Source organism: Oncorhynchus masou, chromosome 13 (genome assembly GCF_036934945.1).
Source record: "Oncorhynchus masou masou isolate Uvic2021 chromosome 13, UVic_Omas_1.1, whole genome shotgun sequence".
Lineage (NCBI taxonomy): Eukaryota > Metazoa > Chordata > Actinopteri > Salmoniformes > Salmonidae > Oncorhynchus > Oncorhynchus masou.
The window spans coordinates 62287364-62359452 of record NC_088224.1 but is presented as its reverse complement, the minus strand read 5'-3'; the positions used below and the strand labels follow the sequence as shown (position 1 = coordinate 62359452).

Sequence of the window (72089 nt, the reverse complement as noted above, 5' to 3'; positions counted from 1 at the left end):
TGTGATTCAGTTAAATTAAATGTGCCAACCATTTGTGTATGAGATTATTCAACATATACCTTCATTTATTTGACTGTTTACAGTTCTCGTTTTGACTTTTCAAATTACAAAAATGTTCACTTTCTCAGTCTTGAACTACTCAGCAGTCTGCCCTCCCCAAAATAAAAAACCCTTGGTATCCAGACTCCATACATCAAGACTAAGTTGTTGCTAGTGACATATGGAATTCACTGACAGGCTCCTTCAAAACACAACATGTGCTGAAACATCACCAAGCATCCTACAGTGTTGGCGTCAGTCAAACGGCAGAGAATCAAGCCATTTGTCTTAGAACATAACATGTAATATCACGTGCATCTGTGAAGCTCCATAGCTTGGTCTAGGAATTTGAGATTGGTTACATTTATCCAGACCCATCCCTCAGTTGTTATTCGAATTCCAGATTGCCACTCAAACAGACAACATAAATGATTCAAATATTCTGGTATGTTTTTAAGTGGCTTTTGATGAAGTCTGTATAGTATGTGGATTTACCCATGCATACTACCAAGGTAAGAAAGCAACTCTGTTATACTTTATTTGTTAAACATGAATTAATTATTAATAGTTTAAGGCTTGTTACATCCATTTTAAATAGCCACTCTAATTTAATAATGACCTTTGGTTGAAACAATGAGACATTATGCCCTTGGGTAACTTTTAGAATGAACAAATAGTCTTATTTGACAGTAAAGTTCATGTCCATGACTAAGTTTAATCTAAAAATAACATGCTATTTTAGACCCTGTCTTCCAACTACTCGTGACCTTGCTCACATGAACAACAAGACGTCAAAATGCCATTGGCCATTTGAACTCTGTCTTGAATTCTGACTCTAGGTTGCTTCTCTCTTTGTGAACAGCTTTGGGGCATAGAAAAGGATACAATATAGGCATGCTTGTCACATTTAGGGGTGAGATAACCTAAAAACAAAAGTTTAAAGTATCTGTGGCCTGGTATTAGCGAGAGCACTGACACACTCACAAATGGAATGCTTGGCACATTTGAGCTGCCTCTTTGACTAATTAAATTAACACCTGATGGCCATGAAAACTCACACATTAAGTTATTTCATGCACATTCACTTTGTGTGACGTTATTTACTCAACTATGTTATTCACAAATGTTTTCATCGCTGCACACATCCACAGATAAGTAAGTTAGAAAATATATTCTCGTATAAGGTTCAATAAGCTGTAGTCTTTTAGTGACTCCACAAGTCACTCTTCGAAAGTAATTGCGTTTAATATCCAAAATCAAGAGCCACAATAACCCAGACTTACAAAAAATTCTCAAACCCAGCATGGCTACATGTCTTTGAATTGAAACATTCTCATTTCTTTGAACTGAAAGAAACACATTCTTCTGAAAACAGATGACCATAAATGTTAAGAATTCATGTCCCAAGTGAATACCCAGACATTTCTTCCCCCCACATTTTTGGAGAGCACTCACGGACCTGAGCACCCTCTTGTTTTGTTCCTGTCAACTGATAAGGATCAGTCAAAAGCAGCGACTAGGCAACCTCTCTCAAACAGAATAGGCTCTATGGAATGAGAGGTCAGCAAGCCACTGCGTGACTTCAAAACAGTGGGAAAATCTGAAAATATCACGTTGGTCCCACTCAACGTGCATGGAGAAGGAATGAAGAACTTGGGGTCTCACAATAACTTCACAAATCACAGCTTATTTGTAAACGTTTCATAAGCACTTCTGCTTCACAAATCACAAATCATCTTCACAAAGTAAAGTCATACTACATAGAAGATGATGCTTCTCAAGGATCTAAATAGCCCCTATAAAAGGTTAAGGAGGGCTTCCCTAAGCCTCAAAAGTTGTAATTTGTGTCAAAAACCATTATCCACAGTAGATAGCTTTACAACAAACAAAACCGCTGACCTAAGTTATCAGGTTATATACAGTACCAGTCATTGGTGATTTAGTACAAAACTTTCATTCTGTTACTCCAACCTTCAACCTCCTGAAGAAATTGGATGACATTCCAGGGTCTGTGAAAACAATTTCAGAGTGTCATGACCCTCAATGACCCCAATGAACATGTGTTTCCACAAGAGAGAGAAAAAGTATCCACATTTATATCATTGGGGTGTGGTATTTCTGGGTCGCTGTTCCAGAAACCCTATCATAAGCATGCAAAAACATCATTAAGTGAAGACATCCATCTTCATCTAAATTATACAGTGTACCACTAGGAGACATTCATTGACCGTCCCTGGAGGTGACCTTGACTTTTCCTTCCGATACTCAAAGTACCATGTGCGACTCCTGAAGGAACATATTTTATGGGTTGTTGACCATTTCCCCAGCCAGCCTCACAGCCTGCCAATGTTCTCACTGTCTCACCTCCATCAGAGCTAAGCACCACACACCCTAGTGCAGTGGCCCAGTAACAATGCAGAGAGAATTCATCTGAATCTCTATAAGCTTAAAGGCTGGAGCTATGGATGCCTGGTTAGGGCAGACATTTCCCCTACAGTGTGTTGTAAATGTCATGGCTACTCACCATTCTAGAGGTTGGACACTTCTGCTGAAAGGGAATGTCTTCAGAGGGGAACTGTGGAGAATTCAGTTAGTAGGATAGATCAGCTGCCTTGCACACACCTGCTTTTTTACTCAGAGATTTCAGAGTATAACCTTGACATGTTACTACTGGACATTTATAAATGTAAATTGAACGTAATTTGCACTCTTGAGTAAATTGTTTTTGACCATCTTCGCACTTGTTGCTGAGGTGACAAAATGGCAGTAAAATATAAATATATTTTTTTAATTTTAATAATAATGAAACCATATTACAGAGTACATGAATTGAACTCGCATGTCTCTCCCTCTTTTCATGTTGAAAAATAAACAGCCACCCGCCAACCTTGCCTGAATCTTTTCAAAATGATCTCAACCTTGTGGCATTTTTGTGGTTATTTTTTTCTAAGTCACGAGAACCAAAACCTCTGTCATTTGATACAATAGCTTGCAGTTGAACAATAGCTTGCAGTTGACTAAGAAGAGCACTGTTGAAGAACTGTTCCAAGAGCAGGTATGCTCTGTTGAGAAAACACCAACTGTACTGTTTGTTGTCATTCCTGCCATTCTAAGAGTGTCCCCAGTTGGCACACACGTCAATTCAATGTGTATTCCACATTGGTTCAATGTCATTTATTTTCAATGACGTGGAAACAACGTTGACACAACCAGTGTGTTTCCACTGCGTCTCCTCAAGGGTCTTGGTGCTCACCCCTTTCAAATGAATCAATCATGTAAAAGTGTCATAAGTAAGGGCATTTTCAGAATGTTAGCTGAAGCTGTTTTCTTTGGAGAGCTGTTGTGGCTGGTGTGATAAATGAAGGTAATGCAGAAGTATATTGTCATGGGGTGACTGACAAATGAGGACATGGTCACTAGCTGTGGGGTAACCCCTCGGTAAGACTAATGAACGTGATGGATGGTAAGACTCTGTGAACGTGATGGATGGAGAGGAACATGTACAACACATCGAGAATAAAAATTACTGCGTGTGAGCATTTGTTTATAGAAACAAGCCGCGGCTGGTAAGCTAATGGGAGGACATGTGAGAAACAACGACAATTACATTTTTTATTAAAAACAAAATTGTTTTTAATGTTTGAAAAATGTTTGAGGAGGACCGTCCCTATTTTTCCCAAGTGGAGCCTTCACTAATTGAAACACATCAAATGTGTGCTTCGTTTCCTATTTAGTTTAGTGAAAAATATGATTAAGAGAAAGTTAAACAAATTAAATCTATCTAAATACGTATATTTCTGCACATGGCAACCACACCTTGTCCACACGTAAAATATTAGCACTGAGGGAGAAGGTGTGGAAGACTAAGGAAACAAGCCTTTCTCTATATATCAACACCCACCATTAAAAAGCCATATCAAATCCAGGAGTACACAGTACATAGCTTCATCATGCAGTCATGCATATCTGAATGGAAATATAACTCAATCTCAAATTGTGCCAGACACAAATTACTCTTAATTATGAGTGCTCTCACTCAAAGAAGCATTGTGATGTCTTTAGAATTAGCCAAGGAAAATTACTCATACATGAAATTATCAAATATACAATACAACGGTGCCAAGCACTCCGCAGTGTTTGCGTCAACAACAGAGACATCAGATCCACTGGAGATGAGGTCCCTGCAGTATTAAGGAATCTGAGTTGAGCTGTGGACTTTGGTGTAAGAGAGACGTGATGTGCTGGTGTAAAGAGTCCCTATGGGGTTCTGCAGCTGTGCAAACCAACCACGCTACCATCTGTCTGACACAGACAATCCCATGATGTCATTGCAAGTGAGGTCACTGCTGTCACTGAGCAGAATGACCGGGAGTTGCGTGCTGTCAATCAGGAGTGGACACAGGTGCGGGGACATGCTCAATGCTCCAGCCCAGCCGCCTCATTGCAGTATTTTTCCCGACCGGCCAAAAGCAACAGCTCACGCCTGGTTGGGTTTTACTCTCCCTCAGACGTCACCCACCCACGATTTCCCACAAAAAAAGACAATGTCCCCTTTCTGTGTCCCAGGTGAAAAAATATCTGCACACAGGATTTAGTGGAAATTTGATTACCCTGAAACAGTGGAGAAAAGAGAGTGTCTCATTAACAGCAAAAATGTAGGGTCATGAGGTCAAAGGCTCTTGTTTGCCCAATCAACACAAACCGACGTCATTATTAACATTCCATTATTTAGCCTCAGATTTTCCCAGTGGAACTTGATGTCAAAAAGACATCAAATTCTGTTTGTAAACATTTCAAGTTATGTTTTGGTTGTTAGGTTGTCAGACCAGATATAAAGACATTTTTCTGGTCGCTAAAAAGACGTTAACACAACTTCCTTTTACAACAAGACCAGGATGTCACAAAGGCTGTCTTAGTGACGTCATTGCAACCAGTTTGGCTGGCTAGGGTTATATTTTCTAATTGTGGAGGGCAATATTCCACAGCAGCTTTGCATTCCAGTATTTATAACATAACCACAGTTGAGTCACCCTCATACAAAATCCGTTGCTTCTCCTACGTAGTGATCACATCTTATGTCATTTCCAATACGTCAAGGGCTAAAGGAGACAATGAGTAATCCTTCCCAGGCATCAGTGACTTAGAACGAAATTGGCAGCTCAAGACCTTAGCACACTTCCCGCTGCATGCTCCCACAGAGTCTGATCAGTCAGGGGAAAGGTGACTAAATACTGAATAATCTCATCCTTCAGATGAAACTGTACATGCATCTGAAGAGCCCAACAGGGACAGACAATATTAACAGTCTAATCAGTGATCTGGTTGGAGGTTGGGTTGGAAGGCAGTCAGCAGAGAATGACCAAACAGGCTGGTGTCAGCATTAAAGGTACAGTGCCTTTGGAAAGTATTCAGATCCCTTGACCTTTTACATGTTTTGTTACGTTACAGCCTTATTATAAAATGTATTAAATAAATAAAAATAATCATTCTACACAATACCCCATAACGACAAAGTGAAAATAGGTTTTTAGAAATTGTTGTAAATTTATAACAAATCGAAAATAAAAATGCCTTATTTACATAAGTATTCAGACCCTTTCCTATGAGACTCGAAATTGAGCTCAGATGCATCCTGTTTCCATTGATCATCCTTGAGATGTTTCTACAACTTGATTGGAGACTACCTGTGTCACGTCCTGACCTTAGTTCCATTTTTATGTCTCTATTTTAGTTTGGTCAGGGCATGAGTTGGGATGGGCATTCTATGTTTTGTTCTGTGTGTTATATTTCTAGGTGTTTGGCTTGGTATGGTTCCCAATCAGAGGCAGCTGCCAATCATTGTCTCTGATTGAGAACCATACTTAGGCAGCCTGTTTTCCCACTATGGGTTGTGGGTAGTTGTTTTCCAATTCAGTGTTTGCACCATACGGGACTGTTTCGGTTTTTATTTATCCTCTTGTTCTTTTGTATTTAGTGTTCAGTTTATTAAAGGAAATATGAACACGTACAACGCTGCACCTTGGTCCTCACCTTCTTCCACCAAAGACAATCGTTACAACCTGTGGTAAATTCAATTGATTGGACTTGATTTGGAAAGGCACACACCTGTTTATATACGGTTCACAATGCATGTCAAAGCAACAACCAAGCCTTTCAGAAGGACAACCATCTCTGCAGCACTCCACCAATCAGGCCTTTATGGTAGAGTGGCCAGACAGAAACCATTCCTAAGTAAAAGGCACATGAAAGCCCACTTGGAGTTTACCAAAAGGAACGACTCTCAGATCATGAGAAACAAGATTCTCCTGTATGATAAAACCAAGATTGAACTCCTTGGCCTAAATGCCAAGTGTCACATCTGGAGGAAACCTGGCACCATCCCTACGGTGAAGCATGGTGGTGGCAGCATCATGCTTTGGGGATGTTTTTCAGCAGCAGGGACTGGGAGACTAGTAGGATCGAGGGAAACATGAACAGAGCAGAGTATTTTATTTATTTTACCTTTATTTTACTAGGCAAGTCAGTTAAGAACAAATTTTTATTTTCAATGACGGCCTAGGAACAGTGGGTTAACTGCCTGTTCAGGGGCAGAATGACAGATTTGTACCTTGTCAGCTCGGGGATTCGAACTTGCAACCTTTAGGCTACCCTGCCGCCAGAGTACCGAGAGATCCATGATTAAAACCTGCTCCAGAGCGCTCAGGACCTCAGACTGGGGTGAAGGTTCACATTCCAACAGGACAAAGACCCTAAACACACAGCCAAGACAATGCATGAGTGGCTTCAGGACAAGTCTCTGAATGTCCTTGAGTTGCCCAGCCAGAGCCCAAACCTGATCGAACAGCTCTGGAGAGACCTGAAAATAGCTGTGCCGTGAAGCTCCCCTTCCAACCTGACAGAGCTTGAGAGGACCTGCAGAGAAGAATGGGAGAAACTCCCCAAATACAGGTGTGCCAAGCTTGTAGCGTCATGCCCAATAAGACTCGAGGCTGTAATCGCTGCCAAAGGTGCTTCAACAAAGTACTGAGTAATGGGTCTGAATACTTATGTAAATGTGATATTTATAAAACCCTGTATTTTCTTTGTCATTATGGGGTATTGTGTGTATAATGATGAGCAAAGAATACCAATTGAATCATTTTTAGAATAAGGTTGTAACATAACAAAATGTATAAAAAGTCATGGGGTCTGAATACTTTCCGCACTGTATATGTTGTGTCAAGATAACATGGAATATTTGCAGTAGTAATCAGGTTATGTCATGTAGCTACATTTGTATGAGCTGGGAGATGACTTACACTTATTCTCCTATATAAGAGTTGATAAGCGGCTATAAAGCCACGTAAAGTACTAATGTAACAGTATTGAACCAGGGACCCCTGCACACATCAACAACAGACTCCCACGAGGCATTGTTACCCATCGCGCCACAAAAGCCATGGCCCTTGCATAGCAAGGGGAACAACTACTTCAAGGTCTCCTAGCGAGTGACTTCACCGATTGAAATGCTATTAGCATGCACCACCGCTAACTAGCTAGCCAGTTACACTAACAAACGTCAAATTCTGGGGATTATATTGATATTAAATACAGTGACAATCTATTGAAACAGAAGATGAATGTTAATCTGCTGAGAGAAATATTACAAGAAACAATCACATAATCCAGTTAAGGGGATGGCGGTATGTCGTCCCATATTAATCTCTCCTTTTGAGCATGAATGACACCGATAATATGTTCATATTCAAGGACTTGTGGCTTTTGTGGCTTGAGAGAAAGAGAGATTATTCTTGGACTACTACTGAACTACAGTATATTAACTAGCACTATTGAAAATCATACAATGAAAATATTTCAATCTCATATGCAGCTTGGGAAACGCACATGCCTAGACTTGTCCACTGTGATATTCCTTCATACATTGAAATGATCCATGCTTCACATGTCCTTTGTGTTTTTCCTCTGGAAAGTACCTCTCTTCTGATTGGAAATCAATATCATAATGACTGACCTTACCTTAAGTCCTTAACCTTTAAGTCCTCTCGGGACACAGACCAAATATACCAGCATTTTCCCACCATGCAGCTGAGGGCCCACAGCAGGTGCAGCTGATTTAAAAAATCCTGCACTCTTAAGGAGTGTTATGAGAGGGAGAAACTCCAGTCTTTTCCCACTGGGAACATTTGCTTTTCGTCCATTTGGCTTGGATCCAGGTGGAATAGAGAGCTCAGCTCAGCTGGGTTAGACCCCATCAGTTAACTAACCTTCTGGCTCAACCAAAGAGGAAACTATACTTTTCATCACAAGCTGAAGAGCTTTCAGTAAAACTGAATAAGACAAGCTTTGCATAAGGACATGTTCATACCATGACACTGACAAGTGTAATGTAAATGATAAAAAATGTTGAGCACACTACATATTTCAATTTAAATAGAGCTATGGAGTGCTATTCTAATGTTAAATTTCATGTCATGTGTCATGTTTCTGTCGTGAGAGAAGCATAACGGTCAGATTGACAAGTTTACAGTATATGGGGAGATGTTGAAAATGAAATAGCATTTTATTATGAAACAAACGTATGCAGAATTGGTTGAATTCTGATGTACTCAACGAATCCTCAATGAAAGAAAGGTATACAGACTTAATATGTTGAGAATGTATCGTAATGTTTTTAAAAATGTATAACTGCCTTAATTATGCTGGACCCCAGGAAGAGTAGCTGCTAATGGGGATCCATAATAAATACAAATACAAATAAATACATGGGCCATAAATGTCTTGGTTAAGAGGGCGGTCTAGGCTGCTTATCTCTGTGGTCTGTTTTTAAAACCCTCTCTGGTTTAAAAGATCTCTCTGGTTTTAAATCCTCTCTAGACCTCTGGAGATGGCAATGGCCACTCAAATAAAATGTTGAAAGATGCCGTAAGAAAAGACTGTCCCAGAACTTGTGTAAGAGAGCATCGCTAACTATTGAAAACAAAAGTTACCTATGGAACCACGGTTATGTGAGCTATATGGATCACTGGAATATATTGGTATCACTCCGTGGCGGAGGGATTCATCCGAGGTGAGGATTTATAGATTTACTCCCGTGTACACCTGTGTCACGGCTGGGGTCCGCCCCTATACAGTATATAGATTCCATGGCCGTGACACACGTTGAGGCGCCTTTAGCACCGTAGAGGATTGGAGTGATCCATATAACTCACATAACCGTAGTTACATATATTACCTTTGTTATGTTTCACTATATTGGATCACTCCCAGGACCGCTGAACCAACTGCAGAGTGAGGTGCCACGTTTACCCGATAGTACCTAGCAAAGGTGCAAGAGGAAGCACAGCTGAACGCAGCACAGATCACAGCGAGGGGCACTTCTCTCAGTAGAGCCCAGGACGCAGACCCACCTCGTGTTGAATGTGCCACCACAGATTCCAGCACTGGCATGCCAGCCAGGCAGTATGCTGTCGTAATCGTGTCCAAGATCCAGTGAGAGTGCCTCTGCTTTGAAAGCCCAGCCCCCAGGACTCTCTCACCATAGCAGACAAAGAGCTGGTCAGGGACAACAGGGACAGGAGAAGGCTGAATCAGGGTTGTCTGGGCCAGTATGGGGCCACCAGAAGCAGAAGATGTTCTGCCATCCTGGTCCTGTTCAGCATAGCCTCGATCAGGGGGGAAGTGGGGAATGCGTAAAGCTCCAGCCCTAGCCAATCGTGAGCCAAAGCTTTCAAGCCCAGAGGCCCTGGTGGCTCTGACATTGAGTACCACAGGGGGCAGTGTGCATTGTCCAGGGAGGCAACAGGTCCACCTGCGCTGTTCCCGAACTTGTCCCACAAGTGCTGGTACACCTGAGGATGTAGGCTCCAGTCCCCAGGTGGCAGGCCCTCCCTCAAGAGCAAATCCGCGACGCTAGACAGCCCTGAGCCCAGAGAAGGAGCTCCCGTGCTATAAGATTGAGGCGGTGGGATCTCAGTTCACCCTGATGGTTGTTGTAAGGCACCACTGTGGTGTTGTCCATTCTCACCAGGACATGTCTTCCTTTCAGATGTGGAAGGACCGCAGGGCCAGCAGTACAGCTCAGAGCTCTAGTGTATTGATGTGCCTGCCGCTCCAAGGGGGTAGCAAACAACCGCTGGCCGAACTGCCCTTAATTACACCCCCACAGCCAATCTGGGAGGCGTCTGTGCTGACCAGCCATGGCGTCACATCCTCAGCATCTCCACACCACCTGAGAGAAGAGCAACAACGCCAGCTAAACAATGCCACCGCTGAAGAAGCCGTTGATGGAGCAGGCCCAGGGGAATCAGCAACGAGGCCGCCGTAAGCAAACCCAACAGGCGATGGCAGGTCAGGGCGGATACTACCCGCCCCTACCAAAAGTGGTTGAGGCAAGATGGATCGCCTGAACCCTTCTGGTGGGAAGGTGTGCTCTCATGAGGACTGAGTCCAGTTCCATGCCAATGAAGGCCACACTCTGGGTGGGCATCAGATGACTCTTCTTGTCATTTACAGTAATGACCTGGGTCCTGGTTGGGGTACAAATCAGCCAATCGTCCAGGTAATTGAGGTTCAACAATCCTCGGGATGAGAGAGGTGCCAGGACAGCATCCATGCACTTTGTGAAAGTGTGGGGTGCCAAGGAGAGGGCGAAGGGAAGAACCATGAATTCATAAGCCATCCCTTTGAAAGTGAATAGGAGGGACTGCCAATGAGCTGGGTGAACAGGAACATGGAAGTGCGCATCCCTCAGGTCCAGCGCCTCAACTCACTGGTCCCAGGATACGGCCTGCAACACGAGACTGGGGGACAGCATGTGGAAACTCAGTACCTTCAAGTACACATTGAGGTTGCGGAGGTCCAGAATCGGTTGAAACCCTCCATCTCTTTTTGGAAGCACAAAATAAGTAGAACCTACCTCGTCGTTCTGATGTCTTGATCCTGCGGATGGCACCCTTGTCCAGGACTGAGGAGATCCTCGGCCGCAGTGTTTTCCTCAGGGGGTCGGCCCCACGTCCTTCAGGGGCCTTCGTATCACCACGGTGGCAGAACCCCTGAAGAAAACACACTGATACAAAGGCCCCTGAAGGACGGGGGCCGGCACCGGAATTAGAATCGGTACCCCTCAAGCATAGTGGACAACACTATGCTCCACACCCTCCTCCCACTTTGCCCTTTGAGACCTGGAGAAGTGCCGAGGCCGGGGAAGGGTGTATCCTCTGGTGCCCCGAGCACCTGGGTCTCCCAGGCAAGTCCCTATGTCAGTGACGGTTGACACCATCACACCTCTCACAAAGGAAGGTCATACGCTCAACCAAGCCAACAAGGCCACAAAGCAGGGGTCCAACGCCCTGGGAGAGCTTATGTTGTGACCCCCTTGGAGGAATAGGAACCCGGTGAGGGATAAATTACCCAGTACCTCTGCAAGAACCAGGGTAGACCTGTGTGGGAAAAACAGCCTGTTGCTTCACTGCATGCTGTGCCCCTCCACGCTGTCATACCTTAGCACAAGGCGATGGGGCAGGAGAAGGACCCCACCGTCGTTCGGGTGCAGGTGTGTGGAATAACTTGCCTCATGAGCTTAGATCAGCTATTGTACCTATCAAAACCCAAAATATAAACTTGTTTAACTCCAATGTTTGTGAACAATGTAAATGTAAACAATGTAGCCTCAAAACATGGTTAACACTATAATTTTGATATATTGGATGGTCAGTCCTTACATCCATAGCTCTGTTAACTCATTTGAGAGCGGTTACATTTCTCCAGTCCCACCGAAACGGGGCAGAGTGACGCTTTATTATTTAAACAATACACTTAGGCTAATATGCAGATGTGGCAGCTGAGTTATAGATTGTAGTTATGGCAATGTTCAACACAGACAAAAAGTCCATTATCGTAATTCCATTTGCCATAAATGGGTCAAATACTATTATACTGTCATATTAATACTCATGCCAATTTGCTCACCTTCAAGGGGAAATCAGTTGAAACAATAACTACCCTATTAAAAACACAGGATAATGAATTTTGATTGGCCAGGCTGACATCAGCCCAGTGCCCAATTCCCTAGCTCCATCTGAAATAATAATACCAATGGGAACGGCTGTCTAAATGCTGAGCTGGCACATGGGCATAGGCACCGCCTGTTGCTGCAGGGTGTTCCAAAACCAATCACTCTCTAATAGAACAGCTGATTCCGAGACCATAGTATAGTTGTAAATGGGTATAGATGTTGTAAGTAGCCTCTTCATTTCCTATTCCATCCACCAATGATAACACAGCAATGTCATCCTGATATAGGAAAAGTCCATGATATGACTTTTGAATCAATATCCTCTGCTTAGATTGGAAAGTGATTGGGAGGAAGCATATGGCAGCTACAGTATGTGATGTTTATGGTGAAGTAGCTTGCGAGAGCCTTGTAGCATTAGGTCAACTGACTTGGTGGAGAAGTTAGAGCATCACCTCATCAGATGGGCAGCCAAATGATCCAGAGCGTCTTGGTCCTGTATAGTCATGATTCAACTGCCAAGGAAAAACACTGCAAATATGGCCTGGAGACACAACAGAGTTACATGTCATGAATATTGGAGTAAATCAGCACACAATGGAGTCCAAATACTTGACAGATGCAAGCAAAAATGCTGGACACATGCTGGAAATACAGGATTCAAGCTTTTTTATTTTTGAAGAGTGTTTATTAGCTCCCCAAGCTAATATCTAGGCCTTTGCTTCGAACCCAAATATTGAATGACTACAAAAAAAGCTTTTGCCATATTTTCTGATGAATATGGCCGATTATTAATGGTTATTTTAAGGTCTTATTCTACGGGACTGACAAGAAAAACAGCATCTGTAACCTTACAAATAACTGTATAACCAGTCTGTTACCCTGTCATTCATCAAGTGTAACAAGAATTGAACTCTTTCTCTAAACTTTTATGTCATTCCCTGCATTACTGACCCCATCATGAACAACAGCAGGATTAGCTGTGTCACTCCCTGATCTGTTTCACCTGTCCTTGTTAATGTCTCCACCCCCCTCCAGGTGTCACCCATCTTCCCTATTACCCTCAGTGTATTTATAGATGTGTTATCTGTTTGTCTGTTGCCAATTCGTCTTGTCTTGCCAAGTCAACCAACGTTTTTCAAAGCTCCTGTTTTTCCTAGTCTCTCTTTTCTAGTCCTCCCGGTTCTGACCTTTGCCTGCCCTGACACTGAGTCCACCTGCCTGACCATTCTGCCTGCCCCTGACCTAAAGTCTGCCTGCCGCCCTGTACCGTTTGGACTCTGACCTGTTATGAACTCTTGCCTGTCCTTGACCTGCCTCTTGCCTGCCCCTCGTTGTTCAATAAATATTAGAGACTCGAACCATCTGCCTCCTGTGTCTGCATCTGGGTCTCACCTTGTGCCGTTATAGTACGAACTGGCCATGACTGACCCAGCAGACTCAGACCAGCTCTGTCACCATTAAAAAACACGAGGAGCTACTTCAGAACCTTATGGAAGGGTTCCAATCTCTGGCAGAATGCCATGACCAGGGGTTCAAGGCATTAATGGAGCAGTTCTGTGAATTGTCTCTCAGGCAGCTTGCCACATCTGATACCTCCCAGTTGCTCAGTAACGGCCCTACCAGTGGTGGGTTTGTTCAGCCTACCCCGGCTCCCCGAGAACCCCGCTTACCTCCTCCAGAGCGATATGCTGAGGATTCTGGAAAATGCCGGGAGTTTCTTTCCCAGTGCTCCCGTATTTTTGTCCCCTACGGATCTGTCGAGGTTAGCGTATCTTATTACGCTAATTCCCGGAAGGGCGCTCTCCTGGGCTACGGCCGTTTGGGAGCAACAATCCGCCGTTTTCTATTATCTGAAAGATTTCATGGTGTAGGTGAGGAAGGTGCTCGGTAGAGATGCGGCCCGAAAACTACTGAAATGACATCAGAACTCCTGTAGTGTGGTAGATTTTCACACATTGGCCACTGAGAGTGTCTGGAATCCGGAAGTCCTGTTCGATACTTTCCTTCACAGACTATTAGAGGAGATAAAAGACAAGCTAGTAGCTCTGGAGTTACCTTTGGACCTCGATTCCCTCATCACCCTTACCATTAGGATTGATGGGTGTCTACGGGAATGCAGGAGTGAGAGGTCTCGGTCGCACTCGTTCATCCGCTGCTGCTTGCTCACCTCCGAAAGAATCCGGAAGTCCCCGAAGGCTGCATTTCTGACAAGATCCGAAGCCACCCAAGTTCGCTCGAGAATCATCGGCGATGGGTGAGTTGGACACACTGGAGCCTATGCAACTGGGCAGAACTAGATTATTGCCTAGGGAACGTTCACGTAGGCTGAGCTCCAACTGGGAATTCTCTAATGACCATTACCTGTGCTCCTTTTTTTGTGATCCTGCTGTGGAGAGACCAGTCTAAGTCTCTGCGGGTGTGCATTGACTCTGGGGCAGATGCGAGTTTTATGGATGCTACCCTTGTATCGGAACTAGGTATCCCCACTCAACTCCTCTCCATTCCTAAGGACGCTAGGGCACTGATCGGTCGCTCCATTGGAAGAGTCACGCACAGTTCCCATTAATCTGAGGTTATTTGGCAATCACAGTGAGTCTACACAGCTTCTCCTCATTGAATCCCCTCCCGTCCCTGTAGTGTTGGGATTTTTTTGGCTCCTAAAACACAATCCCGTTATTGACTGGACCCCGGGTTCAACCCTGGGTTGGAGCCCGTTCTGTCACTCCCACTGCCTTAAAGCAGCACGGCTGCCCCCGAGACATCCTCCTCTGGGTATAAGTAAAGCATCAGATTTCTCTACTGTTCCTGCAGAGTACCATGATCTCCTGGAGGTATTCAATAATGCTCTTGCTACCTCTCTTCCTCCGCATCGTCCCTACGATTGTGCCATTGACCTCCTCCCGGACACCACATCGCCTCGAGGTCGGCTATATTCCCTATCCGGCCAAGGCCATGGAGGAGTACATTGAGGACTTTCTGCATCCCCTGCTGGAGCATGTTTTTCTTTGTGGAAAAGAAGGACAAGGCCCTGTATCCATGCATCGACTACCGGGGCCTCAATGACATCACGATTAAGAATCATTACCCCCTGCCATTCCTCTCCTCTGCTTTCGAACCTCTCCAGGGGGCTACCATCTTTTCTAAGTTGGACCTTCGGAATGCCTACCATCTTGTTCGCATACGCGAGGGGGGCGAGTGGAAGAAGGCTTTCAACACAGCCAGTGGACACTATGAGTATCTGGTCATACCATTTGGGCTCACCAACACTCCCACTGTTTTCCAGGCCCTGGTCAACGATGTACTCCGTGACATGCTGAATCGTTTTGTGTTTGTATACCTCGATGACATCCTTGTCTTCTCCCGGGCTGCCCAAGAACACGTCCTTCAGCGTCTCCTGGAGAACCAGTTGTTTGTGAAGGTGAAGAAGTGTGGGTTTCACCACTCTACTATCTCTTTTCTGGGATACGTCATCACTGAAGGAAATGTCCAGATGGATCTTGAAAATGAGAGTGGCGGTGGATTGGCCCCAACCCACATCCAGAGCGCAAGTGCAACATTTCCTGGGGTTTGCTCATTTCTACCGCCACTTCATCCAGGGCTACAGCACCCAGGCGGCTCCCCTCTCTGCACTCACTTCTGCCAGGGGAACCGTTCACATGGTCCCCAGCTGTTTACAGGGCTTTGTGGATCTGAAGAATTGGTTCATTACTGCCCCAATCCTCGTCCATCCGGACCCGTCCCGTCAGTTTGTGGTTGAGGTCAATGCTTCTGACTTTGGAGTGGGGGCCATCCTGTCCCAGCAATCTCCCCATGACCAAAAGCTCCATTCCTGTGACTTCCTGTCCCATCGTCTCAACTCCTCTGAGAGAAACTACGACGTAGGTATCCGGGAACTTCTGGCGGTCAAGATGGTGCTGGAGGAGTGGAGGCACTGGCTGTAAGGAGCAGAACATACATTTTTGGTTTGGACAGACCATAAGAATTTGGAATAGCTCCACACTGCCAAGCACCTTAACTCTAGGAAGGCCCGTTGGGCTCTGTTATTCACCAGGTTCAACTTCACCATCTCCTACCGCCCAGGGTCTAAGAATGTGAAGCCAGACGCTTTCTCTCGCCTATACATTTCCAATGCTACACCCTCTGACTCTGAGACCATCCTCCCTACCTCATGCCTTGCGGCTTCAGTTGTTTGGGGTGTTGAGACCCTGGTTTGAAAGGCACAATGGTTCCAACCGGACGCTGGAGGAGGCCCGGCTAATCGGATGTTTGTCCCTGATTCGGCCCAGGTCCAGGTCCTGGATTGGGCTCATTCCTCCAGGCTTATATGTCATCCTGGCTCCCGTCGAACCCTGACCTTCCTCCGACAACACCTCTGGTGGCCCATTATGGTTCCTGACGGCTCTGCCTTCGTCACCGCATGCACGGTATGTGCCCAGAATAAAACTCTGCGGCAAGCTCCGTGAGGCATTCTTCAGCCACTGCCCGTTCCTCATTGTCTTTGGTCCCATATATCCCTGGATTTTGTCACTGGGCTTCCTCCGTCTGATGGCAACAGCGTCATCCTGACAGTAGTGGCTCGGGCGGCTCTTCTCAAGACCAACTCCAGGTATTGTCGACAAGTGGACCGCCGCCGGACTCCGGCTCCCCACTATCGTCTTGGGCAGAGGGTATGGCTATCAACACAGGACCTGCTCCTCCAAATGAAGTTCCGCAAACTTTCCCTTCGATTTCATTGGTCCCTTCCCCATCTCTAGAGTCCTTAGTCCCACTGCTGTTCATATATCCTGTTACCCCGTACCCTCCGCATACACCCTTCTTTTCATGTGTCCAGGATTAAGCCCTTGTCTCACAGGCCTTTGTCTTCTGTTTCCAGGCCCTCCCCATGTCATCGATGGCCCTCCCCATGTCATCTGGTGTACATGGTGAAACGCCTCCTGAGTGTTCGACAACGCGGCAGGTGTTTCCAGTACCTGGTTGCCTGGGAGGGTTATGGCCAAGAGGAGAGGTGCTGGGTCCCCGCTAAGGACATCCTGGACCTGGCTCTCATCGCCGACTTCCATCGTGGAAAACCAGGTATGCGCACAGGTAGGACGCTAGTTGACGCCCCTAGAGGTGGCATGCTGTCACACTCTGATCTGTTTCACCTGTCCTTGTGATTGTCTCCACCCCCCTCCACGTATCACACATCTTCCCTATTACCCTCAGTGTATTTATACATGTGTTCTCTGTTTGTCTGTTGCCAATTTGTCTTGTCTTGCCAAGTCAACTAGCATTTTTGAAAGCTCTTGTTTTTCCTAGTCTCTCTTTTCTAGTCCTCCCGGTTCTGACCTTTTGCCTGCCCCTGACCTCGAACCTGCCTACCGCCCTGTACCGTTTGGACTCTGACCTGGTTATGAACTTTTGTCTGTCCTCAACCTGCCTCTTGCCTCCCCTCGTTGTTCAATAAATATCAGAAACTCGAACCATCTGCAGCTGGGTCTCGCCTTGTGTCGTTATAAGCTGTTTACACAGTGAATGGATCAGCTGCACTGTTTACGAGACTAGAGCTGTCACCATAACAATCTCTCAAGCACACATACTTCATCTACTGTACAATAAACTGTACATGATTAACTGTACAATAAACTGTACATCAACAGCTTTTCAGCTCTCCTCCAACTCAAACAAGCACCTCAAATCAAACCATAGATGATGTTGACACATTTTGTTATTGTTTTCTTTTTTAGTCCTTTTCACTCACACGTCTCAAAATGTGCCGAAGCGTTCACATGACTGCCATTGTTGATGTGTCTAATGCGTCTGTGAACGGATCGGTTCACTTTCCCACCGAAAACTGTCTCTCTGTGCCTGATTGCCTCACTGGCCAACAATGTGATATGTAGGGCTGTGATGGAGCTGCATCTGTTTAAGCCACTCAGGATTAGTAGGAGGGAGAGAGGGAGAGATCAAATTGTATTTATCACATGCGCCAGATACAACAGGTGTAGACTTTATCGTGAAACGCTTGCTTAAGAGACATTCCCAACAATGTAGAGTAAAAAAAAATATTGTAAAAGAAAAACGAATCACTTACACACTAAAAGTTGTACTTGAGGCACACTCAGTGAAAACATTAACTCATGTACCTGATCTTCAGACCAAAACTGCAAGCACATTTTCTGCTTTACACTCAGTTTGCAATTGTAAAACACACTTTTTGCAAAACACTAAACAGTTCTCTACATTAGACACGTCATTCAAAACTAACAGGTCTTGTGTTTCGTTTGGAAAACACTGTCATTCAAAATGTCACACTCATTTACCGATTACCTACACCCAGTGTTCACGTGTGAAAACACATATAGCTAATTTCTTGACTTAGAAATCAGAGCTTAAGCACTATAAATAGGCTTCAGGTTGGCTTTTTTGGTTTGGACAACAATGGAGGCCAATTTTGGAGAGAGTCAGAGGAAGAGGAGTGAGAGTAAGAGGGGGGACGAGGAGGAGGCCTGTGGTGACAGACGAGGGGGCTTGACAGGGCTGGATACGCCACTCCAGACGCTACTTCCCCCGCTGTTTAGCCAGAGAAAACATTGCTTGTGATGTTGATGAGCTGCTATGGCCAGACCCAAACAGGAGACAGGATGCACTCTAATAGTTTTTTTCTTGACAGTAACAAGCCTATTTGTTTATCTTCTACTGTATTTGTTTTGTCTGTTACTGTTTATCCAGAAATCTGGATGAGAAAGAAGTAAATTTTATTTCCCCCCACTTGCATTTCTGTTTATAGTGTAAAAATATACTGAACATGCATACATACTGTATATATTTGTGCACATACATGCACGTGTGAGTGTTATGACAAACTGCCATGGACTCCACTGCACACTGAACATGCAAAAGCCACAAGATAATAGTGTTTTACATTTGTCACATCCGTGTGTAGTTGGCGTGTATAAGAGCTAATCATTCGAGATGTGTGACGTTTTGCATGTTGTGTGTGTTTTGGGTTTTGTGTGTAGAGTCAAGAGAAAAGGAGCCATAGTTTCAGAAATCTTGTGTAAGCCTTTGTTAAAAACTGTAATAATAAAATTGTAGCACAAGAGGAATAAAATACACAAGAATGGAGCTATATACAGGGAGTACCAGTACCAGATCTATGTGGAGCTATATACAGGCAGTACCAGTACTATGTGGAGCTATATACAGGGAGTACCAGTACCAGATCTATGTGGAGCTATATACAGGCAATACCAGTACCAGATCTATGTGGAGCTATATACAGGCAGTACCAGTACTATGTGGAGCTATATACAGGCAGTACCAGATCTATGTGGAGCTATATACAGGGAGTACCAGTACCAGATCTATGTGGAGCTATATACAGGCAGTACCAGTACTATGTGGAGCTATATACAGGGAGTACCAGTACCAGATCTATGTGGAGCTATATACAGGCAATACCAGTACTATGTGGAGCTATATACAGGCAGTACCAGATCTATGTGGAGCTATATACAGGGAGTATCAGTACCAGATCTATGTGGAGCTATATACAGGCAGTACCAGTACTATGTGGAGCTATATACAGGGAGTACCAGTACCAGATCTATGTGGAGCTATATACAGGCAGTACCAGTACTATGTGGAGCTATATACAGGCAGTACCAGTACCAGATCAATGTGGAGCTATATACAGGGAGTACCAGTACCAGATCGATGTGCATGGGTACGATGTATTTGAGCTCGATATGTATATGAAGGCAGGGTAAAGTGACTAGGCATCAGGATAGATAATAATAAGAGCAAGAATGAAGAACAGAGTAGCAGCAGCAGATGGTGTGTGTGTGTGTGTGTGTGTGTGTGCGTGCGTGCGTGCGTGCGTGCGTGCGTGCGTGCGTGTGTGCGTACGTGTGTGTCGTGTCAGTATGCGCGTGTCTGTTTGTGCATATGGAATGTATGTGAAAGTGTGTAGTGTGAGTGCGTATATAGTGTGTATACTGTATATAGTCGTGTGAGTTAGCATTGAGTCAGTGCAAGATAGGGTCAATGCAAATAGTCTGGGTGACCATTTAATTACCTATTTAGCCATCTTATGGCTATTTAGCAGTCTTAGATTTGGGGTTAGAAGCTGTCTTGGAGCCAGTTGGTCCAAGAGCCGATGCTCCGGTACCATTTGCCGGACTGTAGCAGATTGACTTGGGTGGCTGGAGTCTTTCACAATTTTCTGGGCCTTCCATTCACACTGCCTGATATAGAGGTCCTGGATGACAGGGAGCTCTGCCCCAGTGATGTACTGGGCTGTCCACAACACCCTCTGTAAGGCTTTGCAGTCAAGGGAAATGCATACCAAGCAGTGATGCAGCCAGTCAAGATGTTCTCGATGGTGCAGCTGTAGAACCTTTTGAGGAACAGAGGTCCCATGACAAATATTTTTAGCCTCCTGAGGGGGAAAAGTCAGTGTCATGCCCTCTCCACGACTGTGCAGGTGGACAGCAAGGAACAGCAAGGAACTTCATGCTCTTGACCCGCTCCTCTACAACCCCGTTGATGTCGGTGTGGGTGTGCTTTCCCCTCTTTCTCCTATAGTCCACGATCTCCTTTGTCTTGCTGACGTTGAAGGAGAGGTTGTTGTCCTGGCACCACACAGTCTCTGACCTCCTCCCTGTAGGCTGTCTCATCTTCGCCGGTGATCAGGCCTACCACCGTCGTCTCATCAGCAAACTTGATGATTGTGTTGGAGTCATGCGTGGTCATGCAGTCATGGGTGAACAGGGATTACAGGAGGGGACTAAGCATTCACCCATGAGGGGCCCCCGTCTTGAGGGTCAGCATGACGGAGGTGTTGTTGCCTACCCTCACCACCTGGAATCCAGTTCCAGAGGGAGGTGTTCAGTCCCAGGGTCCGGAGCTTGGTGATGAGCTTGTCAGGGACAATGGTGTTGAACGCTGAGCTGCAGTCAATCAACAGCATTCTCACATAGTAATTTCCCCTCTTGTCCAGGTGGGAGTGGGCAGTGTGAAGTGCAATTGAGATTGCATCATCTGTGGATCTGTATGCAAATTGGAGTGGGTGCAGGGTGTCGGGGATGATGGTGTTGATGTATGTCATGACCAGCCTCTCAGAGCACTTCATAATTACAGATGTGAGTGCTACAGGGCGATACTCATTTAGGAAGTTCCCCTTGGGGTTATCAGGAACAGGGACAATGGTGGTCACCTTGAAACATGTTGGGATTATAGACTGCAACAAGGAGAGATTGAAAATGTCAATGAAGACACTTGCCAGCTGGTCTGCGCATGCTCTGAGAACGTGACCTGGAATTCTCTCTTCTGGTATTCCGAGAGAGGAGGGAGAAGCGAGGAAGAGGACACACATCAACACTCACAGTAGATGGAAAGACTCCCATCTGTCACGCCCTGGTCGAAGTATATTGTGTTTGTCTTCATTTATTTTGGTCAGGCCAGGGTGTGACATGAGTTTATTGTGGTGTGTTTTGTCTTGGGGTTTTGTTAGGTATTGGGTTTGTGGCTTAGTGGGGGTATCTAGCATAGTGTATGGCTGTCTGGAGTGGTTCTCAATCAGAGGCAGGTGTTTATCGTTGTCTCTGATTGGGAACCATATTTAGGCAGCCATATTCTTTGAGTATTTCGTGGGTGATTGTTCCTGTCTCTGTGTTTGTTGTCACCAGATAGGTTGTTTAGGTTTTCACGTTACGTTTGTTGTTTTGTATTGTTCGTGTTTATTCGTTCATTAAACATGTATAAAAATTACCACGCCGCATTTTGGTCCGTTTCTCCTTCACCAGAGGAAAACCCTAACACCATCTGGATAGACAGCAGGACAAGAAACACAGACATGAGACATCCATCAGAGGAGGGAGACAACTATGCTCTATGACATCAGAGGGCTACTATGGCTTGTTGACCAAACTTCCCCCTGTAGGTGTGCCAAAGAAGATGAGAAATTCTTCAGTAATCACTGAAACATCTGCCCCTCCTCTTATATTCCCCCATAGAGAATATAACTGGCTTTTGACTGCTGAAACATGCTGGACAAGTCAAGCTAGTATTATTGATGTATGGTCCAACTTCCAAGCTGTCAACATTGTGTTTATTCCTGACGTCTTGCACTTCTGAGATTTTAACGATTATCTATGATCATGATTACAGTACAACTCCAAGTCTCATCTGATTACAAGTATATTGAGTGTAATAACACTGGCAAGGTATACAGAGTTCGTAACGGCTTTGCTCGTGTTGTCTGCGGTACTACTTTGGGTAACTGCTACCAAATATTTCTCCAGAGAATAAAAGAGGGAAAGAAGCAAATTAGGTTTCTGTTCAGGCTTTGTTTTCAGTTAATGGATGGGAACAATCCAGGGGGAAGAGAAAAACTGTGTGGCTCAGTCGGTAGAGCATGGCGCTTGCAACGCCAAGCGTCGTGGGTTCGATTCCCACTGGGGCCACCCATATGTAAAAGTAGTGGCCCCAGCCGACTTGTAAGTCGCTTTGGACAAAAGCGTCTGCTAAATGGGATATATTATTATATTATTATTATTATAAATTGTTTCTTTTGCAAAATCACATACTTGGAAACTATTATGGGGATAATCAGGTTGATTTAAACTGAAATATGAATCCCTCCACATTATGGATCCAGAGATGTATAACAGATATTATGTTAGACAACTGCCTTCATTCAACCTGAGTTCCAAACTGTGGGGGAAAGAGAATGGAGTACTGCCTAGAATGGGTGGTCTGTTGATAAAAATAGAATACCCATAAGTCCTCTTGGAAAATTACCACAGTCTGAGGGGCTTTGTTCCGTCTAGTAATTGTTTTCTAAGGGTCTGTTACTCAACTGTCTCGACCCATGATGTATATAAACGCTGGGTTGTTGATCCTATGTATTGGCCATTGAGAGGCTTTGAAGCCACCGGTCGGCCATATTGGCACTCCCCAGTAGGAGCAGTCCTCTATAAGAATGAATGGAATTCTACAGTATTTCAATTAAATGTTTCAAGTACAAAATTACATGTATTTAAGTAATATTTTGTTGTAGTGGGGATAGTAACATTGTACTTTTGAATTTGATTTAAATTGTACTTTTTTAAATTTAAATCACATAATATAATTTAAAAGTATGCAATATGGTGTCTGTAGTAGAATACATGTGGCAAAAACGAAAACAAATGTAGACATTAATAAATACATTTCTATAGCGTCTAAAATATTTTTACAATGGTGGGAGTGCCAAGATGGAGGCACGGTGGCTTCAACACAGCACCCCCTAACAGTCATCTAGTGTATATTTAAATCATTGGTCTCACTCAATCTAACTTTAACATCTTAAATAAGGACCCAATATGTCCAATTAGTTTCTGTGATTGAAACTCCAAGGCCAGCTGAGCCTTTCCTTACCTGTCTGTTAGAGAAAGATGATTGAAAAAGACAGCCGCTGCAGTTGAAAGACAAGAGAGTGCCATTAATCGGGAATTCAACAAACACATAGCAGACTCCTGAGAAGCAGCAACGCCACTCTTGCAGATGGTCTTGTCAGTGGTGAGACTATAGCCATACAGTGATGTATCCTTTGGAAGTGGGTATCATTGTGCCTGGTCCCAGATTTGTTTCTGCTGTCTTTCCAACTCCTGGTGTGATCAATGGCCATAGGAGTTGGCAAGACAAGACAAACAGATCTGGGACCAGGTTAGGTGTCGTTGCATTTGGGGTAAATAATGAATGATGGTTTGGGTGAATGGTTAAGGGTTACTTTGTAGGATGATATGGGAAGTAGAGTGGATTTCAATGCAGCAGGTCAGGTTTGATTAGACCATCCGTCACCAGAGGACAGGCAGATGCAATAAAGTGTCTCGCTACAGCTTTTGAACTGCCAAAACCAAATCCTATTTTATTAAATCAATTCATCACTGCTGACAAAAAGTTGAAGCATGCAATTTGATTCACTCCATCTGAGGGGGAAGATTTCAACCATCTACTAAGTTAAATTGATTAACTTCCAAATAAATAAAAATTTCCCCCTTGTCATGCAACTCACAACAAAGTATAACTTGTACAAAATGCCACTGACTTATAAGGAAAGCACATCTTTGCTATTGTTCTATAACAACTCTGAACCAACCACAGAAACAAAGGATTTAGTGTTAGCTTGAGGATATGCCAATGGGAGTTCACTTGGCAATAAACTCATGACAGCACTGTGCAGTATTTGCTGTTGTCGTCCGTTGACAGATAACAAGTAATGCTCTGCTCAATCTTCTTTTAAATGGCCATATGTAAATCTTTGCTGCAGATCAAGCTGCAGCCTGACAGGGTCAAACAAGGTTCAGGCTTTGATCATCGACCAATCAGAAGCACCGTAACAATCAGCTGCCATCTAAGAAGTCTATCTGATAGCCATCAGGTCTTCCTATAAAAAAGCCATTTTAATAGGAACAAATTATATCCAAATAAGTCCTTTTTCTTTCCTTCGGTTGGCTCTGGGGTCACAGTCATTTGGGGTCACGGTAATGGCACCACTCATACATGAGTTAACCTCTTCTTTGCCTTCTGTAACGGCTGTTGGAAGGAGAAGGAGAGGACCAAGGTGCAGCGTGGTACGTGTTCATGATCTTTTAATTACACTGAACACTAGAATAAAAACAACAAAACGGAACAAACGAAACAGTCCTGTCTGAGACAGAAAACAACTACCCACAACTCCAGTGTGGAAAACAGGCTGCCTAAGTATGGTTCTCAATCAGAGACAACGATTGACAGCTGCCTCTGATTGGGAACCATACCAGACCAAACACATAGAAATACAAACATAGAACAAAACATAGAATCCTCACCCCAACTCACACCCTGACCAACCTAAAATAGAGACATAAAAAGGAACTAAGGTCAGGACGTGACACCTTCTCCTATTACCCCTGCTCTGATACCTTGACTTGGGGAGGAGCTGCACGATGGAGCAGAGGTAACTCAATTTTGTGAAATTAATGTCAATTCTGAATCATCAATGTCTGAGTTTTTTTATCCTTAAGGTCCCTTACGAGCAATAAAGAGATGGAACAGAGATGAAATTAACGAGTCTTCTCTAAGACAAATTAACTTGAATTGAGATGACCATTTGAGGAGTATAATGAACAGAGATTTTATCCTTTTCCTCCCAAGATTCCAATCATGTCTGATGCTTTTCTCTTTAACTGACTAAAGAGCAACAGCTGAAACATCATGAGGAGCTACAGTATATTAACATGGTATCATAAATCAACAACTCACGGGCACAATAGTATAGACAGGTACAACTGGATAATACCCTCAATGGAAGTTGTCACACAAATGTGCAAACATCAGGCTATATTATGTCACTTCCAGCTGTATTCAATCTGACCTTTAAAATTGTAACACATGGAAAGTTTTGTTGTATTGCATCTCTAGCTAGCAAAAGTGAACACTAAACTTGTAAGTTAGAGGACACGTTCTTCCAACACAGGCAACTACCTCCGATGACAGCCAAAAACAGACCCACAGATACCTGCACGAGCAGTCACAGAATTCTAACACTGTATTCTTCCACTGTGTTGTACTGTGCTGCGCATAAAGTTAACATTGATTGTGGGTTTCTGGAATGTCTTGACTATTGTATACTGTATGTATTATAATTTTGATTGGCAGCCATGATAGATTTCAAATGTCCAAACAACCCACAGGGCACACACTGGTTGAATCAACGTTGTTTCCACGTCATTTCAATTAAATGACTTTGAACTCATGTGGAATAGACGTTGAATTGACGTCTGTGCCCAGTGGGAAGCAACTTTACCAGAGGAAACTGTTGATTTAATGTGAAAGAAAACAAACTTGAGTACAGCTGCACACTGGGCTAAAAAGAATCCCACGTGTAAAGTGCAACCACAAATACAAAGATGGATGAAATGAGTCAGATACTTAGGTTATTCAGGAGAGCAGTAGGTTTTTGTTTCAGCATGGTATAACTAATGAGCTGTATGATCATTAGCACCAAGATCTGTGATTTGTTTGGGGCTTTTGTCCGAAATTAATTGCATTCTATGCACCTGTTAGATTTGGCAGCAATAGTGATAGATTCCATACCAGACCGCCACTGTTGATTATAACATAACAATGTTCAGACTAACCTAAGGACAGAAACTAAATTACCATCTAATGATCTGTTATGAAGGAATATTGAAATTGCTGAGTGCATTTTCAATACCACAGTCATCGGAGCTCTCATTTTGTTGGCGCAATCAAAACAAACATAGTCCATTCGAAAAGACAGGTGCCGTCAATTATAGGAAAAAAAGAGACACGATTTTGGTCACAGCTGTGAGTGAGAGCATTTTCTCAGTCTATGACTTCCAGCCGCATTGCGACACTGTCAAACTGATATTTACATCTGAATCCTCTGAACGAAACGACTGTATTCCTCGCATGGTGTGGTCAGCCCTTTCTCGTCATCACACAAAGTACAACATACAGAGTACAGTGATGCTTATCTGACTGCACATGCAGAAACTAGAACCCACTAAATGAGTTGTACTACTACAGGTAGCCTAGTGGTTAGAGCGTTGAGCGTTGGACCAGTAACCAAAAGGTTGCTGGATCAAATCGCTGAGCTGACAAGGTAAACATCTGTTGTTCTGAGCAAGGACGTTTACCTCCGGGTGCTGTGGATGTCAATTATGGCAGCCCCCCGCACCTCTCTGATTCAGAGGGGCTGGGTTAATGTGGAACTGACTTGGTATCCCCCTGTCATGTGCTACTACTAAAGTATTTGTAGGCCCGAGGAGGGGAATCGATTAAGAGTATATAAAAACGTTCTAAAAGGAGGTGACTAATAGAAGAGATAAGAAGTTACGGTAACGGGTGGATCCCAATGTTTTATGATAATGCCTCCCTGTGGTTGATACATCAATCCTGTGGATTTGCACTAAAACTCAACCATTTGGCTAAAGCTCCACCTAGGGGCAAATGTGCTCACTTACAACCAAGAAAAATGATATGAACATAAAGATGGGCATAAGTCATTTATTTTTATGTAAAACGTTTAAGTTGTTGCTTAAACTCGTGGGATACCAGGGGAGAACTGGTGTTTCATTAATTACCCAGATAACTATCAATCCAGTACAGTACAAAGAATGACCCTTCTGTATTTTCTAGTTGCAATGGAAATGATTTGCACAGTTTAACCTGAATATCTACACTGACATTGGAAAAGATACACTGGATACTACTTGTGTAGCTGCTACGGATATAGAGCAGGGAGTTTGTCCTTGAGAAGCCAGCGACATACTGTACCTTGACCATATGACAGGAACATGATAAGCACCAGAGGGCACTGTTGTACAGCAAAGTGGCCCTCCTCACCCTCTAGTGCTGTCACATACTGTACTGAACACACACACAGCCAGGAATCATACCAGTCAGAGTGTGTGGCTCAATAAAGACACAGTCTCATGGATGACTGAAGTTTAGAGTTTGAACTAATGGTATAGTGTGTTTCATCAACATTTCAATAACATTTAGTAGGAGAGGTGTACAGTATACAGCAGATGTGACTCTGGTATGCAGTGGAGTCATGCGTTAACCATGTCATGTAAAAAGGAAATCATTTTCTGAGAATAAGGTGTAGGATTAAAGGTAATGTATATGGTAAACTATGTATACATGTTTATATTTAAGCAAAAAGGCCCGGGGGGAGTGTGGTATATGGCCAATATACCACGGCTAAGGGCTGTGCCCAGGCACTCAGCGTAGTGTTGTGCCTAAGAACAACCCTTAGCCGTGGTATATTGGCCATATATCACTAACCCCAGAGGTGCATTATTGCTATTATAAACTGTTTATCAATGTGATTAGAGCAGTAAAAATGTGTGTTTTGTCATACCCTTGGTATACAGTCTGATATACCACGGCTGTCAGCCAATCTGCATTCAAGGCTCGAACCACCCAGTTTATAATATAGCATATATCATGCTCATGGATTCTATGTATAAAGTCACTATAACAACGAACAGGAGAGAGGTTAAAATAATAGCCGCAATGTGAGACACATTATACAGAAAACATATAGGTTACAAATAAGTCCACATTTGTGGTATTACTAGTAACCTAAGCAGGCTTAAAAGACTCAACTTGAACTTCCTTCTTTTTCAGTCCCAGCAGGAATTTCTGCCAGGCACGTGTTTCTACATAAAATAAAACAAAAGAAAACAGGCACAATGTGCCTTTCAACACTGCCAAAAACCCAAAGCGTGTCAAATACTGTTGGAGATTCAAAGTCTCGAGATTGCGTAACTTTCACTGGAAACATATGTTTTCGATGTAAATGAGGACATGAAGACTGGTGGGGTTCCTGCTGATCTTAAACAAGTCTTTCTTTTATTTACTCTATTAAAACTCGATGCTGTGCGCCAACAACAAATACCTGTGGGCACCATCCATCTGGAGAGCCCTATCCATGCATGCATGCCTTGCATCAATGCTATGGCCTTGTCACACCCAGAACCTGAGCAACTAACTGTACGGATGATCAAATTGTGTTGCGCCACTGAAAAAGTTGTGTAGTCTGAATTATTCTTTCTTTTTCAACTTACTCTTTGCTCTCTTGGGGAAATTGCTAAAGGGTGAAATAACATAAAAGTCACCTTTGGAACTGAGTGAATTAATCTTAAAAATATACACTGTATATTTCAAAGTCAAAATGGAGACATACTATTCTATATCCTCTCCTCTCTAAATTGTTTATTTTTTCTCTCTCCTCTCTCCTTTGTTTGTTCCCTCTCTCAAGGAAGTTATCCCATGCTGGGAAACAGACATATTTTCTCTCCCAAATGTTCCAGCTTTCTGCATAGAGCAAATCTGACCATTTTCAATATCCTTACTTTCCTTCTCAATGTCCCTCCACAGTAAGGGAGCTTCATCGATTCACTTGTTCCACTGCCCTGTGAAGAATAAGCTTCTGTATTGTGGTGCGGGCGGGTGGGGGGGGGGGGCTTCACCCCAGCAACCACAGGCTTTGCTCTGGATATGTGTGTGAAGATAGGTTGGCCTGAAAGCCTGCTTCCTGGGGCCTACATTTCACTGTCATATAAGTCTCTGACAGCTAAAAGCTTTTACCCTCTCAGTTGCCACAGCGACCCAGTCCTGACAGTCTGTAAATGTGAGGTTATGGTGTATCCATAAGTATCTCCTTTCACCCCAACACTGAGGCTGTGTCCTATCGGGCCCTGGTTAAAAAAGTAGCGCACTAAATAGGGAATATGGTGTCATTTGAGACACACTTATGATTCTCTGCAACCAGTGCATATGAGACAACGCAAAATCAATCTCCTCTATTGCACTCGGTTTCTGATTAAACGAGGCACAATTTTACAAATTCCTTCTAAAGAGTGGGAGATGTGGAAAAGTGCAGTCGTGAAGTGTAGCCTGCAGAGGCATGTACTATACGTACTGTAGATAGTCAAACTGTTCCCTGGCTCACAGCCACATCACAGAACCCCCCACAGATTGATAAAAGAAGATACTCAGCGCCGGTCAAAAGTAGTGAACTATGTGCCATTTGGGACACACCCAGCATATCTCTCCAGGAATAGCTGGCCCATTCAATAGAACAGGGCCTCTGAAGGAACAATCCCATTCAAATGACTGCCACCTTGCATAAGACAGAGAGCATACCGGGATCTCAAGCTCACTCATTCATCATACTGTAGCAAACATTTACGGAGGTGAATGTTAATATGACATCTTTATAACTACATGTAAACCTTAACATAGTTCACATTGTTTGTTAGATGGGCTGACACACACACATACACCGATTGTTATGTTTGTATGAGGGACAGCCATTGTCAAGGGTAGCTAGGCTACACTAAGCAGTTTTGTCTGTCCATGACTATTAGGGGCTTGCCCACCCATTTGCGTCAGATCTTTGCATGGGAGCTTTGATGTATGTACCCCTATAGAAATATAATTATGCATCAGAATACCAGGTCTGTCATACTGAGTGTACCCATGAGTGTTCCAGTCAAATTGTTGTGGTCTAAGGGTCGTTGTCCCTTCTGGTAATCCTATTTCTATGCATACCACTTCCCCTTGTGTGTATAGTATGTATAGAGTGTGATATACCACTAGATAGCCTCTGTGTATGTTTAAGGAGGCAAGCCAAGCCTTAATGGTTCTGAAAAGCGCCCTCTTAACCATAGTTCCAGACCAGAACTATTGTGTATAGCCTCGTCAGACAAAATGATTCCCCTTTTATCATCTCCACTTCACCCAGCTGTTATGTAAGCATTCATTCTAATCAAAGCTGTCACTGAAATGTTCACGAGAGTAGAGGGAGAGAGAAAAAAACAGTGGAAACACGATATAGATCAGTTGATGTGGATCCCAGGCACTTCATGGAAACATTGAGAGAGAAAATCTATCTAAACATTTGCCCTTGGTTGGATGGGAGATTTTCATGATAAACAGTCATTGAGATCATCTCCATGTTGGATAACAGACGCAGTGATGATGATGATGATGGTCTTGGGTGAAGCTGAAGGTGTGGGGAGTTGGGGGTAGTCATCACCATGGTTATTATGGGCTCTCTCTTACGTAGAACGATGGTCAGAGAGCTGATGGGTCTCTAAGGGGCCTCTCTGACTGGCAGCATTACGGCATGTCCCTAGACGCGGCTGCTTGGTCTACCCCTGCCATGTAAAACAATTCACCGGTTCAGAGGTTATCAATAAAACAAGGGGGGCTTGGATTTGACGATCATGTTTAGTATGTGTACTTTGAGAAAAGATCATTAATGAATGAAATAATTGTCTGATTTGTTATATTGGGCACTCCAAAGGAGGTACCTAAAAGACCATGTGACAATGACCCTGTTCGTTATCAGGTTTGACTAGATTTTAAGAGTTCATCGTTTATCGCCATTGGATTATACTTCATGGTCATATAATGACATTCGGTATAAAACAGTTTGGTATTATGCAAGCAAGAACAGAACAATCTCTTCCAAGGGTCTGTTCTGATTTCAATTATGGGGGTCTACAGGTTTCATCCATTTTACTTGTTGCCATTGGAAGAGAACCATCAGTCTTCAGGTCACAGTGGGGAACCTGGCAAGGTGCTTCGGCAGATTATTATCATTTTTTTCACACTGATCTATGAGACAAAACGTTGAATTATTGGGAGTTTTGGTTTCACATGTACAGTGGGGCAAAAAAGTATTTAGTATTTAGTCAGCCATCATCTGTAATTTTCATCATAGGTACACTTCAACTATGACAGACAAAATGAGGGAAAAAAATCCAGAAAATCACATTGTAGGATGTTTTATGAATTTATTTGCAAATTATGGTGGAAAATTAGTATTTGGTCAATAACAAAAGTTTATCTCAATACTTTGTTATATACCCTTTGTTGGCAATGACAGAGGTCAAACGTTTTCTGTAAGTCTTCACAAGGTTTTCACACACTGTTGCTGGTATTTTGGCCCATTCCTCCATGCAGTTCTCCTCTAGAGCAGTGATGTTTTGGGGCTGTTGCTGAGCAACACGGACTTTCAACTCCCTCCAAAGATTTTCTATGGGGTTGAGATCTGGAGACTGGCTAGGCCACTTCAGGACCTTGAAATGCTTCGTTGCCCGGGTCGGTGTGCTTGGGATCATTGTCATGCTGAAAGACCCAGCCATGTTTCATCTTCAATGCCCTTGCTGATGGAAGGAGGTTTTCACTCAAAATCTCACGATACATGGCCCCATTCATTCTTTCCTTTACACGGATCAGTCGTCCTGGGCCCTTTGCAGAAAAACAGCCCAAAAGCATGATGTTTTCACCCCCATGATTCACAGTAGGTATGGTGTTCTTTGGATGCAACTCAGCATTCTTTGAGTTTTTACCATTTTTTTTATTTTGGTTTCATCTGACCATATGACATTCTCCCAATCTTCTTCTGGATCCTCCAAATGCTCTCTAGCAAACTTCAGACGGGCCTAGACATATACTGGCTTAAGCAGGGGGACACGTCTGGCACTACAGAATTTGAGTCCCTGGCAACGTAGTGTGTTACTGATGGTAGGCTTTGTTACTTTGGTCCTAGCTCTCTGCAGGTCATTTACTAGGTCCCCCCGTGTGGTTCTGGAATTTTTGCTCACCGTTCTTGTGATCATTTTGACCCCACGGGGCAAGATCTTGCGTGGAGCCCCATATCGATGGAGATTATCAGTGTTCTTGTATGTCTTCCATTTCCTAATAATTGCTCCCACAGTTGATTTCTTCAAATCAAACTGCTTACTGCAATAGGCAGATTCAGTCTTCCCAGCCTGGTGAAGGTCTACAATTTTGTTTCTGGTGTCCTTTGACAGCTCTTTGGTCTTGGCCATAGTGGAGTTTGGAGTGTGACTGTTTGAGGTTGTGGACAGGTGTCTTTTATACTGATAACAAGTTCAAACAGGTGACGTTAATACAGGTAACGAGTGGAGGACAGAGGAGCCTCTTAAAGAAGTTACAGGTCTGTGAGAGCCAGAGATCTTGCTTGTTTGTAGGTGACCAAATACCTATTTTCCACCATAATTTGCAAATAAATTTATTAAAAATCCTACAATGTGATTTTCTGGATTTGTTTTCTAATTTTGTCTGTCATAGTTGAAGTGTACCTATGATGAAAAGTACAGGCCTCTCTCATATTTTTAAGTGAAAGAACTTGCACAATTGGTGGCTGACTAAAGACTTTTTTGCCCTACTGTATATGCAAAGTTAAACTCTCCTTCTCACAGCGGGCCACAAAGCAGTGTGTGTGCGTGCATTTGTGTGGCTGTGTGCATGTTTGTTACAGCTATTGTTTCATAAGAGATCACTGGAGAACATGAGAACATGCTGAGGCTGCGAGACCCACACCCTAGAGGGATTGTTTCATTAGATGAATCAATAAATATATTGCTTTGGCCACTATCATCCCTACAGTGCGTGCAACGTTCACCCAATGTTGTGTCTAGTATAATATTACATTGGGCTTTTAGACTCCAGAGTAGGCCATGAACATTAGAATGTCCCACCCCTTTGGAGACAGCAAAATATTTGGCTCTCATTGGTTGGTGGTTGCATGCATTTGGTTTTGTAACTTCAACAAGGGACCAATGCTAAGAAGACCAGGGTCATGTTCATCTGGCACCAAACATAAGAGTAGGCTGAAACTGGGAGGGACTACCTGGACTGAAGAGTGTCTGCTAAAAAAATTAACTGTAAGCCACTCATTTTTATTTCTGTTGCGAAACTTTAAAAAACTGTTTCAGATGCAATGCCCTAATGAACACAGACCAGATTGGTGTGTTCTGATTCAATGTTCCTTGACAACACGTAAATATAAACTAGTAGTGCTATGGGCAAAGCAGACCCTGCACAGAATACCAGTGTTCTCCAGTCAACAGGTGCTCCTCCTTGACTCACCATACGGCTTTGGTTAAAAGACGGCGTCATCGGGATCAGGGCATGGACGCCTTGCAGACGGTGTTTTCTCTCTTCACACCTGTGTTAATTTATGGTATAGCCTCTCGTTTGATCAACACAGAGAGACAAAGGCCAATAGAGCTCTCAGGTAGAGAGGTGATGACTGTGTTTGATGTCGCAGCTCTGGGCCATTGCCTAAAGAAGATGGATTACCTATGTTCTAGCCATGAACACATTCTGGCTCTTCTTAATGGGGCCATGCTGGCTATATGGCTATGAGTTGTAAATGATTTAGCCAATGAAATGCTCAAATCAAAAGAAACTACTGGGTCTCAGCCTCGATGACCTCGCTGTTATGGTCTGGAGAACATACGTTTGCATTCATGTTAAATGTTGATAACACTTTAGCCGACACTAAGACATAGAATGCATTGGGATGTGTTTTAAAATGCATTGTAGAGTTGTTGTCATAAACATGCGTGACCACCTTATAAAAGTCTTCTCATAACGATTCAAACTATTAACAACCATTTTGTGTCATTGAGGCAAATCTGCTATGTAGAGAGGCATAACATGTAACTAGCCTTGTAATAAGACATTATAAAAGTCTCGTCATCAAACGTATACATTTTGAAAAGCCTAGTTTGATAATAATTGAATGACAAATGATGTACACTAATCAAATTTTGGTAATTTTATAGGTTTTGGAAATTATCGACACCAGCAAATGTAAAACCCTGTGATTCCAGTTATACCACACTGACAGAGTTACAAAGAGTCACATTCAAAGCATTAATATGTAAAATGGCACCCAAAGTCTGACTGGTGTAAACTGAATTGGGATAGTAATGTCAAATCAGACACGTGGTAAATGGTATTTTCTCGATTCCTAGCTCCCTCCCCTCTGACCTTCTCCTCCAATGTGCTTTGAGGAGGCAAGGAGAGAGGACAAGAGGAATCGAGAAAATACAGTTGAGAAAGAGCTTTGGTGTTGACAAAAGGGAAGTTACTGGGAAACGGCGAGACTAGTAGATATTGCAAGCAGAACCCTTCTGACGAGAAACCAAACAAATGACAAACAATACCTCTTCTGTAAGTTAGTTAATCACTGATAACTTATTTTTATCGTGAGGGCAAACATATTATTGTGTCTATAAATGGCACCATACAGAGGACATAATATAATTTGACACAACAACAAAAATTCAGTACTCGAACAACTTGGAACAAAAGCCACGTAACAAACTTCCAGATTTGCAGTGTGTTCCATGTGAGAAAAGCACTCAGAATTTTTTAAAATGAGTTACGTGTTGAACATTTCATGTGACGTGATACATTTGAGGACAGGACAATGGTCTTGCAGAATGCAAGCTCACCCTAATGTTCATCACAAAGGATTCAACAGGAACAGAGGTAACAGCTAGGAATGTGTTCAGGAGGGAATAAACATCACAGTACACAACATTCAGCACAACATTAGAACACGCCTTGTCACTGGGGTTTGCTACTACTTTATGACACGATCTACAAAAGGCATGTCCACAGACTCCATAGTAAAGACAGACGAGACCTCTTCCAACCATCGTTTAAGGCAATTTAAAAGCATTTCCTACAGGTATTCATATCCTTCTCTTCTGTACTACTGGTATCCCTCTCATTATTTTTGATCAATATACATTTTCACAGAAGGCATTATTACAGTCAAACAAATAAGTTATAGACACAATCAAATAAGTCAATCACGTTAACAAGAATACAGAAATAAAGAATGGCGTATATTATTTTAAGACAAAGTTGAGTGCAGCAGATTGTGTTGGACGTATTAGACCTCTGACATGAGATGTATGCTACTATGCTGCCTGCATGAGCTTTACCTGGCATCAGCCCTACCGTACACATTTAAAGGCATTCATAAGCATCAGTAAGAGTGGGGATTGTTAAACACGGTGAACATCTTGTTTCATGCAATGTTGAGAAGTCTTTGTGCCAGTTTCAAAGACATAGGTTAGACATAGATAGGCGATTACACATTAGCATGGCCCAAAAATATTTTGGGCATCTCAGATTGTTCTGGCAATTCTCGCATAAAAACTTAATTTGGAGGAAGGATGTGTAACAAGCTTTTTGAGAAAAGTGGCCATTTTCGGCCCTTTTTAGACCTACCTATACATGCCTCCTGTAAGACCCTATGATCCGTAAACGGTATATGGTACAGACATCATGATGTCATTATACTCCTCTGAAATATTCATTATGGCTATAATCTGAAATACATTTTTTCACATTAATATCTCAAAAGTGTCCTTTTTGATTTAGCTCATTTTTAAACATATTGTTTGGAACAATATACTCGTTGAAAACATCACATTTCCAGAGTGGGCTCTCTACTACTTTCAAAGAAATTATAAACGCTATACATCAACATTTACATTATAGGCCATTAATCAATCACAGCCCTCCAGCACATTCAGCAAATCACCAGTTGAGGGAGTTCCCTTTAAATCCATTTTCCCATTCACTGTGTTGGTGGTACTCATAAAATGTATCATCATTTTAAAAAGTAGCAGAGAGACCACTGAAAATTGCATGTACTTGTAGAGTATATTAATTAAAACAACCTTGTCAGATCCATGGGAAAAGTGGCTATCAAGCGCTTTAAAATGCAGTGGCCTTCATCATAAGTTCAAAACGTGTGAGTGACCATTTCAACAGAAACATGTCCGTGGACCATATCAGTACGAGCCAGGCCTCAGGAGTAAGGGAGTAGAGGATGAATGCAACACAGCACATGTGCAGCTTGGTGTAGGGCCAAGGGATCAAAAGGAATAGCGGCATATAACAGGGAACACATAGGCAAGTCATCCCGAAAGGGCAAAGCACGACACAGTAAGCCTGATGTGGGGAAACAATCTAATTGGACTTCTCCAATAGAATATAGAAAGACCACAAGGGATCATGTTGGTGTGGAGTAAATCTGAAATGAGTTTGGTCCAAAGCTGGAGGCTTTAGGAAGCAGGAAAAAGGATGGATTTGGGAAGTTTGGGAAGGCAGCTTTTCCCACACGTGCGTGTGTTTGGGCTTTTGGAGATCAGACACGTATTCTGATCAAACAGAAAACAGGTGTTGGGTAATCAAAGCTGCTCCGGATGTGTGGCCGATGTTTGAGACCCACAAATGTTATGGACTAAATCAGAGACAGACCCGGATGACCTCGGGTCCAAAATGTCAGAGTTAAAGGTGGGGACACATGAATAATGGAATTTATCCAGATACTGTCACACCCTGACCATAGTTTGCTTTGTATGTTTCTATGTTTTGTTTGGTCAGGGTGTGATCTGAGTGGGCATTCTTTGTTGGATGTCTAGTTTGTCTGTTTCTGTGTTTGGCCTGATATGGTTCTCAATCAGAGGCAGGTGTTAGTCGTTGTCTCTGATTGGGAGCCATATTTAGGTAGCCTGTTTTGTGTTGGGATTTGTGGGTGGTTGTTTCCTGTCTTTGTGTTTTCTGCACCAGTTAGGACTGTTTCGGTTTTGCCACATTTGTTATTTTGTATTTGAAGTGTTCAGTTTGTATTTATTATTAAATAAGATGAACACTCACCACGCTGCGCTTTGGTCCTCTCCTTCCCAGGAAGAAAGCCGTTACAGATACATTAGGCTGGACTTTCATCGAGGGCTATTCACTGACAGTTGATTAAACTTGTGTGTGTGTGTGTGTGTGTGTGTGTGTGTGTGTGTACACCAGTATTGCTCCCACAACTTTCATGGTGGTAGTTTCTCTGCGTTTTCGGAGAGACTTTGCAGCAGGGTTTTCTGAAAGTTTTCAGATGTTTCAGGGATGAGGAACTTGAGGAAAAGGTCCCAGATACAGTAGACCAAGTGTCTGTACAGGGTAAGAGTCACAGGTTAAAGGTCAGGGGTCTCCCAGAAATCAACTCTCCAACATTTCCTCCAAAAGTATCCACCATTTAACTATCGACAGTTACAGGTGGACATTTTAAGTTTGTTTAAAATGTTGAAAACTTTGTCATTTGGGGCATGCGAGTTTTACAATGGGCCAAATCACAACCTGATATTTCTGCAACAATTTTTTTTCCCCCATTCACATCAAGGCATGATTAAGGCGAAAGCATACAGCCGAAGAGGACCAGAACCTAAGCTCATACAAGGTTCAACGAGCCAAATTACTTCAGCAATGGAATCCTTACAATTGGCCGTGTTCTTCGTTCCAGTGAAGAAAATTCCTGAGACAACTATCGTGATTTTAACAGCATGTTTCAAACACTACAGGGACTTAGTTGAGTCGTAAATATATTATACTGTACCTTACGCACACACACCTTATTTGAACATTTCAATAAGAAGATTAGGGTGATGCATGCCGCTATAATCAAAACTGATGCATCTTAAGAACAAAGGGCTGGCAATGTATAAATCATCAGCTTGACCCAATGGAAACGTGTCTGGAAAGAGGTATATCATATGGAACACGCTATAAAGCTTGGCTGATGCCCACTGATTCACAACCAGCTCATCACTTAGCTTTAGAACCCTTTATCAACTCCTCATGCCATGTTCCTTCATAATCTATTGTAAGACCATGATGTCAGGCTCTTTAAATCATAGCCAGACAGACAGGCAAGTGACGTAGTGTATATGACTTTGTTTTTTGTGTGTGTGGTCACCTGTTTATGTAAGGGTTCTGCAGAGATTCCAGTGCAGTCTGCTGGCTTAGTTTGTATTTGTCCGAGCCCAGCACTTCTGAGAGCAGATCTGTAAACACAGAAGAGTAAAAATATAGAACTGAGAGGCCATATCGGACTCCACAGAGAAATCAGAACAGCCAAGGTCACCAAACTAAAACTAAAAACATAGCTCATTGGATAAAGTAAGACCAGCAGTCCCTGAAATGGCTTCTTAGAAAAATAAATAATTAGTTTACAAAATTGAATTTACATGAAATGCCATTGTATTGCACATAAGCAATATAAACTACCGTAATACAAATGAATTGTATGTTTGCAGAGGTAGATAGGAATGAGAGAGTATGGGCCAGAAGTTTTTCCTGATCATTTGCTGTAATGGACCAAAGTTACAACCTCATTTATTTTTCATGGTCAGGTCACAAGGTCAGGATAAACTCCTGGGTCCTGTTTATTTGTAATGTTCATAAAATAGTACATTTGAACGTAAAAACTAAAATTAGCGTTTCTTATTGAACATGTCCATAATCCCTCCTGGTTTCAGTCCATTTTCTTCCATTTGGTGCCTAATGAACATGAGTCTGCCTCTTCGTTATTAGTAATCACTTGCCGGGTAGTAGTTTCATGAGGCAGTGCATGGATTGCTGCTTGGTGTCCTCCTTCTGTTGGTGGCTGTGCGCCGGGCGGTGCTGGGCCGGTAGGCTGCCCCCATGCCACACCTCCTGCAGGACCCGCAGGGTACAGGTCAGGTTGGCCACGCTCACGTTAAGCCAACTGCAAGTGTGTGTTTACATGTGTTTACATCCCTGATAGTGAGCATTTCTCCTTTGAAGAGATCAACCATCCACCTGATAGGTGTTCCATATCAAGAAGATGATTAAACAGCATGGTCATTACACAGGTGCACCTTGTGCTGGGCACAATAAAAAGGCCACTCTAAAATGTGCAGTTTTGTCACAACACAATGCCACAGATGTCTCAAGTTTTGAGGGACCATATAATTGGCATACTGACTGCAGGAATGTCCAACAGAGCCTTTGCCAGAGAATTAAATGTTAATTTCTCTACCATAATCCGCCTCCAATGTTGTTTTAAAGAATTTGGCAGTACATCCAACAGGCCTCACAACCGCAGAACAAGCATAACCACACCAGCCCAGGACCTTCACATCCGTCATAAATGTCATCACAGTAACTTTAGTTGAAATATCAACTTACTAGTGATACACCGATACTACATTTAGGCCAAAACCCGATATTTTACTTGACCCCTCCCCCCCAAAAACGATACTGATAACCGATATTATGCATAATTTATGCATTCTAGTACAGTTAAATACTTAACAGACACGGACGCAGCGGTCTAAGGCACTGCATCTCAGTGCAAGAGGCGCCACTACAGTCCCTGGTTCGAATCCAGGCTGTATCACATCCGGCCATGATTGGGAGTCCCATAGGGCAGCGCACAATTGGCCCAGTGTCGTCCGGGCCGTCATTGTAAATAAGAATTTGTTCTTAACTGACTTGCCTAGTTAAAGAAATGTTATGTATATGTACAGTGGGGCAAAGAAGTATTTAGTCAGCCATCAATTGTGCAAGTTCTCCCACTTAAAAAGATGAGAGAGGCCTGTATTTTTCATCATAGGTACACTTCAACTATGACAGACAAAATGAGGGAAAAAAATCCAGAAAATCACATTGTAGGATTTTTTATGAATTTATTTGCAAATTATGGTGGAAAATAAGTATTTGGTCAATAACAAAAGTTTATCTCAATACTTTGTTATATACCCTTTGTTGGCAATGACAGAGGTCAAACGTTTTCTGTAAGTCTTCACAAGGTTTTCACACATTGTTGCTGGTATTTTGGCCCATTCCTCCATGCAGATCTCCTCTAGAGCAGTGATGTTTTGGGGCTGTTGCTGGGCAACACGGACTTTCAACTTCCTCCAAAGATTTTCTATGGGGTTGAGATCTGGAGACTGGCTAGGCCACCTTGAAATGCTTCGTTCCCCGGGCGGTGTTTTTGGGATCATTGTCATGCTGAAAAAAAATGCAGAACTAAGAACAGATATAGCCCTTGGTTCACTCCAGACCTGACTGCCCTCGACCAGCACAAAAACATCCTGTGGCGGACTACAATAGCATCGAATAGTCCCCGCGATATGCAACTGTTCAGGGAAGTCAGGAACCAATACACGCAGTCAGTCAGGAAAGCTAAGGCCAGCTTCTTCAGGCAGAAATTTGCATCCTGTAGCTCCAACTCCAAAAAGTTCTGGGACACTGTGAAGTCCATGGAGAACAAGAGCACCTCCTCCCAGCTGCCCACTGCACTGAGGCTAGGTAACACGGTCACCACCGATAAATCCATGATTATCGAAAACTTCAACAAAGCATTTCTCAATAGCTGGCCATGCCTTCCGCCTGGCTACTCCAACCTCGGCCAACAGCTCCACCCCCCCCACCCCCACCCCCCCGCAGCTACTCGCCCAAGCCTCTCCAGGTTCTCCTTTAACCAAATCCAGATAGCAGATGTTCTGAAAGAGCTGCAAAACCTGGACCCGTACAAATCAGCTGGGCTTGACAATCTGGACCCTCTATTTCTGAAACTATCCACCGCCATTGTCGCAACCCATATTACCAGCCTGTTCAACCTCTCTTTCGTATCGTCTGAGATCCCCAAGGATTGGAAAGCTGCCGCAGTCATCCCCCTCTTCAAAGGGACACCCTGGACCCAAACTGTTACAGACCTATATCCATCCTGCACTGCCTATCTAAGGTCTTCGAAAGCCAAGTCAACAAACAGGTCACTGACCATCTCGAATCACCCCATACCTTCTCCGCTGGGCAATCTGGTTTCCGAGGCGGTCACGGGTGCACCTCAGCCACGCTCAAGGTACTAAACGATATCATAACGGCCATCGATAAAAGATAGTACTGTGCAGCCGTCTTCATCGACCTTGCCAAGGCTTTCATCCCCCTCTTCAAAGGGACACCCTGGACCCAAACTGTTACAGACCTATATCCATCCTGCACTGCCTATCTAAGGTCTTCGAAAGCCAAGTCAACAAACAGGTCACTGACCATCTCGAATCACCCCATACCTTCTCCGCTGGGCAATCTGGTTTCCGAGGCGGTCACGGGTGCACCTCAGCCACGCTCAAGGTACTAAACGATATCATAACGGCCATCGATAAAAGATAGTACTGTGCAGCCGTCTTCATCGACCTTGCCAAGGCTTTCGACTCTGTCAATCACCATATTCTTATTGGCAGACTCAGTAGCCTTTTCTGATGACTGCCTTGCCTGGTTCACCAACTACTTTGCAGACAGAGTTCAGTGTGTCAAATCGGAGGGCATGCTGTCCGGTCCTCTGGCAGTCTCTATGGGGGTGCCACAGGGTTCAATTCTCGGGCCGACTCTTTTCGCTGTATATATCAATGATGTTGCTCTTGCTGCGGGCGATTCCCTGATCCACCTCTACGCAGACGACACCATTCTATATACTTCCGGCCCTTCCTTGGACACTGTGCTATCTAACCTCCAAACGAGCTTCAATGCCATACAACACTCCTTCCGTGGCCTCCAACTGCTCTTAAACGCTAGTAAAACCAAATGCATGCTTTTCAACCGTTCGCTGCCTGCACCCGCACGCCTGACTAGTATCACCAACCTGGATGGTTCCGACCTTGAATATGTGGACATCTATAAGTACCTAGGTGTCTGGCTAGACTGTAAACTGTCCTTCCAGACTCATATCAAACATCTCCAATTGAAAATCAAATCTAGAGTCGGCTTTATATTCCGCAACAAAGCCTCCTTCACTCATGCCGCCAAACTTTCCCTAGTAAAACTGACTATCCTACCGATCCTCGACTTCGGCGACGTCATCTACACTCTACTCAGCAAACTGGATGCAGTTTATCACAGTGCCATCCGTTTTGTCACTAAAGCACCTTATACCACCCACCACTGCGACCTGTATGCTCTAGTCAGCTGGCCCTCGCTACATATTCGTCGCCAGACCCACTGGTTCCAGGTCATCTACAAGTCCATGCTAGGTAAAGCTCCGCCTTATCTCAGTTCACTGGTCACGATGGCAACACCCACCCGTAGCATGCGCTCCAGCAGGTGTATCTCACTGATCATCCCTAAAGCCAACACCTCATTTGGCCGCCTTTCGTTCCAGTTCTCTGCTGCCTGTGACTGGAAGGAATTGCAAAAATTGCTGAAGTTGGAGACTTTTATCTCCCTCACCAACTTCAAACATCTGCTATCTGAGCAGCTAACCGATCGCTGCAGCTGTACATAGTCTATCGGTAAATAGCCCACCCATTTTTACCTACCTCATCCCCGTGCTGTTTTTATTTATTTACTTTTCTGCTCTTTTGCACACCAATATCTCTACCTGTACATGACCATCTGATCATTTATCACTCCAGTGTTAATCTGCAAAATTGTAATTATTTGCCTACCGCCTCATGCCTTTTGCACACAATGTATATAGACTCTCTTTTTTTTCTACTGTGTTATTGACTTGTTTATTGTTTACTCCATGTGTAACTCTGTGTTGTCTGTTCACACTGCTATGCTTTATCTTGGCCAGGTCGCAGTTGCAAATGAGAACTTGTTCTCAACTAACCTACCTGGTTAAATAAAGGTGAAATAAATAAAGACCCAGCCACATTTCATCTTCAATGCCCTTGCTGATGGAAGGAGATTTTCACTCAAAATCTCATGATACATGGCCCCATTAATTCTTTTCTTTACACGGATCAGTCGTCCTGGTCCATTTGCAGAAAAACAGCCCCAAAGCATGATGTTTCCACCCCCATGCTTCACAGTAGGTATGGTGTTCTTTGGATGCAACTCACCATTCTTTGTCCTCCAAACACGACGAGTAGAGTTTTTACCAAAAAGTTATATTTTGGTTTCATCTGACCATATGACATTCTCCCAATCTTCTTCTGGATCATCCAAATGCTCTCTAGCAAACTTCAGACCGGCCTGGACATGTACTGGCTTAACCAGGGGGACACATCTGGCACTGCAGGATTTGAGTCCCTGGCGATGTAGTGTGTTACTGATGGTAGGCTTTGTTACTTTGGTCCCAGCTCTCTGCAAGTCATTCACTAGGACCCCCCGTGTGGTTCATTTTGACCCCACTGGGTGAGATCTTGCGTGGAGCCTCATATCGAGGGAGATTATCAGTGTTCTTGTATGTCTTCCATTTTCTAATAATTGCTCCCACAGTTGATTTCTTCAAGCCAAGCTGCTTACCTATTGCAGATTCAGTCTTCCCAGCCTGGTGCAGGTCTACAATTTTGTTTCTGGTGTCCTTTGACAGCTCTTTGGTCTAGGCAATAGTGGAGTTTGGAGTGTAACTGTTTGAGGTTATGGACAGGTGTCTTTTATACTAATAACAAGTTCAAACAGGTGCAGTTAATACAGGTAACGAGTGGAGGACAGAGGAGCCTCTTAAAGAATAAGTTACAGGTCTGGGAGAGCCAGAAATCTTGCTTGTTTGTAGGTGACCAAATACTTATTTTCCACCATAATTTGCAAATAATGATAGTGATTTTCTGGATTTTTTTTTCTAATTTTGTCTGTCATAGTTGAAAGTGTACCTATGATGAAAATTACAGGCCTCACTCATCTTTTTAAGTGGGAGAACTTGCACAATTGGTGGCTGACTAAATACTTTTTTTTGCCCCACTGTGTATACACACACACACACGCACACACACATTATTTTGTTGGCATTTACATATGTCCCCATAACCAGTAAAACATAATCAAAACATATTTCTTTCACTTACTTGCTGTGCTGTTTCGTGGTTCATTTGTTCAGTCATTTCATTTTCCACCAGGATTTCTATGGAACGCCATTTGGGTCTTTGCGTGTCAAAAAAGATATACGTCAAAAAACACAAAACAATCTGTTTCAGTAGCTAGCTAACAATATAGTTTGGTGTCATCATCTAAAATAACCCTAATTTATAAGACAGTTCTTATTTGTTTAATGGTGGTCGGACCCATCTATGTGAAGCTAGCCACAATAAGGATTAGCCACAATATTGGACTTTGCGGTTAGCCTTCAAGATAAAAGTATGGCATAATTCTACTATTTGTATTAATTTGCATCACTGTCAATGACACTTTTATTTTGAAGGCAAACTGCAAATTCGACTAATCCTTATTGTGGCTAGCTGGCTGCTTATAATGTTAGCTTTGGGCAACAGGGTTAAGTAACTGGCTAGCTATTTATTTTCATGAACTGAAGTTCAATTTCAATTAGCCGAACAACAAGTGGCAACCTAGCTAATACTTACAAAGATTCCTAAATCATTGCTAAGAATAATGAAAATGACTGCAGTTTCTACTGGGCATTGTTTTCAGGCTGGTTGTATTGGTGCTAGCTAGGTACCATGCTAAAGCTAGCTAGCTACCCCAGAAGTTGCGGTCAAACAAATATTACCAACGCGGTATTGTAAACACATCGTTCGTGGCCGGTGTTTGCATACTTTTTTGGTACAACTTTGACAGTGCTACTGTATCTTTTTCTACACGAAAAGACCCAAACGATGTTCCATAGTATGAATGTCGTGAAGCTAATAGCAGTGGCACTATTACTGTGTAACTCCGATAGGGCAACATCTGAAAAAAAGCGCACTTGGTAGTGTGTACCGGTGCTTGACCAGTTGGCGAAAGCCAACATCACCCACGACAGAGAACAGTTGATTGTCAAGGGCAATGAATTCCATTATCTTGGCTTTAATGGATGAAATTTCTCTATGAAATGTTACTCTTTCAAATGACTGCTTGATCCACACAGCAGACATTGTGGGCTAGGTTAGGAATGCTGTGTTGCATGTGTAGCGCAACATTTTACGTGGCGTCATTACGTTATGTACCTACTTTATATACACGGTAGCTTTGACTTCGGTTTTTAACATCAGCGTTAAACTAGACATCGGGCCAATGCCGATATTGGCATTTTTAGCTAATATCGTCCGATTCCGATATATTCACCGATATATCGTGCATCCCTACAATTTACTTCTGACAAGGTAAACCGTCCACTTCTAAATGAAGACGTGTGTATGACGATGCTGTCACATGGAGAGGACATTTTACGCCCAACAAGATTAAAACCTGTTTGCAAAAAATACATTGAAGAGACAGTATGACACACACAAACAATAGGGTCCACTCCACACTGTTTACAGCATAAAGGCACAGAACGCAACAACCCCCATCCACATGTGCAGAGGTATTTTGAGCACAAGGTAAACGGCCGTACTACAGTCCAATAGCCTTACAGAAATGCAGTAGATGGTATTAATCAACTAAACAAAAGACGTCCAAAGAACGTGCCATGCTTGTAAAATGATCGGTGTGTTTACAGTCATACACACACAGGGAGAGAAGATTTGCTGTTGGTCTCTTGAGTAGGGCTTACGCAAACAGTGTACACAAAAATAGAAAAATAGTTTGTATCCAGACTCTATTCAATTGGATGAGAGACTTGATCAAAATCAATGAATAACACTGCAGATGTTACATAATACTGTAAAATCCACAAAAACATGGTTCATGGCACATTTCAAGGCCCTTAATTTAGTTATTTCATTACAGGTTTTTTCTTTACACTGCTGAGGGACATGGACGGTTCTGAGAAAACATGGATCTCGTTTTTGTTTTGACTATCTTATACCCTGTCATTGTTAGTATGTTTCATAACAGCGAGGCTGGCTTACCAAAACCAATACATGATGACATCTGTGTGGAACCACAATGTGGGACTGTGAGAAAATGTTACAATAAAAAAGCCTATGAAGGATTGCCTGCTAAGAACCTCTCTCAAGATTGATGTGAGCCATTCTTATCTTTGCACATACAGTATGTTGTATGCCTTGGAGAGAGAAGATAAGTTCATATTAAAAATACGTTCCATTGAGTCTACTTTGAGTTCAACTAACAAATAACAATGACTAGGGGTTCTAATGAGAAAATACAACTTATGTAATACAAGTCAAATGGATTCCGTCCTAAAATTTGATGCATATTGAGCTCAATACTTGTGCTTGACAGAAGAAACTGCCATGTCTCAGAGAAGTGGACCGTGATTTTTTTCTGCCACGGATCTCCTACTATTCATGCCTCTGAAGTTTACTCTGCTCATTAAAAACTCAGAATGTGGGCAATGATGAGTGTCCGTTCAATGCCACATACCAACCGGAGACAAGTGCATTAGCCTAAATAATGGTCGCTTACGACGACAGAGACGAGTCGAAAACACAAGCACGTGTGCACAAGGTGCCGAGACCAAACATACTCTCTTCCAGACAAACATTTAAAAAGTGCTTTCTTTTTTCACTAATCTGGGGAAAATCTTTGGACTTTTCGGCAGATCCTTCTTAAAGCATTGGGAACCTCCCAAGTCTCCCCCGTCTATAATGTCCTGGGAGGGCTGGTCTGGTCTGGTCTGACATGCACGCGGCCGTGGTTTATGTCTTGGGGAAGCAGCAGTCACTCCAGCTCCTCCTACCCAGTCACTAGGGAGGTTTATAGCATCCCGACTGCACTATTTCATCAGGAAACACGGAGGCCCTGGAAACACTCCCAGCAGGGCCTTGCACTCTTTGATACGCTGTGATGTCTTTCACAGTCAGCATCAGAGTACGTCATGTTCACATTGAAATAACGTCGCCCTAACTTGGTGCACCCGGTGAAGGTCTTCTGCTGTGAGTAACGATGTAGGGAAACCAACCTAAGAAGTAAGCCTACTAAAGAATGGTATGTTTCACAGTGGGCGGGGTTGACTCTGGAAAAGATCAGGCATCTTGATATATCGATGAATGGCACCCGTGATTCCCCACCACCACATACTATCTAAATCCGTTATATTGTACAGTACATATTACAGTATCATTGATGAAAATTATGCAACACAAAGTGCAATAGCTAACCAGCCTCTCAACATTAGCATCGGTGGATGGAATGCTGGCGTCTCTGGGATAACAAGAAGACAAAAGCTGCACTTGTCCAGACAAACCATTTAAGGGCTGTCGTTGGACCACAGCTAATGTAAGGTGATGGAACTAAAAAGCGAGTTGTTTGGAATCAACAGTGGTACATTTTATTTCGTACAACTGACCCGGTGTTCAGGTTATGAAGTGCAGCCCATTTTGACTGGCAGCGTCTTTGACAGGGACACGCAGCATTAGCAGGGAATACATTTCTCCACCTCAGGAAGAATGGAAAAAAAGGGTTACTACGCTCTCCCGCAGCCAGCCATGTTTAAACAACCCCGTTTCAAATTCTAATAGGTGCTTTGATTTCTTCTGACACTGCAAAAACATCAACGTGATAACTATATTCCATTTGGAAAAGGGCCTAATTGACATGTGAAATTCGCTCGGAAAAAATGACAGCCCGAGACGTGGTGTTGTTCGGGTAGGCAATGGAAAGGGGAGTGAGAAAGACAGTAATTCATTGTCTGGGACAGACAGAGACAGACCGTGATGCACATACTGGGAAGAACCCCTTAATATCAGCAGATTTGGAGCATATTGGCTCTGCTAGTTGATTGTCATTTCCTCTCACTGGAGCCCTTGTTGGAACTCCCCAGCTGCTTCTAAGTGACATGATAGTTGAAGACGCAGTAGACCACTCTCTCACCTACATGTAATACCTTGATACACACAGGGTTGATGAAACGTATGGAAAGGCATCTTCTTGTTTTTTATGTAGACCAGAGGTGTCAAACTCGTTCCATGGAGGGCCTAGTGTCTGCTTTTTTCTGTTCTTTTCCATTCAATTAAGACACGGACAACCATGTGAGGTGAGTTCCTTACTAATTAGTGACCTTAATTCATCAATCAAGTACAAGGGAGGAGCGAAAACCCCCAGACCATGGAATGAGTTTGACACATGTGACAGACGATTATCAAAATGGACTTAAGGATTTAGAAGTCCATCATGAAGAATGCACTACAACACTTGAGAATGAAGAACCTGTGCTTAATTGTTAGGGATATTCTGCCATGACTGTGGGCTGCGAGCCTGTCAAACCAGTTTAAAATGTGAGGCCTGTCTGGGTTCAGGCTTTAACACTCATTCCATGTGATCCATGTAAAACCCCCCGGTGCCAATCACATAAACTGTAGTTATTATTCTGAAACCTTGGGTGAAAATAACACAAAGACTTGGCACTCGGCAGCCAATGGTATAAACGCTTTTTCCAAACAATAATGTGGAGGAGGACATGAAAGTGTTTTTACAGAACTCAAAGAAATGGGGGAAATGAAACGACTACTTTCTCTAAGGTCAGACTCCAGCACAGCTGAATTAGCGTACTATTTTAAAAATAGACATTGGATGAAACACCCCGTCCAAATCCTGCATCACACTTCAGTTTAAATTACGACAACGCTTAAATTGTCTCGATGACCTAAGCCATATCTGATATATTTTCACTTCACTCAAGATTCAAAATTGTGTTGAGTTAATTACCAGAACCAAAACATCCAACAAAAGTCAGAATGATGGATTTTAAGCATGGCAGGTGTTAGTGTATGCAGATGTACAGTGTAAGTGCACAGGGAAATATAGAAAAAAAGGCCAACTGCCAGTTGAATTCCGACAATGCTGGTGCCAAACAGAGCAAGATGCCGAGGCAGCCAAAAAGCTGAATTATATCAATCTATTTAGCTAGCAGAATAATCAAACTGGGAATAGAGGTCTGCAGCCAGCCTTTGAACAACTCATTACATGTTAACAGACTGTTCCACAAACCCAGAGGCACACTGGACTGAGACAAAGTGTTCCTCCTCAGTGCAACGTGTCCGCTTTAGCTCACAGTACTCATTTGCATCAATAATACTAAAGCCTGTCATACACAACAAGATCATTTTTCTCCTCAACCACCTACACCAAGGTTCAGGGAACGATTCCAAGGGACTTAAAGGGATATTTTGGGATTTTCACAATAAGCCTATCTATTTCCCCAGAGTAAGGTGAACTTGTGGATACCAATTTTATGTCTCTGCAGTCTCTGCATGCAGTTTGAATGAAGTTCCTAACTAGCATTAGCACAATGACTTGAAGTATATGGGTATCTGCTAGCATGTTAGTAGATAGCGCAATGACTGGAAGTCTATGGGTAACACTAGTTAGCATTGGCTCACAAAACTACCTCTACCTTCCTTTATACTGAACACAGACGTAAAAATAGTATCCACGAGTTCAATCCCGAAGTTTCCCTGTAAGGGAGGACTTGTTTTTTTGTAAAAACTAAACACAACCACACGGATGTAATAAAGATTGAAAGACAAACAAATAAACACGTATTTACAATACGGTCGGTTACACGAGAGCGCCGTCTTTATCCACCGGCTGCATCCCCAAAGTGGCTCCAGATGGGCTGTGCTGCAAACTCTGTCAGATGAGAGCTAGCCTCATGAATGAACATGGCCTTCAGGTACAGACCAGAGGAGAGGAGGACAGCTGGGGATTATTTCTGACCAAAGAGACCACCATATCGTGCAACAACAAAATGAATGCTACTCCTCTGTCCAAAGACAATTGAAAATTGTACGGCTAGGCCGCTAACTGCCAAACACCTGAAACACAATGCCATTCTCCATGTATCAGAGCGCTATGACACATCCACAAAACGTCTATTTGGAACTTTAACCATCAACAAAAAGAAACAATTTAGGATCTTGAGATAGGATAAAAAGGAACAGAAATGTCTTCCGACAGACGGATGTCATCTCATCTGCGTGACGCCTTCCTTCCTCAACACCGGTAAAACCACCTCGACTTGAGTCAGAGGCACTGCGGCTTCATTCGAACTCTGATAACATCTCTGCACATCGATGTGAAGCCAAGACATTGTTTACTCTGGGTCTCAAAACCACCTCTACTTCAGTAAGAGGCGCTGCGGCTGCATTTGAACCCCGATAACATCTCTGCACATCGATGTGAAGCCAAGACATTTTTACTCTGGGTCTCAATTAGTCTCGGCCCTCAAGGCCAAGGGCTACATCAGAGGTTTGTGTAAAGTACGAGAGGAGAAATCTCAGGCTTAATCAAAGTCAAGCCAGAGTTTACATCTCCGAAGAGGAGAACATTGGGCAGATGGCCTGTGAGCAATAAGGAGCATCATCGAGGGGCTCTTGAGAGGTCTGTCTGTCGAGTCCTGGTGGATGTCTGCTGTGAGGAAAGTCCTTAACTGTCTGTGTGTCCAGAGCCTGTGGGTGTGAGAGCGAGTGAAAGAGACAGATGGAAATAGAGAGAGGCAAAGCTAAGGCTGATAGTTCTGTGTGAAGATGGGTGTGTGGGACAGGGGCACCAGAAGGCATAATTTCCAACTTATAAACAGCCAGGATGTTGCCCCCCCACCCCCACTATAAAAAAGCTGTGTCCTCTTCACTTGAGAGCTCTCAGGAAAGAGCACATATTTTTTCTTATGACCCAATGTCTTGAATGTTGATAAATTGGAAAGGACTTACAGGAAGTCTGCCACTGAATGACGCTGAATGGCTCATGTTAATTACAGGCCCAGCAGAACCTCATAAGGGATAGGAGGTTGGGGGCTGACAAATAATGACACAGCAGAGTGGGGGCTATTCAGTGGCAGTGCTGGGGCCTGTGGCGCCATTATGAACAGTGTCTTTAGCACTGCAGGCATACTATAGACACACACTACTGGGTTTACTGCAGCTCCCACAAAAGGGGCTGGGGAGGCAATACTATGAATCTCCTCTGGATCCGACAATGCCTTGGAGGGAGACTCATGAGACTGTTAAAAACCGGCGATGAATATTGTGTGTGGAGTTCTGTGAACACGTGTGGTGGCACATTGGCCTGCCGGCAAAGTGTGCTCATCAGAGGGAGACTGATAGCTTGGTGACCACCTCAAATAACCTCTATTGACCTCAACAGAACACACTATGCTGTGCTTCTACGTAGGTCTATTAGGCAAGCTTTTCAAATTGCGTTCAATCTGAATTGTGTAGTAGAGACAGTGAGAGCATTTAATTAAAACTCACACAATGCTATCCAAAATCCCATAACAATCTCCCTCTGTTCTTTGCACACAAGTGGTCAAGAGAGGTTAGAAGACCAAATGAACAAGAAAAAGATGGTAGAACAACATGCTAATAAAGATTCAGAAGCCTTTGTAAATTACTTTCATTACAGAACCATAGACTATACATTGATGGTTCTGGCTATTAAAATACTATAGTCATCTTGTTGCCAGAGTTCTTTAAGTTTCTTAAATAGATTATAATGGCAGTCTCCACTGTGATTGTTCATGGAATGCACTTCCAGAGTTGATATTAAAATAACCATGAGCCAGACTTGAGCTGTGCTTACAGGGTACCACCAAGAGTGGGAAGCCATTTGGATGGGACAAAATTAGTAGTTGGCCAAATAAGACAATGTTTTTGTTATGAAGTGTTAATAACACATGATAATCAAGCCCCACTCAATACAGCCAACTTCCTGGTAAGAACGGAGGAGTGTGATCGTCTGGGGTGCATTTCTCTTCAAATAGATCCATCTCCACTGTGGTCTTTATTCTGAAAACCTTGTATGGTGTCTGGTGTCCTAATCATTCTGGCATGTCTGGGCATGTGAGGAGAGGGCCGCATCAGAGAGCTAGTGCTTCTCATACCTGGGTTCAAATAGTATTTGAACTATTGCAAATACGTTGACTGTTTTCTTAAGCCTGCATGGAATGTGCCAGATGGGTGGGGTTTGCGCTCTCAGAACTATTTCATTGGTCCCATTCCGCCAGGCGTGCTCAATCAAACATGGCTTACGTATTAGAAAGATTTCAAATACTATTTGAATGCAGGTCTTGTGCTAACACGTTCCACTGAAACCTCTGCTGAGCCGGTTAGCATCCAAAAGGTGTCTGGCAGACTGAGGCCTCCAGACAGCCTCCAGACAGATTTTGGATTTTGATGGGAAGTAATTGTTGGTCCCCAAAAAGTTCTCACAAAGATAGTAAGACATAGCTGTGTGTGTGTGTGTGTGTGTGTGCGTGTGCGTGCGTGCGTGTTGGTGGCTGTTTTTATTGGGAGTATCGTGGTGCCTCATTCCACCGGCTGGTCAAAACACTGACATCTGACGTTACCAAACCAGATCACATGTGTGGCTGGGGCAGGTTTGCAGAAAGGCTGATTTCACAGTCTAGTGCATCGCATCCAGGACAGTAAGAGGCCATGTATTTATTCAGCGTCCATCTCAAAATCGCCCATTTCCTGCTAATTGTCCTCTTTGATTCACTTGCGCATACGGCAGACTCCCTTGAACAAATTTCTGTAATTCTATACCAACGATTGTGGTCTGGAGAACTATGGCATTATAGCTACCATTAGAAGCACCAGAATAATTTTCTCATTACAGTCCATCTAAAATATACTACTAAATTACTAAGAAATTGCATAAAGTTGATAAAGATTGGATACTGCTACAGTATGCGGTGAAAATCAAAGTATAAGGAAAAAGTGATACACCTAACATTCCAATAGGTGCCAAGCCAGTACCCAAATCCTAACACTCAATTACCATACATGGATCGGATGAGTTACTTTGCCAATAGCTTGTTTCATCGTTTTCATTTGCAAACTCTTCACTGCCATAGATATTAGTAAACGAGAGTGATTGAATATATGCAGCCTATGAGACGGTTATAGAAGACATAGTAGCAGACCAGTCAGTCTGGGTGGAATACACGTCTCTCACACGAGAAATGAGAGGGGGAACCTGCCAGACAGTATTCCTCTCTGTTAGTAATTACTCTTGTGGGTTGGGGCTTGCCAGGAAAGAGCAATTTACGGCAGCAGGTGACATGTCATCCTGAAAAGAAAATCACCCAGCAGAATTTCCTTGCGGTCAGAGCAGCACACGACGAGAAGAATACCAGGAGCCATGAGCAACCGCCAGCCCATGATAAGCACGGACCGAGAGGGAGAAAGGGTGATGGAGAGGAGCTGTACTCGCCAAAATCCCACCCTTACGAAAAAAGATTGCTGTCAGAGTGCATTGCAGTCGGAGTGCAGTATAACTGCAGTTACAGTGCAGTATAAATGCAGTTAAACTGCAGTATACTGCAGTTATTCTGCAATTACTGCGTCTATAATACCACAGTCGACTGCAGTTACTGCACTTTTACTGAGGTTTCAAAACTGCAATCTTTTTTAGTAATAAATAGTACCTCAAAGCTCAGCAGACAACTATAATCAAATCCAAGATGTTAACCTCTCTGGGGTAGGGGGCGGTATTTTGACATCCGGATGAAAAGCGTGCTCAAAGTAAACTGACTGTTACTCAGGCCCAGAAGCTAGGATATTTATATAATTGGTAGATTTGGACAGAAAACACTCTAAAGTTTCTAAAACTGTTAAAATAATGTCTGTGAGTATAACAGATTTGGCAGTCGAAACCCAGAGGACAAACCATCCCAAGAAACAATTTTTTCAGCTTACCATTTTTTTCAATGACTATTACTTTAATTACAAGTCCAAATCCTCCCAGATTGCAGTTCCTAGGGCTTCCACTAGATGTCAACAGTATTTAGAAACAGTTTCAGGCTGTTTTTTTTTTAAATGAGCCAGAAATTATAGTTTTTCTGGGTGGCTCCCATTTTGGCTGTAATGTTTCCAAGCACGTGGAAGAAAGCGTTCTTTGGTATTTTTCTCCAGTAAAGACAATAATGATTCTCAGTCTTAAATTTTTGTGTTTATTTGCGTATTAGGATACCTAAGGTTTGATTATAAACGCTGTTTGAATTGTTTGGAAAAGTTTATTGGTAACGTTTGGGATTCATTTTGTATGCATTTTGATGGAGGGAAAATGGGTGGATTATTAACTGAAGCGCACCAGCTAAACTAAGTTTTTATGTATATAAAGAAGGACATTATCGAACAAAAGGACAATTTGTGATGTAACTGGGACCTTTTGGAGTGCAAACACAAGAAGAACAGCAAAGGTAAGGCATTTTTTTATATTTCTATTTCTGACTTTTGTGTTGCACCTGCCTGTTTGAAATATGATTTTCATGTGATTGTATGTGGGGCGCTGTCCTCAATGGCTTTCGCCGTAAAGCCTTTTTGAAATCTGACACGGCGGCTGGATTAACAAGAAGTTACGCTTTATTTTGATGTATAACACATATATTATCAAGAATGTTAAATATTTGAATTTAATATTTTTGAATTCTGCAATTACACTGGATGTTGGCCAGGTGGGACGCTACCGTCCCACCTACCATAGAAAAATGTATCAACCCGAGTGACATTTTCAGAAACATAGCCTAATCAAACTGTCAGGCCATAAACACTTTATGGCAGAGCAACTGTAAATACAGTGCATTCAGAAAGTATTCAGACCCCTTGACTTTTTCCACATTTTATTAGGTTACAGTCTTATTCTAAAATGGATTTTAAAAACATGATCATCCATCTACACACAATACCCCTTAATGACAAAGCAAACACAGGTTTAGACATTTTTGCAAATTTGTATAAAAATATCACATTTACAGAAGTATTCAGACCCATTACTCAGTACTTTGTTGAAGTACCTTTGGCAGCGATTACAGCCTCAAGTCTTCTTGGGTATGACGCTACAAACTTGGCACACCTGTTTTTGGGGAGTTTTCCCATTCTTCTCTGCAGATCCTCTCAAGCTCTGTTAGGTTGGATGCTGCACAGCTTTTTTCAGGTCTCTCCAGAGATGTTAGATCGGGTTCAAGTCCGGACTCTGGCTTGGCCACTCAAGGACATTCAGAGACTTGTCCCGAAGCCACTCCTGCATTAACTTGGCTGTGTGCTTAGGGTCATTGTCCTGTTGGAAGGTGATGCTGCCACCACCATGCTTCACCGTAGGGACGGTGCCAGGTTTCCTCCAGATGTGACACTTGGCATTCAGAACAAATAGTTCAATATTGGTTTCATCAGACCAGAGAATCTTGTTTCTCATGGTCTGGTAGTCCTTTAGGTGCCTTTTGGCAAACTCCAGCTCTAGGAAGAGTCTTAGTAGTTCCAAACTTCTTCCATTTAAAAATAATAGAGGCCACTGTGTTCTTGGGGACCTTCAATGCTGCAGGAATGTTTTGGTACCCTTTCCCAGATCTGTGCCTTAATACAATCCTGTCTCAGAGCTCTACGGACAATTCCTTCAATCTCATACCTTGGCTCTTGCACTGACATGCACTGTCAACTGTGGGACATTACATAGACAGGTGTGGGTCTTTCCAAATCATGTCCAATCAATTATATTTACCACAGGTGGACTCCAATCAAGTTATAGAAGATGCACCTGAGCTCAATTTCGAGTATAATAGCAAAGGGTCTGAATACTTAAGTAAATAAGGTATTTCTGTTGTTTTAGCTTTAATAAATTACCAACATTTTCTAATAAGCTGTTTTTTGCCCTAGCACGACACAGCTGATTCAAATTACCAACTCACCATCATCAATCTTTGATTATTTGAATCAGCTGTGTAATGCTAGGGTAAAAAATGAAATGTGCACCCAGGGGGGCCCAGGGGAGATTATGGGAAGCCTACTGAGGTAATCCACCATTTCAATACACATGGCTCTCTTTTACTGAGCTTTAACTAACACATTGTTGTCCATCGTAACTCAGATGAAATACCAGTAAAGGCAATTACAATCAGTGCCTAGAGGCGCCCCAATCAAAATACCTTAAACTAAGGAATTTAACTAATTTATTCAACAGTTAAAGGGAATATAGATTGAATACTTGGCCGGGAATCAGTAATGATGAATACTGGTGACTAGGCAGGCTAGTATGCATAAAAGACTGTCAAGTTGGGCCTGAAACTATTCACGTGTTGTTGACTTTGGGCTGCATTGCTTTTAGCTGAACACTACTATTTTTGGTCAAAGGAGCATTGATAGGACCTCCATTTGAACTAAAATTACCAAACAACTTTCCTGAACCCGAAGGTCACAGAACTATGCCTCTGGTTTGTTGTAACAGAGCAGGCCGTCCCCATGCAGCTCAGTTGGAAGAAAAAGGATAGCTGAAGTGTGAACAGAGGCATTAGCCTACCGCTGACTTCATGTCACTGACTGTTTATGACAAGTGCGTTTATCGCTTATCAGGGCTAATATTACCCACCCTCAGATCGTGTTGCAGGTTACGCACTTTTCGGGAATCAAACAATATCTCCCCGTGACCCTTTTGGGCTGACCGTGTTGACCAGAGTTGACTCCATTATGTCCTTGATGTCCAATGTCAGGAGCACAGGGGTGAATGCCACTAAATGGTCCGGCTTAAAGGGATACATCACTCAAATTAGAAAATGACAATGGCATATTTGTTTCCTGACGCTGAAAGAAGGACGAGATGAGACCGCAATACACACTTTGGACTTGCTTACCTAGCCATTGTCCCCAACAGCTAACTTTTGCACTTTTGAAGTCAATATGTTCGATATAAGCGTGTTTTAAAATGCAAGTATCCTCCAGACACAGCTAGCTGACTGCAGTAGGGGGAATACAGTTTTGATAGAACAATGCATTTCATAACATTTGCTTTGGCAGAAAAAAACCTCACCAAGTCCTGATCCTTGCCTGGCAGATCACTAGAACCCATAGAGGGTGTCCGTACACTTTCCTCCAGCCAAGATGTTAAGCAGTGGCGGGTGACTTGATTGCAACATAGTCACGAGGAACCTTCCCTCCATCAATGGCCTTCCCATTGGGTACTAGTTCAACACTGATATTGCTCATTATTTTGGTCTCATTCTGATCACACCGTTGAAGAGGGTGCCGTGTTACAACAGGCTGTTCCGGATGTCACACCTCCTCAACAGAACAACGAGTGATAGGGTTACATAACAGGGCTCTTTTCCATCCCTGCTATGCCAAATCTGCTGGAAACGAATGGCCTGACCACCAGTGCAGTGGACTCAAACAAAAGCTGGGCGCCTGCAATGGGGTCTTCCTCCACCGCTCCTTCACAGCTGGGTGAACAACTCATAACTCACAGAGTACGAAGAACAGAAAGACTCTCTGTGCAATGAAAATAACCAGCACCACTGTTAGAAACCACCATCTCGGAGGGAAGTCTATTTTGGGGCCAATCATTTAGGCTGAACAGCTGAACTCGTCCTGGCTGTCAATGAAAAGCTTTCACCATTAAAGAACAACAAGGCCTCATACTTTGTTAACTCCTGATGAAAAAAAATCAGCTTTGACACCTCCCCAAAAAGACGACGGCTAATGAGACATTTTAGTTGAGAGGAAGAAAAAGTGTGTCTTCTGGGACAAGGCGGAATCCAAGCCAGGACATCAACAGAAAAACATTGCCATGAAACAGCTGGTGTTTTTTTAAGTTCTCAATAAAAATAATTCAAACAAACTATTGGGTAACAGTAATACACATCTGTAACGTTTCGGGCCTGTCCACCATTCTTCATTCCATCGTTCCTCTCCGAAAATGGATGTTGGCTATGGATTCTACATGGCGGGGAGCGCTGCTGTACACTACAGTGCAAATGACCCATTTGACATGGTTAAACATCTCACCGCATGGATCTGCTCCACACATGGCAGCAGAGCTGGAGAGCCGGGCTGTACAAGCTGTGCTCAGACTCGTCCTCAGCCGAGTGCAGACACGGTCTTTAAAGGCAGGAGGAGGGAGTGGAATAAGAAGGCCAGGCTGCGTCGAAGACGCATAAACAAGTAGAGCCGGATCCAGAAATATATAGGTGTAATTAGCCTACCGAAATGATCATATTTGTCTCTAGCGCTGCATTGTGTCATTGTGAAAATAAGGGCACTTAAACGTGTCTTTTCCAATTGAACAAATAAGAGAATGTAGTGTGATCATTATAATGTGTGAGTGTGTGTTTAGCGTGTTGAAAATACACCAACACTGCTATTTTAAAGTTATCATTACATATTAGGCCAACAACATCGTTAAATCTGGAAGTCTGACCAGAGAGTTCAAAGGCTCATTGCATCCCTGAACATGTGCGGTCATTGCTAAATTAAGCAGAGACTGAAACTCCTTTAATTAAAGCCAAACCACATGCTATCACCGTGGCTGAAAGCAAAGCTCCACGGCTGCAGTGCCACGGCTGGTCCCAGGGCAGATATTAACAACGGCTAAAGGGAACAGGGGAGAGGGGGGACGCTCCCGTTGACAAGTTTAAAACGCACAGTCTACACTTCCTTCATCAAGCTGTCATCGGGCTCCGAGGCCCCTGGCTCACATTGTTTATGAAAAGTATTCATATTCCAATCAAGGAATAAAAATAAAGAACTGTGTCATTGCACGACAGGTGCAGCGAGGCAGAGGGGGAGGGAGGGGAGGGGAGGGGAGGGGAGCTCAACAGGGTTAAAGATGTGAAACGTACAGCAGAGCGATTAGCCGCCACACCTCCACCACGAACAAGTGCTCCATTCAAAGCCCTGAGAAAGAAGGTAGTGTGCTGACGGACTTGTATGGTATTTCAGGTGCTACTCCAGCAGGGAACACCTGTACTTTGTCTATTCTGTCAAGGGTCATACTTGGCTTGCTGGTGACGCTGTCGATGCATTACCCAAATACTGAATGACGTATTTTCTGGACTTGGGAGAGCAAATGTTCCACACTGGAATATGTAATCAACTATGCTCAGCGCAGGCAAAAGGTTGCACCGAAGTTAAGCTACTTCATCCAACTTGACTACTAGGAGGTTTAATCATCACTTCTTTAATCACTGTTATGTCATGGCCAATAAGACTGACATTCAATGCTGGGACAACAGTCCCGTGTCTCACAAACTAAACTAAAACTACAGGTGTCAGAAGTGGGATCCAGAATGACCAAAAAGAGGAAACTATAATTTTATTGAACTGACAAGACAGGGGCTAAAGGGTGGAAATGAAATAGAATGGGAAAACAGTACAAGCGATATGATGCAAAGAAGGAAGTGGCGAGGACACTGACACCTATTTGTCAACACCTCTTCTCACCTTGGGAATGCAACTGGACAAATTTGAGAGCAATGTCATGCAAAACAGATCTCAGATTCCCTTGGCTTAAGATGGTCCCTTGAGTACTCTGATGACTGAAGGTTACTGCACATAACAAAAACAAGCATATCATCACCCTGTGAGACCACCTTACGGGGAAATATTTATGTTATATTTAAAGCTTACGTCATTACTCACTTTTCTGAGAGGAGTGTTTGTGTGAAGGACATATCTGCGCATATGAAATTGCTGTCATTCACAAAGCCTAAAGAAAATGTTGCTGCTGTTCCCTGTGTGAGGTTATACAGTATATATAACATCTCACTAAGAGGATGATTTTATCCAAAAATACTTAAAAAATGTATGCACTTAATGTCATGTGTGTGTTTTGTGATCCCTGCAAGAATTTGACCTATGACCTTGGCGTTGCTAGCCCCACACTCTTACCAACTGTACTGGACAGTATATGAGGAATATTATTCAATGAGATAAGGTTTTCAGTCATTCCTTCGATGCCGTTCCTCTGAGGATTGTGCATGCCTCATGTACAGACAAAAGACACAAATCTGGCCTTGAGTGGATTTTCCAGACTTCTGTCTAAGGGTGAATATTTTCATCTATGATTGTCCCAGTTTCCAGTCTATAAAAGTATGCATCTCCCTAACCAATGCCTTGTACCCCATTTACGAGAGCAAGTCTCCAGCCAAATTCTTCACACAGACCCAGACGTTGTGTGTTGGAGGCCGGCTCCATCACTCGTGGTTCTTGATTAAAGCAGAGCAGACATGCAAGCGGTGCCGTTTACTGGCATGGACCGGGTTTCCATAGCCTGCATCTCCTTTGCATTTTACTAAACGCTTATGTCATATTAAATAGGTGGCGTTCTTGGCGTTTTCATATTGTAAGTGTAAGTAAACAACTCAAATACTCCTACTGAAATGAAGTCATCGATGCACTGCACTGAGAAGTACTGTGAATCTTTAATCAAATACGGTAGGGTCTTGAAAACCTGAACAGATACAGACAGTAGTCAACAGTAGCCAAAGCTATAGGCCTAGTAACTGTTTAGAATAGCTAACCTTGAGGCCAATCCTTTCCCTTGTGTTAGAGAATTTAAAGTGTGAGAGAATTTAAACCAAATGTGTTTGCCTCTACTGACATCTCCAGAGGCATGGGGGTCCTTAGGGCCTGTCTGTTAGGGTAGAGTTAGCATAGCTAAGCAACGTGTGAAAAGATGAAGAGAGGACTGGTTGCCACAGTGCGGTCTCTGCTGACGGTCTCTGCTGACAGACTGATGCTTTAAATAGTGGGGACCAACAACACAGGGGCCACTAATACAGGGCCCTCTGTCTTTAGGGAGGGTTAGGTGACTTAGATCACACAAACCCGAGAACATTGTACGCATGTTGGGTTTACTGGTACAGGGTCAGCTATACTTGTCTATGACCAAACTTCTGTGAAGTTGTTGCTGAAGGCATTCTCAGAGAAGGGAAGCCACCCAAACATATCAAATTCAAGAGTCAGAGGTACCTTTATAACACCAGAAGAACCTTACTTTCCATTAAAGAAAATATGCTTAATGAGTCTAAATTCAAAATTTCAATAAACAAAAAAATGTACCTTTATCAACTATCATTATATTAATCAAAATCCTTATTTTAATCTTAAAATGAATCACAGTTTTTACTCATAGAACTGGAATGAAAATAGGAAGCTTCTACTTCATAAACAGGATTGGTCTTTGAATGCTGTATTTAGCTCGTGGCCAATCACGTCCCAGTCTGGCTGATGCTCAGCTCACACATCAAAGCCCATGGGGCCCCTGTGATACGGTATTTTCCGATGCTCCCGTCGAACGGAAACCCTTGTAAAAGTCGTCTGAGCGGCAAGAGTCATTGAGGAGAAAATCTCATTAGGAAAACAAATTAGCCTAAGCATTATCACAGCATCACCAATATTTATTTGAATGGAACAAGGTCAAGCTTTTATACACCATCCTTTAGGCTTAATCCCAGAGTGGGAGTGTTAATACTGATATAGGATCAGTTTTGCATTTTAGATCAGATAAATACAATTACAGTGCATTCGGAAAAGTATTCAGACTGCTTGACTTTTTTCACATTTTGTTACGTTATAGCCTTATTTTCTAAAATTGATTAAATAAAAAATGTTCCTCATCAATCTACACACAATACCCCATAATGACAAAGCGAAAACAGGTTGAAGGAATCATCCATAGAGCTCCGAGACAGGATTGTGTTGAGGCACAGATCCAAGCATCACGTCTGGAGGAAACCTGGCACCATACCTACGGTGAAGCATGGTGGTGGCAGCTTCATGCTGTGGGGATGTCTTTCAGTGGCAGGGACTGGGAGACTAGTCAGGATCCAGGGAAAGATGAACGGAGCAAAGCACAGAGAGATCCTTGATGAAATCCTGCTCCAGATCGCTCATGACTTTACTGGGGCAAAGGTTCACCTTTCAACAGGACAACGACCCTAAGCACACAGCCAAGACAACGCAGAAGTGGATTCAGGACAAGTCTCTGAATGTCCTGGCCTAGCCAGAGCCCGGACTTGAACTACATCGAACATCTCTGGAGAGATCTGAAAATAGCTGTGCAGCAACACGCCACATCCAACCTGACAGCTTGAGAGGATCTGCATAGAAGAATGAGAGAAATTCCCCAAATACAGGTGTGCCAAGCTTATAGCGTCATATCAAAGAAGACGCGAGGCTGTAATCGCTGCAAAAGGTGCTTCAACAAAGTACTGAGTAAAGGGTCTGAATACTTATGTAAATATAATATATATATATTTTTTTTAATAACTTTGTAAACATTTCTAAAAACCTGTTTTTGTTTTGTCATAATGGGGTATTGTGTGTGGATTGATGAGGGGGAATACGATTTAATACATTCTAGAATAAGGCTTTAACATAACAAAATGTGGAAAAAGTCAAGGGGTCTGAATACTTTCCGAATGCACTTTATATAGGCAGGTCGGATCTGATCCTAGATCAGCTCTCCTACTCTGAAATGCTTTGTGAATGCTGGAAAAGTTATCAAAACTGCTTCTAATAATCCACAAACTCCATAAATAAATGTCAATACAGATTAAATGCATTATCAAGTTACTATCATTAGGTCTATCAAGTTTTAGGATACGTTGGTAGGCCTATTGATCACAGCAGAGAAGAACATACTGTTTCAAAATCAGTTTCCCCCCTAAAAAATGGAAACAGAAGCAACCAATCGCATAACAGACCTACTGTAGGTACAGAGGCACAGTGGACAGTTATAAAGTAGCAGGTAGAGGAAACTTGGAAAGAATTGATTTCCAAAGTGATTAAATATAACATATTTACTTTTCTTCCAAATCACTGTAAACTTGCAATGTGAAATAAATAATAGGATTCTGCGAAATGTGAAGAAAACATCTGGCTCAGAGCAAAAGGAATAACATTATTTTACAACACGAGCTCCTGACAGATGGTATTGTGAAGCCATTTGAAGGGACCATGACAGACACGTTTATAACTCAGTGTGTGTGTGTGTGTGTGTGTGTGTGTGTGTGTGTGTGTGTGTGTGTGTGTGTGTGTGTGAGCGAGAGCGGGCCCTGAGTGAGTGCATGTCAGACTCGGACAGTGGGGAGAGGCAAAAGGTCATTGGAGAAAAATCTCCCCCTGCTTGAGACTATCCTGCCAAATAAATGACTGTGACACACATTGAGGCATGCACAGTAACAGGCTACTTGAACGCCAAAATAACGATTACCCTCCGAAGAGCCAACATACCTGTCCCATATGTGCACCAACCAGAGAATGTAAGCGGAGCTGGAGCCGAGCGAGGCATGGAGCGTACCCAGTAGAGCTCACCTCACCAGCTCAGGGCATTCCCGGCCCAGAATGTATTTGTAGTCTACTTGTGTGCTGCTATAGCCCCTTGCTTTAGCTACTGTCATGGAGTTCGCTAAATATTTTCATAAGGAAACTGATAAAACACACAGGTGCTAAATCAATGTGATCAGGAGGACCAAGAGCAAGAGAGGGAGTGAGGTGATGTAGTGTCCACAACTGAAAAGACACGTATCCCAAGAGTATGATGAGGTACTTACTATGTGCACATGCTAACAGAAAGGAATGAGGTGGGTAGCGAGCTAAGTGTCATTGTAGCAAAGTACACACTACCGTTCAAAAGTTTGGGGTCACTTAGAAATATCCTTGTTTTCTATGAAAACATACATGAAATTAGTCGCAAAATGAATAGGAAATATAGTCAAGACGTTGACAAGGTTATAAATAATTATTGTGCCCTTCAAACTTTGCTTTCGTCAAAGAATCCTCCATTTGCAGCAATTACAGTGGTATTCTAGTTGTCAATTTGTTGAGGTAATCTGAAGAGATTTCACCCCATGCTTCCTGAAGCACCTCCCACAAGTTGGATTCGCTTGATGGGCACTTCTTACGTACCATACGGTCAAGCTGCTCCCACAACAGCTCAATAGGGTTGAGATCCGGTGACTGTGCTGGCCACTCCATTAAAGACAGAATACCAGCTGACTGCTTCTTCCCTAAATAGTTCTTGCATAGTTTGGAGCTGTGCTTTGGGTGATTGTCCTGTTGTAAGAGGAAATTGGTTCAAATTAAGAGCCGTCCACAGGGTATGGCAAGGCGTCGCAAAATGGAGTGATAGCCTTCCTTCTTCAAGATCCCTTTTACCCTGTACAAATCTCCCACTTCACCACCACCAAAGCACCCCTAGACCATCACATTGCCTCCACCATACTTGACAGATGGCGTCACTCCTCCAGCATCTTCTTATTTTTCTATCTCACGAATGTTCTTCTTTGTGATCCGAACACCTCAAACTTAGATTAGTCTGTCCATAACACTTTTTTCCAATCAAATTAAATGTATTTATATAGCCCTTCTTACATCAGCTGATATTTCAAAGTGATGAACAGAAACCCAGCCTAAAACCCCAAACAGCAAGCAATGCAGGTGTAGAAGCACAGTGGCTAGGAAAAACTACATAGAAAGGCTAAAACCTAGGAAGAAACCTAGGAACCAGGCTATTCTGATCTTCCTCAGTCCAGTGTCTGTGTTCTTTTGCCCATCTTAATCTTTTATTTTTATTGGCCAGTCTGAGATCTGGCTTTTTCTTTGCAACTCTTTCCTAGAAGGCCAGCATCCCGGGGTCGCCTCTTCACTGTTGATGCTGAGACGGGTGTTTTGCGGGTACTAGTGAATGAAGGTGCCAGTTGAGGACTTGTGAGGCGTCTGTTTCTCAAACTAGACATTCTAATGTACTTGTCCTCTTGCTCAGTTGTGCACTGAGGCCTCCCATTCCTCTTTCTATTCTGGTTAGAGCCAGTTTGTGCAGTTCTGTGAAGGGAGTGGGACACAGCATTGTACGAGATCTTCAGTTCCTTGGCAATTTCTCGCATGGAATAGCCTTCATTTCTCAGAACAAGAATAGACCGATGAGTTTCAGAAGAAAGATCTTTGTTTCTGGCCATTTTGAGCCTGTAATCGAACCCACAAATGCTGACGCTCCAGATAATCAACTAGTCTAAAGGACAGTTTCATTGCTTCTTTAAACAGAACAACAGTTTTTAGCTGTTGCAAAAGGGTTTTCTAATAATCAATTATCCCTTTAAAATGATAAACTTGGATTAGCTAACACAACATGCCATTGGAACACAGGAGTGATGGTTGCTCATAATGGGCCTCTGTACGCCTATGTAGATATTCCATAAAAAATCTGCCGTTTCCAGCTACAATAGTCATTTACAACATTAACAATGTCTTCACTGGCCTCCTGAGTGGCGCAGAGGTCTAAGGCACTGCATCGCAGTGCTAGCTGTGCCACTAGAGATTCTGGGTTCGAGTCCAGGATCTGTCGCAGCCGGCCACAACCGGGAGGCCCATGGGGCGGCACACAATTGGCCCAGCGTCGTCCGGTTTAGGGAGGCTTTGGCCAGCAGGGATATCCTTGTCTCATCGCTCACTAGCGACTCCTGTGGCGGGCTGGGCACAGTTCACGCAGACACGGTCGCCAAGTGTCAGCGACACATTGGTGCGGCTGGCTTCCGGGTTGGATGGGCATTGTGTAAAGAAGCAGTAGGGCTTGGTTGGGTTGTGTTTCGGGGGACACATGGCTCTCGACCTTCGCATCTCCCGAGTCCGTACGGGAGTTGCAGCGATGAGACAAGACTGTAACTACCAATTAGATACCATGAAATTGGGGAGAAAAAAGGGGAGAAAAATAAATACAAAAAAATAAAATAAAAACTGTCTACACCATATTTCTGATCAATTTGATGTTATTTTAATTGACTTTTTTTTTGCTTTTCCTTAATAAACAAGGACATTTCTAAGTGAGCCCAAACTTTTGAACGGTAGTGTATTTAAACAAAAAAATCATATCTCTTAAAACTTTGATCCTTTTCATTCAATTATCTATTCAATAGGCTATCATTGATTTTGGCCCAATAGGCCTGCTGACATATTACCTCTTACAAGGGGCTTTCGGTTTTGATGGGGTTATTTTGCCTAAAAATATTTAGGCCTACCTAGGGTATAAAAAAAATTACAAAAATTACAACTCTGCATCTCTGCCCAGCCTGTCAAGAGAGGCCTGAAGGGTGTTAGCGTCCACCGTGGCTCTGCAAGTGCGGAGAGGCTATTCTCCGCTGCTGGCCTGCTCACCAGGCACCATCGCATCAGCCAAAGACTCTGGCCAAACTAGTGTTTCTAAAAGTGATTTCAAAGGCCTAATAAGGCATTTTTCGATTCACAGACTTTATGCTCAATTTATAGATAAATACACCAAAATGTTGTTTAAATGCTGAGAGCTTAATGTTCATGCCAGCCTAGTGTGTTGCACTCGCCAATGCTCCACCATGTATTTCTTTGTAGGCTATAGCCTTGAAATAATTGAAATAAAAATAATACAGTCGTAATAATCATTTTGGTTCCTTCTTTGTCTGGCTCCTGACCTACTTAGAGTGTTGTTGTTTAAAGCATCATTCAGCCTATTTAAAATTACGAGTGCTTTTTACTGTCACCTATTATTGTTGTTCATTCTGATCTGATGGTTTGGTTTCAATACTTCACAACCAAATGATAGGTCCAGGTCGGCACAGAAATGTTGTTGTTTCAATTGTGATTTTAATGAATGGAGCAGTTTGGCAGTTTTTCTTCCTGTGAAGCGAGGAGCGGTTTTCACCGTGAGTGATGAGTGGGATTTCCGACCGCTCAACTCCGCTCACATGCTCTGGCATCAACTACTGACCAGACGTACCTTACAGCCAAGTACACAACATCGCTCAGGTGCAAATTCTTTACAAGGACAGAGATTGTGCTCTTGCACAATAGATGAACAGTTTCCAGTTATTCAGCAGCAACCACCACAACAATTACATTGGCCCCTTTTATAAACTCCTTGAGATATGTAAGATACCTTAGTTGTTGGACAAAATAATACTGGAACAATACTGTATCCACATAAGCCTTTTCCTAATTGCTTAATTATAATAAGAGTTTGGGTGCACAGTAAATCTAAATCCACCTACACTGTCAATGTTCTGAAAAGATCACATTTCAAAATGATTAGGTTCCTAATTTCCATGTTCTGATATACAGTGTACAAGATATGGGAGGTCAGTGTTGACTGGTGAGTGATGACAGATGTGTTCTATGGCTGTCCATGCCATAGAAATAGAATGGAGTAGAGTAATAATTATATGTCTATGGTCCATGCCATAGACATTAGTACAGTACCTGTCAATGAGGGTTCCATGAGGGTTCCAAACAGCAGCCGGATAGTCTTCCGGGATGTTGTCGGTGCACAGCCAGCTCCACTGGTCCTTCATCAGCAGACACATGATGTCTAGGGCCAAGTCAGCTAGGGCCAAGTCAGCTAGGGCCAAGTCAGCTAGGGCCCAGTCAGCTAGGGCCCAGTCAGCTAGGGCCGTCTCCACCACTGTGGACAGTGCCACAAAACACACACACACAAGTAAATGACACGCACTTTACTAAGTAGCACACATGCTTAAAACAAGCACATTTAAAACCATAGGCTCGAAGCCTTGTTTATGTATCACTATTTACCATGCATTAGCAGTGGTCCAAAGTAAAATCATTTAAAACACCAAATAGCATTCTGGCTATGAAATTTGAACATCTCAAAACAATAAAGCCTCATGTAAGTGTTAGATATCTATTGTATGTCTTCAACATTATTGACAAAAATTTGTCAGAGGGAATCTGTCAAAAAAGAAAAACCTATGATCTGCAAAATGTCAAACATTGACACAACCTGTAACCTCTTGCTCCTGGAAAGATTTCTCAGCATAGACAATAAAAGATTTTCTTTTTTAAATACCCCCAACAAATGTTTGCCAAGACTTCCCTCTAGTGGTGACATTATAGTACTTCAGGAGTATGCTGGTCACAGCATTCAGGTTGTTTACCTTTCACCCTTGAAATGTTCAGGAGAGATCTGGAACAGGATGTTTCAGACCTGTCTGGTCAGCGAGAGGGAGCCAGACGGCTCACCATCAAAGTCTGGCCCACATCTGAAACACGTCTCCTTCAGACAAGACAATGAGCAGACTTTAAACATGGAAGCCCCAGCTATTTGGATTCAAATAAAAGGGACATATTCATTCCAATGTCAATTCTTGGGAGATTGTTTCCATATGAAGTCAATGGGATCACCCATTTTTTCTAAGGCCATTCACTGGATTGGAGATATAAAATATCTTACCAGTTAGAGGACCTTAACCTTCTGTGCTGTTCACCTTCCAAAGCACTGCACATTCATAGACAGGACCAGTCACTGAACTTAAACTGAGTAAGAAAAGTAGCAAATCCTGTTTTTATGAAAAAGTACAGTAAAAAAACAGCATTTCACAATAAATGACTCACAGACAGACACTGTCGGGAAGAACAGGAAGCAGTCATGACGCAAACATCCACTATCACGAGCCAAGATTGATGTAAGAACTTAGTTCCTGTTTTGAACTGATGGGCCAATGAACAATATTGTGAGTGGTCATGTAAGTTTACCCATCCACCACTACTAAAACAATCCACATTTCATGCAGTCCTTACCAGAATCTTGAATGGATGTACCTGGTAGATTATTCTGTGGGCCTCCCACGTCTCCTCTGAGGCCTGGACTGCCTTCCCTCTCAGCCTCTGCATCACCGCAAGTTCCCGCTCCTTGATGAAGGCCTCTAGACCAGCTACCGACAAGCTGTTAAACCCCTGCAAAAAGAGAAGCATGACATAAACATTCATGGGTTGAAGGAGTAAAAATACTGATAACAGAATTTAATGCGACAGACATCACTGTAGTCAAGAGACCACAGCAAAGCACAGTACTTACTGTGTTCCCCTCATCAAAGCAGTATAGCACTTTAGACCTCATGTCAGAGACATTAAGGACTGGGGTGATTTACTGGAGAACCTTAGCCAGGACCTGAAAACAGACACAAAAGCAGGTAACACAATTGTTTGAATGGAATCAAACTTTATTTACATTTACATTTACATTTAAGTCATTTAGCAGACGCTCTTATCCAGAGCGACTTACAAATTGGTGAATTCACCTTCTGACATCCAGTGGAACAGCCACTTTACAATAGTGCATCTAAGTGATTAAGGGGGGGGAGAGAAGGATTACTTATCCTATCCTAGGTATTCCTTGAAGAGGTGGGGTTTCAGGTGTCTCCGGAAGGTGGTGATTGACTCCGCTGTCCTGGCGTCGTGAGGGAGTTTGTTCCACCATTGGGGGGCCAGAGCAGCGAACAGTTTTGACTGGGCTGAGCGGGAACTGTACTTCCTCAGTGGTAGGGAGGCGAGCAGGCCAGAGGTGGATGAACGCAGTGCCCTTGTTTGGGTGTAGGGCCTGATCAGAGCCTGGAGGTACTGCGGTGCCGTTCCCCTCACAGCTCCGTAGGCATTCTGTCTCCTCAAAATGAATGTACTTTAGTGCGAAAAGTGCAAATGAATCCCAGAACAACAGCAAAGGACCTTGTGAAGATGCTGGAGGAAACAGGTACAACAGTATCTATATCCACAGTAAAACGAGTCCTATATCGACATAACCTGAAAGGCTCAGCAAGGAAGAAGCCACTGCTCCAAAACCGCCAATAAAAAGCCAGACTACGGTTTGCGACTGCACATGGGGACAAAGATCATACTTTTTGGAGAAATGTCCTCTGGTCTGATGAAACAAAAATAGAACTGTTTGGCCATAATGACCCAACCGTGAAGCACAGGGGTGGTAGCATCATGTTGTGGGGGTGCTTTCCTGCAGGAGGGACTGGTGCACTTCACAAAATAGATGGCTTCATGACAATGGAAAATTATGTGGCTATATTGAAGCAACATCTCAAGACATCAGTCAGGAAGTTAAAACTTGGTCACAAATGGGTCTTCCAAATGGACATTGACCCCAGGCATACTTCCAAAGTTGTGGCAAAATGGCTTAAGGACAACAAAGTCAAGGTATTGGAGTGGCTATCACAAAACCCTGACCTCAATTTGTGGGCAGAACTGAAAAAGCATGTGTGAGCAAGGAGGCCTACAAACCTGACTCAGTTACACCAGCTCTGTCAGGAGGAATGGGCCAAAATTCACCCAACTTATTGTGTGAAGCTTGTGGAAGGCTACCCGAAACGTTTGACCCAAGTTAAACAATTTAAAGGCAATGCTACCAAATACTAAATGAGTGTATGTAAACTTCTGACCCACTGGGAATGTGATGAAAGAAATAAAAGCTGAAATAAATAATTCTCTCTACTATTATTCTGACATTTCACATTCTTAAAATAAAGTGGTGATCCTTACTGACCTAAGACAGGGACGTTTTACTAAGATTAAATGTCAGGAATTGTGAAAAACTTAGTTTAAATGTATTTGGCTAAGGTGTATGTACATTTCTGACTTCAACTGTATATATATATATATATATATATATATATATATATATACACACACACTTGTGCTCAAAAATTTGGGGTCACTTAGAAATGTCCTGGTTTTTGAAAGAAACAGTGAATAGGCGACTCCGGGCTGATGGCCTTCTAGGCAGAGTTGCGAAGCAAAAGCCATATCTCAGAGTGGCCAATAAAAAGAAAAGATTAAGATGGGCAAAAGAACACAGACACTGGACAGAGTTACTCTGCCTAGAAGGCCAGCATCCCGAAGTCGCCTCTTCACTGTTGACGTTAAGACTGTTTTTTGCGGGTACTATTTAATGAAGCTGCCAGTTGAGGACTTGTGTTTCTCAAACTAGACACTCTAATCTAATGTACTTGTCCTGTTGCTCAGTTATACATATTCTGAGTGTACAAAACAAGGAACACCTTCCATTTTGCCCTCAGAACAGCCTCATATCGTTGGTGCATGGACTCTACAAGGTGTGGAAATTGCTCCACAGGGATGCTGGCCAATGTTGACTCCAATGATTCCCACAAAACCCAGCAGCGTTGCAGTTCTTGACACACTCAAACCGGTGCGCCCTGGCACTTACTACCATACTTCATTCAAAAGGCACTTCACCCTCTGGATGGATCGCATACACAATCCATGTCTCAGTTGTCTCAAGGCTTACAAATCCTTCTTAAACCCATCTCCTCCCCTTCATCTACACTGATTGCAGTGGATTTAATGGGTGACATTAATAAGAGATCATAGCTTTCACCTGGTCAGTCTATGTCATGGAAACACAGGTCTATATATTCAGGTTTGGACGAATTACTTGAAACATGTAATTACAGATTACATCACAATTAAAGTAATTAGTAAAATAATTGTCAAAATTAGTCATCTAATCTGATAACTTTTGGATTAACTCCTTGGTAAACCAGCATCTGCTTCGTCAGTTTATGTTGCAAATGATCAATTCCATCTCTAAAGCTTTAATGTATGCTTCCCAGTCGAAACAGTTTGTGCATATATTATGACAACATTTTGCGACGTTTTGGTTCGTTTGGTGTTCGGCAGGAGTTCTTTTTTACTGTTTGAGCACACAAAATGTTTTCTTGAGGCTTGTCGAAGTTCGGGAGCCGAAGTCTACGCCCCTTTGTTGGTGATTGGTCAACAGTAGGGATTCTTCAATGAAGTGTTGTCATTCAACGACAGACGACTACTTTTCATGCACATCTTTTCACTTGAGAAATACTGCATTCAAACATCTTAGTTAGATGTCAAATAGGTAAGACCTATAGGCTAAGACCTCCACTCCAAAAACATCCAAATTAACTACAGAGCAACTTGAACTTATGTATTCGGACGCCTTTAGTCTGCCAACTTAACTCCTGAATCCTTGAGCAAGTGCTGTCTCAACTTCATAATGCATATTCTTGATGAAATGGCATCACAAAAATGACAGCTTTACTGTCACGTTCCAGAAATAGCTTTTCCAGCGCTCATTCTTTGATTTCGAAATTATAGGCTTACACCCAGCCACCAAACATAATGTGGCCAGTAAAATAGGAAATGGTCATTTGAATGTCTGGCCCTCCCTTCATATAACAGTCTGGTATGCTGTCTCTGCCTGGCCGGCTCCCCTTTCTCTACTGCGATTCTCTGCCTCTGACCCTATTATGGGGGTTGAGTCACTGGTTTACTAGTGCACTTCCATGTCGTCCCTAGGAGAGGTGTGTCATTTGAGTGGGTTGAGTCACAGACGTGATCTTCCTGTGCGTTGGAAGAGATCTTCGTGGGTTATACTCAGATGTGTCTCTGGGTAGTAACTTTGTGGTCTGTTGATATCCCTCTAGTGGTGTGGGGTCTGTGCTTTGGCAAAGTCGGTGGGGTTATATCCTGCCTGGTTGGCCCTGTCCGGGGGT

At 43.1% G+C, this 72089-nt stretch overlaps 1 protein-coding gene and 1 pseudogene across 3 annotated transcripts; both read right to left on the bottom strand.

Annotated features, from left to right (window-relative positions):
• Nucleotides 1-34181: 34181 nt before the first annotated feature.
• LOC135552792 (sorting nexin-19-like) lies at nucleotides 34182-68882 on the bottom strand. 3 transcript variants are annotated; one of them, XR_010457508.1, is made up of 7 exons: nucleotides 68618-68882; nucleotides 68362-68496; nucleotides 67994-68076; nucleotides 67698-67816; nucleotides 67006-67207; nucleotides 38187-38274; nucleotides 34182-37384 (listed from the first exon to the last, which is right to left on the bottom strand). XR_010457508.1 is itself a non-coding variant. In XM_064984640.1 (7 exons), the coding sequence occupies exons 5-7, from the start codon at nucleotides 67022-67024 to the stop codon at nucleotides 37264-37266; spliced, it is 228 nt and encodes a 75-aa protein (XP_064840712.1). In that variant the 5' UTR covers nucleotides 67025-67207; nucleotides 67698-67816; nucleotides 67994-68076; nucleotides 68341-68496; nucleotides 68618-68882; the 3' UTR covers nucleotides 34182-37263. The 3 variants fall into 3 exon arrangements, 1 of the variants encoding a protein (XP_064840712.1); XM_064984640.1 differs by having other exon boundaries at nucleotides 68341-68496; XR_010457507.1 differs by lacking the exons at nucleotides 34182-37384; nucleotides 38187-38274 and adding an exon at nucleotides 38717-38926 and having other exon boundaries at nucleotides 68341-68496.
• Nucleotides 68883-70919: 2037 nt separating this feature from the next.
• The window catches only part of LOC135552790 (sorting nexin-19-like), a 3127-nt pseudogene continuing 1957 nt past the window's right edge, over nucleotides 70920-72089 (bottom strand).

Excerpts from the sequence above, each read along its gene's own strand:
- LOC135552792 (XM_064984640.1), bottom strand. Across the intron at positions 37,385-38,186 it reads CAGAACCCTTACATAAACAG|ACACTTGGTCTACTGTATCT; the intron begins GTGACCACACAC and ends TACCCTGTACAG.